This window comes from Hevea brasiliensis, chromosome 12 (genome assembly GCF_030052815.1).
Source record: "Hevea brasiliensis isolate MT/VB/25A 57/8 chromosome 12, ASM3005281v1, whole genome shotgun sequence".
Classification (NCBI taxonomy): Eukaryota; Viridiplantae; Streptophyta; class Magnoliopsida; order Malpighiales; family Euphorbiaceae; genus Hevea; species Hevea brasiliensis.
Window position 1 is genome coordinate 22057871 of NC_079504.1, and position 72089 is coordinate 22129959.

At 34.2% G+C, this 72089-nt stretch overlaps 3 non-coding genes and 1 pseudogene across 3 annotated transcripts; 1 reads left to right on the plus strand and 3 right to left on the minus strand.

The window, feature by feature from the left end:
- Positions 1 to 349: 349 nt before the first annotated feature.
- Positions 350 to 456, minus strand: LOC131171691 (small nucleolar RNA R71). The gene has a single exon (XR_009142349.1). It is a non-coding gene; the product is annotated as a small nucleolar RNA R71 (small nucleolar RNA).
- An 18112-nt stretch (positions 457 to 18568) lies between these two features.
- On the plus strand, positions 18569 to 26505 carry LOC131171134 (disease resistance-like protein DSC1; annotated as a pseudogene).
- An 8382-nt stretch (positions 26506 to 34887) lies between these two features.
- Positions 34888 to 34994, minus strand: LOC131171636 (small nucleolar RNA R71). Its single transcript, XR_009142295.1, has one exon. It is a non-coding gene; the product is annotated as a small nucleolar RNA R71 (small nucleolar RNA).
- An 8945-nt stretch (positions 34995 to 43939) lies between these two features.
- On the minus strand, positions 43940 to 44046 carry LOC131171692 (small nucleolar RNA R71). Its single transcript, XR_009142350.1, has one exon. It is a non-coding gene; the product is annotated as a small nucleolar RNA R71 (small nucleolar RNA).
- Between the last annotated feature and the right edge of the window lie 28043 nt (positions 44047 to 72089).

The following is a 72089-nucleotide window of genomic DNA, read 5'->3' on the forward strand; positions in this document are numbered from 1 at the left end:
TCATACTTTTCCTAGTTTTAGAGATTTTAGACCGAGTATTACAAGGCCTAGAGTGGAAGCAAATAACTTTGAGTTGAAGCCCTCAGTTTGTCAAATGGTTCAACAATCACAGTTTGGGGGAGGTCCTACTGAGAGTCCACATGTGCACCTTGCACATTTTCTTGAGATTAGTGACATGCTGAAGATAAATGGAGTGTCAGATGACCCCATCCGATTGAGATTATTTCCTTTTTCTTTGAAGGATCGTGCTAGGGAGTGGTTGCATTCATTACCTCCGGGTTCAATAACTACTTGGGATGAGTTGTCATAAGCTTTCTTGGCTCAATACTTTCCTCCTAGCAAGACTGCAAAATTGAGAAATGAATTAACTTCTTTCAGACCAAGGGATGATGAGAGTCTCTATGAAGCTTGGGAGAGATATAAGGATCTTCAAAGGAGATGTCCACATCATGGAATCCCTAAATGGATGCTAGTTCAACATTTCTACAATGGTGTTTCTACAACAATTAGAAGTATAATTGATGCATCTTCAGGAGGTGATCTTATGGAGAAGTCAGAAGATGAAGCTTATTCAGCATTGGATAAAATTGCTTACAACAATTATCAATGGAGCTGTGAAAGAAATGAAATGAAGAAGCCACCAGCAAGTGTATATGAATTAGATGCCATGAGTATGTTCAATGCCAAATTTGATGCTTTGACAAGAAAAATGGATAAGTTAAGCATGAAGGTTGACTCATCAATTGGAGGATCTAGTCATACAGAAAATGTTGGTGTGGGAAATATTCATTGTATCAATGATTTTCCTTCCTATGGGCAAGAGTTTGGAAATGAGCAAGTTGATTTTGTTGGGAATTACAATAAAAAACCAGTTGGTAATCCTTTTTCTGCTACATATAATCCAGCATGGAGGAACCACCCTAACTTTTCTTGGGGAGGTCAACAAGGGTAGCAACAGAATTATCAACAACCTCCTAATTTCCAGCAACAGAAATAGAATTTTCAGCAAAATAGAGTATCACCTGGATTTCCACCACAAAGGAATCAAAATGCACCTATTCCACAACCACCGCCTTCTTGCACCAAGATTCAATTTTGAAGTCTACAATGGAGAATTTCTTAACTGCTCAACAAAAACAAGGAGAAATGATTCAACAATTAAATTCAAGGATAGACCAGCTTGCCACTCATAACAGGATGTTGGAAAACCAAATAGCTCAACAAGCAAGCTCTTTTAGCAAAGCACAAGGGAAACTTCCAAGTCAACCAGAGAATCCTAGAGAACATTGCAAGGCAGTGATCCTAAGGAGTGGGAAAATTGTGGGAGAAGAAGAGAAAGATGAGGTAGAAGAGGAAAAGAAGAAAAAAGATGAAGATAAAAATGAATCTATTCTGAATCATGATGAAGTTAATGAGGAAGCAAACAAGAAGAAGGAAATTGAAAAAGAAGAAGAGGAAAAGTATGTGCCTCCACCACCATACAAGCCACCATTGCCATATCCTCAGAGGTTTCAGAAAGCAAAGCTAGATAAGCAGTTTGGGAAATTTTTTGAAGTTTTGAAGAAATTATACATCAACATTCCATTTACAGACGTAATTTCTCAAATGCCCTCATATGCTAAATTCCTGAAAGATATTTTGTCAAACAAGAGGAGATTAGAAGATTATGAAACTGTGGCATTAACAGAGGAGTGTAGTGCTCTCTTACAGAATAAACTTCCACCAAAATTGAAGGATCCAGGAAGTTTCTCTATTCCTTGTCACATTGGGGATACTAGTATTGGAAAGGCATTGTGTGATCTTGGAGCTAGTGTAAGTTTGATGCCACTCTCCATTTGTGAAAAGCTGAAGGCAAGAGATTTGAAGCCCACCACCATTTCTTTGCAACTAGCTAATAGATCCATCAAATATCCAGTGGGAATTTTAGAGAATGTGCCCTTAAAAGTTGGAAAATTTTTCATTCCTGTGGATTTTATGGTTCTTGAAATGGAAGAGGATATTCACATACCTATCATCTTGGGAAGGCCATTTTTAGCCACAGCAGGGGCTATAATTGATGTAAAGAATGGTAGATTGACATTAAAAGTTAGAGAAGAGGAGGTGGAATTTAATTTGAATCAGACTTTGAAGAAACATCATGGAGTTGATCCTTGTTTAAGGGTGGATGTTATTGATGAGATTGTGGAAGCAGAATTTAAGAAAAGATATCGTGAGGACCCTTTGGAGAATTATTTGGTACATAGTAGAACAACAAAGGATGAAAATCCTGAAGTTGCAGCTTTTGCTCAAATTTTGGAAGCTACTCAAGAAGTTGTAGGAGATCAAGTTTTGCAAGTTGAAGAATTGAAATATGAAGTTGCACACCCATCTTTGCTAGATAAGAAGGACGCACCACAGGTAGACCTCAAACCACTTCCATCTACATTAAGGTATGCTTTTCTTGGACCTAATTCAACTTATTCTGTCATTATTAATGCAAATTTGAGTGATGTACAAGTTGAAAAATTGCTGAGAGAGTTAAGAGCACATAGAAAAGTCATTAGGTACACCATTGATGACATAAAGAGTATAAACCCTACCTTGTGCATGCATAGGATTCTTTTAGAGGATAATTTTAAAGCTACCATAGAACATCAAAGAAGGTTAAATCCTAATATGAAAGAGGTGGTGAAGAAAGAAGTCTTGAAACTGCTTGAAGCTGGGATCATTTATCCTATTTCTGATAGTAGTTGGGTTAGCCCAATTCATGCAGTTCCTAAGAAAGGAGGTGTGACCATTGTGAAAAATGAAAATAATGAGTTGATACCTGCTAGAATTGTCACAGGGTGGAGGATGTGTATAGATTACAGGAAGCTTAATAGTGCCACTAGGAAAGACCATTTTTCCTTGCCTTTTATTGATCAAATGTTAGAGGGGTTAGCAAAACATTCATATTTTTGTTATTTGGATGGGTATTCTGGTTTTTTCCAAATCCCAATACATCCTAGTGATCAAGAGAAAACCACATTCACATGTCCATATGGCACATTTGCATATAGAAGGATGCCTTTTGGCTTATGTAATGCATCAGCTACTTTTCAGCGGTGTATGATGGTCATTTTCTCTGATTTTATTGAGGAAATTACGGAAGTTTTCATGGATGATTTTCTGTATATGGTTTTTCTTTTGATAATTGTCTATCTAACCTCTCTAAAGTGCTTAAAAGATGTGAAGAAATAGATTTGGTGCTAAATTGGGAGAAATGTCATTTTATGGTGCAAGAAGGCATTGTTCTTGGACATTTGGTATCACATAGAGGAATTGAAGTGGACAAGGCCAAAGTAGAAGTGATTGAGAAGATGCCTCCACCAACTTCAGTGAAAGGAATTAGAAGTTTTCTTGGGCATGCTGGGTTCTACCGGCGATTTATAAAGGATTTTTCAAAAATTGCTAAACCTCTTACAAATTTGTTAAATCATGATGTTCCTTTTAATTTTGACCATGCTTGTTTTGATTCTTTTAATAGGTTGAAGGAAGCTCTAACAACAGCCCCTATTATGCAACCTCCGGATTGGTCATTGCCATTTGAGATTATGTGTGATGCTAGTGACTTTGCTGTGGGAGCTGTACTTGGTCAGAAAAAAGAGAAGAGGTCTTATGCAATCTATTATGCCAGCAAAACTCTAGATGATGCTCAAGTAAATTATGCCACCACTGAGAAAGAATTTTTAGCTGTGGTATTTGCTGTGGAAAAGTTCAGATCATACCTGGTTGGATCGAAAGTGATTGTCTATACAGACCATGCCGCCATAAGATATTTGATGAATAAAAAAGAAGCAAAGCCAAGACTGATAAGATGGATTCTATTGCTACAGGAGTTTGACTTACAAATTAAAGATAAAAAGGGAGCTGAAAATGTTGTGGCGGACTATCTATCAAGGATTAAGTATGAGAGTAAGGATGGAAATGAAGAGGAATTGCCAATTGTTGAGTTTTTCTCGAATGAGCAATTGCTAGTTGTTGTTGCTGCATTGCCATGGTTTGCAGATTTTGTCAATTACCTGTCATGTGGAGTTCTCCCACCAGATTTGAGCTATCAACAGAAAAAGAAATTTTTGCATGATGTGAAATTTTATACATGGGAGGATCCATTGTTACTCAAGAGATATAATGATGGCCTAGTTAGAAGATGCGTGCCTAAAGAGGAAATAGGAAACATTTTAGAGCACTGTCATTCTTCTGATTATGTAGGTCATTTTAGTGTGGATAAAACAGTGGGTAAAATACTTCAACCTGGATTCTATTGGCCAAACATGTTTAAAATTGTGAGAGAATTTATTTTGAGATGTGATAGATGTCAAAGAGTGGGGAATATTTCAAGGAAAAATGAAATGCCACAACAAGGAATTTTGGAGATTGAGTTATTTGATGTTTGGGGCATAGATTTCATGGGACCATTCCCATTATCTTTTGGGAATAAGTACATTTTGGTAGGTGTGGATTATGTGTCTAAATGGGTTGAGGCCATTGCTTCCCCTACAAATGATGCAAGAATAGTAGTGAAATTTTTGAAAAAGTTTATTTTCACTAGATTTGGAGCTCCAATAGCTATAATCAGTGATGTTGGATCTCATTTCTGCAATAAACAGTTTGAAAATCTTTTGAAGAAATATGGGGTTACTCATAAGGTAGCTACACCTTATCATTCTCAGACTAGTGGGCAAGTTGAAGTATCTAATAGGGAATTGAAGAGAATTCTGGAAAAAATTGTTAATCATTCAAGGAAGGATTAGTCATTGAGGCTAGATGATGCATTATGGGCGTATAGGACAGCTTATAAGACACCCATTAGAACTGCACCTTTTAAGCTAGTCTATGGGAAATCATGTCATTTGCTAGTTGAGTTGGAGCACAAAGCATATTGAGCAATCTGAACTTTGAATTTTGACTTAAACAATGCTAGAGAGAAAAGGTTACTTCAATTAAATGAACTTGAAGAGATAAGGTTGGATGCATATGAGAATGCTAGGATTTTTAAGGAAAGGACTAGATTTTGGCATGATAAGTATATTAAAAGAAAGGAGTTTAAAGAGGCTGATCTGATTTTATTGTATAATTCTAGACTTAGACTCTTTCCTGGAAAGTTGAAATCAAGATGGTCTGGTCCTTTCAAGGTCATCAAAGTTTATCCACATGGAGCTGTGGATATTTGGAGTGAAAATTCTAGTCTTTTTAAAGTTAATGGTCAAAGGCTCAAGATTTATATCACAGGCCAGCCCATTGAGAAGGGAACAAGTTGTTTCCTTGATGATCCACCAATTCACTGAATTAAAGAGGGTCAAGCTAATGACCTAAAATTAACGCTCTTTAGGAGGCACCCCAAAATTTTTCCTTATACTTAATTTTTCTTTTATTTTGTTTCATCTTATATCCCATTGAACTCAAATTTGACATTAAAATTTCTTTCTGCAGGTTGGTGGAGATTTTCAAGCAAATGTGTATGCTGAATTGAAAGAATTAATGCCTAGGAAGTTGTTGAACCTTATATTTGTCTTCCATGATGCATATTGTTTTTAACAAAGTCAAATCTGAACTAATTTAAGCTTTATGTCTGATTGCAGCAACATGGTGGAGTGAAAGGCCATTTTAGTTGCAGCATTTTGAGGAAATTAGTGAGAAATATAGGAACTTTCATAGTAATCAATAGCAACATGCTTTTAATTTTACTTTTTGGGTAATTAATTTTGATATAGTGCACTGAGATCGACATATTTGCCATTGTATATTTTGTGAAATTTCATAATACAATTCTGCAGAAATTTAATCATGTGAACAGTGTCTGCAGCAGAATTTTATTCCTTGTTCATGAATTTTTAATGATGAGTTTAGGGTTAAATTTGGGTGTTATTCCTTGTGGTGTGATTGTTAATATGAATATTACTTGAATAATGTTTTAGTTTGTATTTGGTGGATTGATAGATTTTAATTGTTCTTGGCGATTAATTGGGTTTTAATTGAATTTTGAGTGAAATTTCTGTGCAAATTGTGTTTTGGGTTTGGTTTTAGTGTGTTTAGGATCACATTTCTGGGTTTTTTATCAGGTCATTTAACACTAGGTTCAACATGATGTATGCTGGGGGTAGTGTCACCACCAAAACCTGTTCTTGGCACTTTAAATTGCTAAAAATATAAAACCTGCTGAGAGTTTCAAGGGGTCTCACATGCCTCATGTAGCACTTCATGTACAATAACATGGTGCATGTCATTTTTCCCTTTTATTCCAACATGCCTCATGTTATTCATCTTACACCAAATCACACAAGGCTTATCACCCCTCACTATTCTTAACATGCCTTATGTTAGACACTAGGTATATCACTACTTAAACCTTTACCCTAGCCATTTTATCTTATTTCATCTCATCAGCTGCACAACCTAAGCTTTCACTGTTCCTTCCACGGTGCGCACCAAATAGCTTTCAACCCACACACCCAAGCTGCGAGCCATAAAAATGGCTGCTAATAGTAATTCTTCAACCCCAACACCAAACCCTACACCACCCAATGCTCAACCTGAAACACCCATTTCGTCCCTAAATCCCCAAATTCCTGATCCGAACCCTAGTTCTCCACCTCGCTATTCCTTTCATTCCACCCCTAATCCCAACAATGCTACCCAAGACACCACACCTCCCTCCCAAAAACACACCAAATTTGCCCCTTCAGCTGTATATGAGACACGAAAAAGAAAGAAACTAGTTCTCCACTCCTCTGCTTCAACGAAATATCCTAGAGTTTTTTCCCAATGACCATTTAGTGCCTGAACCTGCTCTGCTGCCCAAAATTCTATCTCACCGTAGGTTTCTTCTGCTCCAATTAGGGTCCAATCGCCCCTGCATCATTCACCAACAGTGTCTCAAATCGCCTCTGCTATCCTCAACTGTAAATCAGGTAAACTCATCTTACCCATGGACTTTTAGGGAATTTGAAATGATGAAAAAGTATGAGGCCCTTGCTAAAAAGAAAATTTTAGCTACCAAGTACATTGATGAACACAGTCTCAGGGAGATAGGGCTTTATGAATCTGTTAGTGAATATTTGGAAAATATAGGTTGAAGTGATTTTACTAGGATTCAAGAACCTGCTTCTAGGGAATTGATAATTGAGTTTTTAAGCTCATTGCAATTGGACTTCCAACCTATGAAAAGTAACCATAGGGACACCATTTCCGTTAGGTGTTTGGGTTAGGACAGAGAATTTGACACTGTTTAAGTGAATGCCTTATTTAGTTTTTGTAATGATGGAGCAAAAGTGATAGAGTGGCAAAGGACTATTTATGACCCCCTTACATTTTGGAAGTCCATTGCACTATATGGGAAATACTACAACCCTAGTTCTGCTAAGGCCTCAGCTATTCAAGACCCTGCTCTGAGATACTTGTAAAGATTCATGTCTTACACTATACTAGGTAGAGGGCACAGTGATGGGGTTGTAGGAAAGAATGATTTATTCTTTTTATGGTGCATGAAAGAGAAGAAAAAAAATAAATGGTGCTTATTTTGTTTGCTCACATATGGAACGTATAGTCTCTAAGCATTTAGCTAGCAGTATAGTTATTGGAGGGAAGGTGACTGTAATTGCCAAATCATTTGGTTTTAACCCTGACTAGTATGCTATGGTGTCTATGGTTGGCCAATCTTTTCTAGATAGAATTATTATGACTCAAATGAAAATTTATGTAAAGAGGGGTGATGTTTATGTTTTGGTAAATTGGGGACATGAGAGTACAGAGCAGCAGCAATCACAGGGTATAGGACAGCATACTGATACTGGTCCTTCTAGCTCACACCCACCTACTACTGGACAATCGGACTTACTTGTTTTTCTTAAAGATTTGGAAGCAAAAATTGACAGAATGAGTGCAGCGCAGCAGCCTATTTCTGATACTAATTCTGATATTGTGGTTGCTTTAAAAGCTTTAGAAGCTAAGGTTGATACTCTTAGTCAGAATCAAGCCAAGCTTGAGAAAAAGATTAAAAAGAAGTTTTCTTCATTCAGGAAAAAATAGAAAATTCATGACAAAGAAATGATTGACATTTACAACAAGCTGACAGCCTCTTTTAACCAGCTGTACAAAAGGGGCCAAGACATTTTTAAAGAGATGAAGGCTATGGTAGAAAACCTGGATACTGCTTCTGAGAAATCCAATGAGCAAGCACCTGCAACATCAAATGAGCCAGTGCCATCCACCAATGAAGAAGACCAACCAGCTGTTTAGTTTTAGAATTTTGTTTTTGTTAATTTCAGTTAGTTTTTGAATCTTTAGCTTTTAATTGTGCACATTGGTCAATTTTCTTTATTTTTCAACTGTTAATTTCCTAGTTATTGGAACTTTCATATGTTTTTATCTATTTGTAAATGATTTAATTTTTGTTTCTTTTAATTTTGTTTATTTCATGAATCTTACGTTGGCTTGTTCATTGTTGCTAGCTGCCTTAGTTTCTTTTGCTGTGATACTTGCACTATCTTTGTTATCCAGATTTCTATTGAATTGATCATTTTCTTTAATTTTAGTTTCTATCGGCTATTGTAATAGCATTACTGATATTGCTTTTTAATAGTCATATAACTGAATTATTGACAATACAGCAACTACTCTTCTCTTAGCCTTGACAATTCAGCCTCTATGGTAACTTCTCGACATTCATCTGCCACATGTTGACACTGCTTCCTTTTGCCATGCCTCATGTTAAGGGTTATGCTCTCCTATGAGCTATTTGCATTCCCTAAAATTTTCAAAAGTTTTGAAACCCACCGAAATTTTCATGGAGCATGACATGCCCCATGTTGATACCCCATATCAGTTCCTTAGCAGTTGGCACAGGGCATGCTAATTTACCTTTACTTCAACACGCCTCATGCTTTTTGATTAACATGCCTCATGCTCCCAATACTTATAATTCACATGCCTCATGTACATATTCTAATCGTTCACCACTAGGCATGTACGTTCTACATGGTAACTCTGCTCCACTCTTTATTAGTTTATATCTCTCTAAGTTATCATTTATTGATTTCATTGATATTTCTACCACGTCGATTAAGCCAATGAGGACATTGCCTCATTTGAGTTTGGGGGAGGGCAAAATCTTTGCAAAAATTTTTAATCCTTTTTATTTACATTACTTAAATTGCATTTCATTGCATTTCATTTATACTTAGTTACTTAGTTCACATACACCATACACCTACACCATGTAAATATATAAACTTGCATATAGATATCATATAGATTATGTATAGTTTTTATTTCATTTTTTTATTTTTATTTAATTTTTGCATTCATTTTAAGAATCATGCATACATAAAAAAATATAAATAAATAAATTTTTACCTAATTCTTAGAAGATTGAGAATCATTTTGAAAAGCAATTGAGCTTGCCTCTAGATGGGTTTGATGGATAGAAAGTTCCGGATTGGTATAAGGCTATGAGATTCTTATCTAGGTTTATATCTTCTTAGCCAAGGGCCACCCAATTAATTACATTGAGTTTTGAGTGCTTAAAGAAAACTCTAGAGTAAGAAATAACTAATTGTATTTCACCAATCCTAGAACAAGCCTTCTAGACCTTTCGAGGCGAAATTTTAGCATTCACTTGAAAAGAGAAATTATTAAGGCATTCTTCGAATTTTAAACCCACATTTTTTGCCTTAACCAACCTCATTTTAAATTTTCCCTTTGAAACCAATTTGAGCCTTCATTTATACCCCTTATTTCCTTGGCACCCATAATTTACCTAGCCATAAACCTAAACACTTACCTACCCTTCGTGAGAATAATTTGTTTAAGTGATAGATATGCAAAAAAAAAAAAAAAAAGGCATATAACAATCAAGTGGGAGAAGTACTAACGTAAAATTAGCTAGCAATCATATCATGTTGCGCAAAAAAAATTTAAAATTATTTACCACCCAAGTATACAAAGAAATGAGTTTGGCGGTGTATTAAAAAGGGACAATTGCAATGCAAAATTCAATGTTATTTATGTAATCCCTAAAAGAGTTGCAAAAAAAAAAAAAAAAAAAAAAATTGTATGCTAGCATTGGTGATTTATTATAAAGTTCTTCCTCCCATTTGATTCTTAAAATAAAAAAATAATAATAATAATAAAAGAAAAGTGTATCTTGATCTTTTTAACAATTTAATTATTTTCATGTTTTGCTTCCCTTTTACCTTTTCTTGTTAGCCACATTATTACCCCTTAGCCCCATTACATCCATTAAAAGTCCTTTTGATCTCTTGATTGTGTTTTGCTACATTAGTGGAGATTGGATTATTTGGTTTGCCTATGGAATTGGCACATTATTCATCCATTTAAACTATTTCCATCATCATTTGAGACGCTTTAGTTTATGGATTGTTTTAGAGCCTATTTTAGCATGATTTCTCTATGTAATTGATTGGTTTGGGTTTGATGGAATGAATAATTGACCCAAGGCTAAGCGGTGATAACTTTAGTGAGAATTGAATTCCTTACATCTTGAGGGTGGGTATATGGTTTGTTGGTGGCTAGAGGTAAGTTTGAAAGCTTGAATGAGTGATTCTCATGAATTTAAAAAAAGGTACCCTAATTGCATATAATTATTTTTAATTTGCTTGAGGAAAAGCAAAGATTTGAGTTTGGGGGAATTTGATAAACCCATTTTATATAGATATTTTAGGGTAGTTTTGCATCCATTTTGCCTTTTTAGTTTAATAATTTTATGCTTTTAATGCTTATTTTAGTTAATTTATTAATTTTAGTTTCATTATATTTGATTTTCAAAATTTTAATGTTTTTGATAGGTTTTAATAAGGTTTAAAGGCAAAAAGGTCCATATAGAAGAAATTCAAAGTGATTTGGAAGCCTAAAGTGGTGTGAAAAATGAAGAAAATTCGCTTAAAGAAGAAGACCAGCTGAGACTTTCAAGGGCCTAACATGCCCCATGTTGAGAGTCGTGTGAAGATAAGAGTTAGCCAGTAGGAATCCACATGAGGCATGTAAGTTCACACTGAGTCTTGTAAACAGAGATTTTGGAACAAAACACGCCGAAAGTTTCATGGGCTTTAACATGCCCCGTGTGGCGGGTGGTGTAAACAGAGATTTTGGAATAAAACACGCTGAAAGTTTCAGGGACTCCCACATGCCCTGTGTAGCTGGTCATGCAGAATCTAAAGGCTCCTCCTCTGAATCAACATGAGGCATGTTGAAAATAACTTGAGGCATGTGGGATGGCGCTGGCAGATTTGCTGACATGGAAAAATTTTCTCTTTTCACACCTTTTACACCTTTTGTCTTTATCCCTTTAGAGACTATTTTTAGGGAAAACCTTAAGGGGATATATAAGCATCATATTCTCATTTTTACCAAAAAAAGGAAAAAAGAGAAAGAAAGAGAAAAATCAAAAGAGAAAGGAAAGAGGGAATCATGCCATTTCTAGGAGGAAGAACACCTGCAGAGTGACATTTTCCAGCTTCCATTTTCAGAGATTTGGATCTTCTTCTTCTGGGTTCTTTTATTTTTAGTTTTATTTTCATGTTTTCTTGCTCTATTTCATATTTTCTACTTATAAATACAAGCATGAGTGAGTAGATACTTAAGATTTTAGAGTGGGGTGTAATGATTTAAGTTTTATTTGTGGATTTGGACTAGTTTTAACCATATTTTAGTGTATATAAGCTTTGATTCTTATCTTGTATGCTTATTTACATACCCATTATTGGTACCCTTTGGGTTTGATTCTTAATCTTAGATTGAAGGACCGAGAGGTGAAAATCTATGATAGATAATCAAGATAATGAACTTAATCATCTAGTGTTAGAAATAAACTAGTGGGTTAAGAGGAATTTCAAGTTAATTAAAATGCTTAAAGGGTTTTGGGTAATTAAACATCGCATGAGAATGGGGTTTAGTTTCCTTTAAAATACTTTTTAGTTTGCTTGAAAGAGAAATTAAAGGAAATCAGAATCAACTTCCTTCAAACTTGTATTTCCCTTAATTTTGGCTTTGCCTATCCAAATCCCAATAAAATTTACTTCATGAACCTCAACTATGGAATCAATTTTTACCATTAATTAATTAAATCTTTTGTTACTTGCTAAAATTTTAGTAAATTAGTATAGTGCTTAGAATTTTAATTGCTTAATTCATTATAATTTCCTTATTTTTCCAATTTAATTTGCTACATCTCTTACTCTATTTTTGGCACAAATTATCGATAGCCAAAATAATCATAACTTTTATAGTTTGGTACTCAAACAACAAATTTCTGTGGGATGATATCTTTTGTTTACTACTTGAATGACCCGTATACTTGCGGAGTATGCAATCAAAAATTCATAAACTCCAAAAGATTTTAGGCTTATTAGTTTGTGTAATGTGATTTTTAAAATTGTAATAAAAGATACTGCTAATAGGCTTAAAATTATCCTTCCCCATATTACTTTTCATACTCAATTTGCATCCATCCATGGTTGCCTAATCATGGATAATGCTTTGGTTGCTTTTTAAATATTTCATCATATAAAGAACAAAGTGGGAGGAAAATAGTCACTTTGCTTTGAAATTAGATATGAGTGAAGCATGTTAGGGGGTTGAATGACACTTTTTTTAGAAAAAAGTTATGTTAAAAATGGGTTTTGATAAATATTGGATGGAATCGGTTATGAAGTGTGTGACTATCGTGTCTTATTCTTTGCTAATTAATGGTGATCCTAAGTGGGCCTTCTTTCCCTAGAGAGGACATAGCCATGGTGACCCATTATCTCCATATCTTTTTCTTTCACGTGTTGAGATGTTTTCAGGTCTTATCAGAGGCGTAGAATGTAATAATATTCTCCATGGAGTTCTAATTTGTAGACAAGCCCCTTGTGTCTCCCATTTTTTCTTTACTAGTGATAGCATTGTATTTGGACAAGCTACTATGGTTAAAGCCAATGCTATAATCAACATTCTTCAGGAAAATGTAAGAGCTTCTAGGAAAAAAAATGAATTTAGAGAAATTTGAGATCCCTTTCAGCCGAAATGTTAGGGATGAGGATGGTACTACTATCCGAGATAATTTTGGTATAAGAGGTATCGACCAACATAAGAAATATCTTAGCTTACCTGCATGTATAGGGAGAAAAAAGAAGGAGTTGTTTATCAACTTACATGATTGGGTTGCCTAAAAACTCCAAAGCTGGAAGGATAAAACTCTCTCAAAAGCAGTCAAAGAGGTTATTTTGAAGGCAGTTGTTCAATCCATCCTAATCTACATGATGACTTGCTTTTTATTGCGTAATGATACCATTCATAAAATTGAATCTCTAATGTCCAACTTCTGGTGGGGCCAAAGGGACAGTGAGCATCACATACATCGGTGCTCTTGTCATTGATTATGCTTATCAAAGGCACGGGGGTGTTGGCTCTGGAGATTTTAAATATTTTAATTTAGCAATGTTGGTTAAGCATTGCTGGAGGCTTATGGAAAATTCAACTTCATTGCTATCCAAAATATTTAGGTCAAGATATCATCCAAGGAGTTCTTTCCTTGAAGCCAAACTAGGATATCAAACTAGTTGTGCTTGGAGGAGTATTTTACAAGCCTGTTGAGTGGTTGAAAAAGTTTCGAGATGTTTGGCGGATGATGGAACACAGATCAAGATTTGGAAATATAATTGGCTTGTTAAATAGAATGGTTTCTGTATTTGGTCTCCTCTGTATTTACTTAGTGAAGATGCTAAAGTCAGTGACCTTATTTTACATGAAGAGAATCGCTGGAATTTAGGGTTTTTCAACCAAATCTTTATGCCTTTTGAGGTTGAGCAAATGCTTGTTATTCCCCTTTGTTGCTCCCTATTAAAATGCAACTGGTTTAGCATCATAACAAGCATGGTATCTTCTCTATTCGTAGTGCTTATGTGGCGTTGATGCATAAATCTTCTAGCATTCTTTCTTCCTCTTTAGTTTTTGATTGGAAGTCTTTTGGAAAAATTTGTGGCTATTGTCAGTTCCTCCAAAGATGAGGCATTTTATACATTGGGCTTACTCAAATTTATTGCCTGTGCTCTTGGCGCTGATCACAAGAGGCATGAATATTGTAGTTGATAGTGTCTCAATAAGGTGGAGTTAATAGAGCATGTATTGAGATATTGTAGTGTAGCTCAACTTGTGTGGCATTTCTCCCTACTATGAATTGACTCTGTTTCTAATGATAAGAGTCTTATTGATTGGTTTGTTGAACTGAGGTCTTCTCTTTCCAATAAGCGATTTGAGTTAGGTTGTATGATAGCATGGGCATTATGGCATGCAAGAAATGTACTAGTTTTCCAAAAAATAACTTTCCCGGTTCCAGTCATAGTTGATTAGGCTATTTCCTTCTTAAGTGAGTATTAGGGTTTTTATTCTTCTCCAAAGATAACCAAACCAGCTCATGCAAATGTCAGATGGCAACCCATGCCTTAAGGTATTGTTAAAATTTATTCAGATGTTGCATTAGAGTGCGGGCAAAGTGGTTTAGGTATGATTATAAGAGACCATGTAAGAAGGGTGCAAATGGGGTTGGGTGTTAGGAAAAGAGACCTAGATATGGATGTATTATAAGTTGATATTGAAGCAGCAATGTTTGCGATCCAAAGAGCAGTGGAGATGGATTTTGATAAAGTGATATTGGAATTCGGTTCAGCTGAAATGGTCAATCTACATAATGGTGGCACTTTTCCTTTGAATTATGTTGGTACCATATAGGGAAGGTAAGTTAGTTGTCCATTTTCTTGCTAAAGCCTCTCTTAAATGTTGTGGAGAGGAACTTGTTTGGATAGAAGAGGTCCCTTCTCATGTCATGAACCTTGTTCTTAGTGATCATTCACTTTACGGGAGCCACACAACACATTCCCAACACCACCGTTTCGCAGTCCCCCCAACTGGGCAATAACATTCTAAAAAAAAAAACTCTAAAAATTAATCTTCTAACCAATGGCTAGAAAATAATGTAATGAATATTAATTATGATTTATGAACCTTTTTTCGTTGTTTTTTTTTATTATTTAAAATTAATAAAATATATGATTTATCTATAAAAGAATTTATGAACCTTCCTTGCTAATGAATATTGATTATTGTTTTATAAAGGTGTAATTTAAAATTTTTTACTTATAATAATTATATGAATATTTAAGTTTTGACCTGCCTCTATGTTTAATTCTATGTTTGCCCTTGCCAGAAACTAGTTGTGTATAATGAGCACAATGAATTTGAGCTGCTACTTCCACTAGAGGAATGAACCGCACTACTAGGCTTCAATAAAAGAAAATTAACATTTACAAAACAACTCCATGAACTGGCCACCTAAAAAAAAAAAAACAACACAAACCGCTCCATATAAATGGGAGACAAACCAAATCCCCAACTTTGAGGAACAAAAGCAAGAAACCTAAGAACAAAACACAAGAAAGTAAAGTGAAATAAAGAAAATAAGAATAGAAACAAATTTTGGAAATTATTTTTAAAAATACACAAAAAAAAATGAAAAAGCAAATAAAAATAAAAAAAAATAAAAAAGGAGAAAAAACAAATTTGAAAGGAAAAAGAAAGGGAAGGGGTGGTGTTAGCCAAAAATGGCCAGCAGTACCCTAATAGCAAATCCAAGAAAAAGTTAGCTAATTGTTAGATATTATATTTAATTAGTCTATATTTAATTAATTTTTGATGACCTATTAAATGAATCATTAATCCACTAGTTAAACTAGTAACTCATCAATCTCATTCCTCAATTATTGAATGTTTGGATTGGATTTAATAAAAATGCATTAAAAAATTGGGATGACAACAAATCATATATTTTTGAGCACATGATCTGACCAAACCCTATCGAGATGGATTTTTATAATACATAATTGAGGTTTGGAACACTACAAAAAAAATAATCAGATTAGCAACTGACCAAATCGGCTGCTAATTTATTAAAATCGAATACTAGTCAATTTAACAATTGATTCAGTCGGTTGCAATGAAATCGATTACTAAATTAATTAAATTTAAAAAAACTTTTTGTAAAAAACTATCAATTGCTACTAGCAACTGAAATATAATCTGTTGTAAAAAATTTGGTGTATTTAATTTTGTAAATTTTCAATTATTTTGTAAATTGATTGCTATCTACAACTAAGTTACTAACTAAAAAAATTATAAAAAAAAAAAAAATTTTCAGATAACAAATAAGAAATTTAAATAAATAAAATTTTCAAAACATTACAGCAATAACAAATTATTAATGAAAATTTAACACTAAAAAATAATATAAAAATTATAAAAAAATTACTACTAATTACTATTAACAAAAATGCTAACAAAAAAAAACTAAATATAAAAAGATATTTATAAAATAAATTACTGTAAAAAATTATCATATTTGTAACAATTGTACTAAAAAATTATAACAAAACAATTACTAAAAATCAATACTACAAATAATTTGCTACCAAAAAATATATTTGTACCAAAAATTTTAATTTACATCAAAGAAAAATAAATTAAATAAAAAAGATGAAAAAAAGACGATGAAGAAGAAAACATATGAGAAAAAAAAAAGATTAAGAAGAAAATATATGAGAAAAAAAAAGGTAACGAAAAAAGATAGATGAAAAAGATGATGAATTCAATAAAGTAGATGAGAGAGAAAAAGATAAAGAAAATATATTAGAAAGGAAAAATAATAAATAAAATTGATGAGAATAGAAAAGATAACGAAGAAAATGAGAGAAAAGAGAAAAAAATAGAAAAAAAATATGAAAAAAGAAAATGAACAGTAATTTATATAAGCAAATTAGTAACTAATCATCGATTGCTAATTTTCTTTAAAAAATTAAGGTGACTTCTTTAAAGAGTTATTAGCCTCGATTTAAAAATTTTATTATTTTTAATTCTTATTTTACTTTTCTCGGATACATTAAAATTAAATAATTTTTATTTGATTATTTTGATTTAGTTCATAATTTGTATCAATTTAATTATTTTTTTTAAATAATTTATAATTTTATATTGTAATCAATAAATATAAAGTTACTCTATATTCTCTATATAAAGTTATCTATGTGCACAATTTATACTTTTTTACATAATTGATACAATTTTTTCTTAAAAAGTTGAAAGTTACTTCTCAAATCTTCACGGTAAAGTAGGGGCTAGCAACCATTTTTCCTCATTGTCTTTTTATTTATTTATTTTTTACATTAGAATATTTTCCTATTTTAGCTAAATAACTATATTTTTATGCATAAAAATAGAATTATATTAAAAAATTAATTATAGGCAAGAATAATTAAAAATATTACTTAAAGCCAAATAAAAAATAAAATATATATAATAATTAGATCAATGAATCAAATATTAAAATAGTCTTAGATTTATAATCTTATCAAATTAAGTAGTAAATTAGTGTCATTCAATTTATTTGACCAATAATATTAATAAATTTTAAATTATTTTTGAATAAAATAATATCTCTGTATTTTAAATAAAATAATCACACAAACTATCAATAATTTATGTATAAAATAATTAAAAATTATATTTTTTTTATATAATTTTGCCATAAATTAATTTAACCAGCGCAGGCGGTGAATTTTTATACGAGATAAATATTATGAATTTGTGATTTATTTGCAAAGGTGACTTCTAATTGTGCTTCGTTTATGATTCCATGCTTCATCCTCATGATTCCTGTTTAGCTTCCAGGAATTTTCAATGAATTTTTTAAAATTCTACCCACGATTTGCCTTTAGATTTAATGATTCTTCCTTCTTGCAATGAATTTTCTTTCTCGCTTGGTTCCTTCTTGAAGTCTTGCTGGAGGAATGTTGGATTTATTCAATTTAAGGTTTTATTCTCTGCAGAAAGTTACTGTCACTGCATCTGCTGTGAGCAAACTCATCACAGATCAAGGAAGAAGAAGTACTGCCTAATGGAACCAAGGCAAAAGTCTTAATCACTTGTCGTCGTCGTCTCTCTGCATCTACGATTCAAATGAGATAATGCAGTCTTTTGATGGATCTCTCTTTGTTTCGCACTATTAGCTTATCAAAACAGAAATTTTAGTTATGGTTTCCATCGTTTCATTGTCAGTCAAAACTTTTATTCTATGCTCAGAAAGGTTATTTGATTTTTCTAAACAACTCATGCACGTGATAATACAAAAATCATAAAGAAAATAAAATTAGTTTGGTATGTAATTTTCCATTGATCTAATGCTCAACCGTTAGCTAAATCTAAGGCTAAAACATATACGTTAACAATAACTTAACTGGTAGACTTCGAGTCCCCTCCCCCAATTTGTCTACTCAAAGAAACAGAACGTGGAATTCCAAATGAACTTTTGCATACCAAACATGTTGTGTGAATTTGTCATAAATTTTTTTGAAATTCATTCATTTATACTAGACAAGTTCATAGTTTCAATCTTGTAACATTCGTCAATGATGATTCCTTTTTTCCTTCACCAGGAAAAGAGGGAGCCTTTATTGATTTCTACTCTGAAGTGATTTTGCTATGAACATCACTGTAACTGTTCATTATGGCAACTGCTTCCACTGCACATAAATGGAAGTATGATGTCTTTCTTAGCTTAAGAGGACAGGACACCCGTGATAATTTTACTCGCCATCTACATGAAGCTTTATGTCGTAAAAAAATCAAAACCTTCATAGACAATAACCTTGAAAGAGGGGAAGAAATAACACCAGCACTTTTGAGAACAATTGAAGAATCAATGATTTCTATAATCATTTTCTCAAAAAACTATGCATCTTCTCCATGGTGTTTGGATGAAATGGTGAAAATACTTGAATGCAAGGAAAATTTTGGATAGATTGTTTTACCAATTTTCTACCATGTAGATCCATCCAATGCAGAAGAACAAAGTGGGTGTTTTACAGATGCATTTACTGAGCTAGAGAAGAACTTTAAGGAGAAAATAGAAAAGGTGCCCAGGTGGAGGGCTAACTTGGTGAAAGCAGCTGGTATATCTGGATGGGATTCCCAAGTGATCAGGTATGTTTGTATTACTCTTGCTTTTTGTTTAAGGTTTCATAAGGGAACATTGAGAAAATGTGAAAAAAAAACTCTCTTTTTGTGCAGATGTAAATGCAATTGACAATTGATTACAGTAGCAAATAATATATTATTTATATAAGCATTTAAAAATGTTTTTGCTAGCAAAATTTAGAATTAGAACTAATAATTGATCAGAACGTTGTTTCCTTCAAAATAGGTATGGGCCGCCCTCCAAATTCAACCAAACTTTTTGATGAATAGCAATACCGTCAATTTTTTTTTTTAAAAACCTAAAAATAGCAACAACTCACAAACAAAATTAATAACAGAATATCCTAACACCAAAAACATGAATTCCAATAAATTTCAGTCCCCGACAACGGCGCCAAAATTCTTGGTGGCTATCGAATACACCATAAATTAAATTAACTGAAATTACCAATTATGAAATGTTTTCTGTAGTAACTGGTGAATTCAGGTCAAACCCTAGATGCTGAATTATTAAATTTCATGGGCTTGTGTAATGGAAAAAGAAACAAATGTTTGGGGGGGGGGGGGGTAATTCGCAATCCAAAGAAGAATTAAAAAATAAAAAATTAAGATCTAAAATTAAATAAGAAATTCTCAAATTAAACAAACTTCAGTCCAAGGTAATTCGCATTTCAATGCATTGATTCGATCATAGATAAAAGAAATACAATTATCTCTTATTGAATACTTAACGTAGATTTACCAAACAGCGAAGTAAAATCCCTAACTTCCCTATACTCATCAATTCGAGCCCAGCACTCTTGTTGACTCTAATTATTAACTGAATTGGTATTAAGCAATCCTCATCAAATTAAAAACTGCTTTAAGAATAGGAAGTAGTTAAGCTAAATAATAATTTATGAAGCATAAATCATTTAATTTACTCTATTGTTTCCTTAGGTTATTATCGAAAACTGGGATTATAATCAATAAAACCTAATTGCTACTCATGTTTAATCTTACACAACAATTACGGATTATGAAGATGAACTAGCACTTGACCGCATCAAACAATTAACTAATAGGCATTTTTAGCAAATCATTCAATAGATCAAAGACAATGAAATCAGAAAATAATAGATATTCAAAAAGACATAAATTAAATTAAGAACCTGGTCTCACAAATCAAGCAAAGGAACTTGAATCCCTTGAACTGAATTAAAAACTTAGCCACTCATGTTCATGGCTTACAGAAAAATTAAAGAAGAAAATTGAAGAAATCTAAAATGTGAATAGAGAACGAAAGTCTAATTCTCTCTTTTCGAGAGGCTGCTCAATGATCCCTTGTGTCGGCTGCTGTGTCTTCTATTTATAATAAATGGTCTGGGGTTAGGTTTTTAGAGTCTCTGTCAAAAACTGCAACTGGAGCAAAATCACGAAACTGATGTCAACGGATACACGGCCCGTGTATCACTACATGGCCCAAGACAATGTAACTTACTGGAGCTAAATAGTTATGTCTTGCATTGGCACAGAAGGTTACACAGGTCTCCAGGATTTACACGGGTCAAGTTACACGGCCCGTGTACTTTGTTTCTTCCTCGGTTCTCTGGATTTCTTCTGGCAGAATGTTACACGGGTCTGTGGTTGTGCTTACACGACCCGTGTACTTTGTATCAACAACGCTTCTCAATCCTTCGATCTTTTCAAGTTTCCTTCCACACTTCTATGTTCTGGGACTTCACGAAAACCCTGAAAAATACAGCAAGAGTCAAATTAATGCAAATGCTGAAAATTTCTCCATTTAACATAATTATTTTAATAACTCTCTAAACATATGCCTAATAGATAATTTTACTTTAATCAACTGAATTAGGCATAAAGATACCCTAGAAACATTAAATGTGATGGAAGTAAAATTAATAAATTATGCACTTATCAAATTTTCCTTCATTTATGATTCCATGCTTCATCCTCATGATTGTTTAGCTTCCAGGAATTTTCTTGCTTGGTTCCTTCTTGAAGTCTTGCTGGAGGATTGCTGGAATTTATTCAATTTAAGATTTTATTCTCTATAGAAAGTTACTACCACGGCATCTGCTGTGAGGAAACCCATCACAGATCGAGGAAGAAGTACTACCTAAACAGGAAACAGAGGCCCTAAAACAAAGATCAAGGAAGAAGTAAAACCTAAAGGAACCAAGGCAAAAGTGTTTATCACTTGTTGTCGTCGTCGTCTCTCTGCATCTACGATTCAACTGAGATTATGGAGTCTTTTGATGGACTCTCTCTATTGGGTTCTCACTATTAGCTGATCGAAACAGAAATTTTTGTCATGGTTTCCATCGTTTCATTGTAAGTCAAAACTTTTATTCTATGCTTAGAAAGGTAATTTGATTTTTCTAAACAACTCATGCATGTGATGATAAAAAAATCATAAAGAAAATAAAATTAGTTTGGTATGTAATTTTCCTTTGATCTAAAGCTCAACCATTGGGTAAATCTAAGGCTAAAACATTTACGTTAAAAATAACTCACCAGGTAGACTTAGCTTCAAGTCCCCTTCCCCAGTTTGCATACTCAAAGAAATAGAACGTGGAATTCCAAATGAACTTTTGCATACCAAACATGCTGTGTGAATTGGTCATAAATTTTTTTTGAAATTCATTCACTTACACTAAACAAGTTCATTGTTTCAATCTTGTAACATTCGTTGATGATGATTCCTTTTTTTCTTGACCAGGAAAAGAGGGAGCCTTTATTGATTTCTATTCTGAAGTGATTTTGCCACGAACACCATTGTAACTGTTCATTATGGCAACTTCTTCCACTGCACATAAATGAAGCTTTACGCGGTAAAAAAATCAAAACCTTCATAGACAATAACCTTGAAAGAGGGGAAGAAATAACACCGGCACTTTTGAGAACAATTGAAGAATCAATGATTTCTATAATCATTTTCTCAAAAAACTATGCATCTTCTCCATGGTGTTTGGATGAAATGGTGAAAATACTTGAATGCAAGGAAACTTATGGACAGATTGTTTTACCAATTTTCTACCTTGTAGATCCATCCAATGTAGAAGAACAAAGTGGGTGTTTTGCAGATGCACTTACTGAGCTTGAGAAGAACTTTAAGGAGAAAGTAGAAAAGGTGCCCAGGTGGAAGGCTAACTTGTTGAAAGCAGCTGGTATATCTGGATGGGATTCCCGAGTGATCAGGTATGTATATATTAATTTTATTTTTTGTTTAAGGTCTCATAAGGGAACATTGAGAACAGGTGAAAAAAAAAAAAATTTTTGCAATTGATAATTAATTACAATAGCAGATAATATATTATTTATACTCATTTAAAAAAAAGCTTTTGCTAGTAAAATTTAGAATTAGAACTAACAATCGATTGCAGAACTTAAACATGGAAATGGAAAGCTAGGGTTTGAACAAACAAAATTTCATTGCATATTAAGTTAAGCCATAGCACTAATTTTATGTTGCTCAGATATATATGGGTCCGTAGTTGGCTCTCTTGCCTAAATGTTTAAGCTGGAAACCCTTTTTTTTTTTAATTAAATTGTCTCTTTTTTTATTTTTTATTTTTTGGGCCTGTCTGTTGACATAATTAGCTATGCAGTAACCTAAACAATAACAAAGGGTTAGCAATCTTTTGTCTATAGAAGATTGAAAATGAACATAAATTGTTTTGCAAGATGTTGCAAGTATTAGGATTTTTTTTATTTATTTGGATCGTTTTGTTATAAAAATGCACGGCTTGAAGGAAAATGTTGGTGTAACATAACTCTTTGGTTGTCTCAATACTTTTTATTCATCCTTAGGCCTGATGCTAAACTTGTGAAAGAAATTGTGGAACATATTTTGAAGAAATTGAATCATGCACCCTCAAGAGACTTAAAGGGCCTGATTGGAATTGACTCACGCATTACAGAGATTATAGATTTACTACAGAATGGATCATCAAAAGTTCGAATTGTGGGAATTTAGGGAATGGGTGGCATAGGTAAAACGACTATTGCTGGAGCTATTTTCAATACATTCTCAAGTCAATTTGAAGCTTGCTGCTTTCTTGAAAATGTTAAGGAAGAATCAAAGCAATTTGGTGGGCTTGTTTGTTTAAGGGAAAAACTCCTTTCTGAAATACTGGATGAAGAACATCTACATATTACCACTCCCAACATAGGATCCATTTCCATTAAGGATAGGCTCCAGCGCAAAAAGGTTTTGCTTGTTCTTGATTATGTTAATGATGTAGATCAATTAGAATTCGTAATTGGAAGATGCAATTTTGGTTTGGGAAGTAGAGTTATTGTGACATCTAGAGACAGGCATGTTCTTATGAAAGGAGTTGATGAAGTATATAAAGTTGAGGGATTGAATGATGATGATGCTCTGCATTTGTTCAGTTTGAATGCTTTGAAGGAGAAGTATCCAAGGAAAGATAGAATGGAGCTATCAAATAAAGCTGTTAAATACGCTCATGGCAACCCCTTGGCAATTAAAGTTATTGGTTCTTTTCTGTTTGGCAGAACAGAACAATATTGGGAAAGTGCACTGGATAAACTTGGAAAAATTCCTCAGCCTAGAATTTTTCATGTGTTGAGAATAAGTTTTGAAGTGCTAGATGATGAAGAGAAAAGTATATTTCTTGATATTGCATGTTTTTTTAGGGGGCAGCAAATTGACTTCGTAGAGAGAATACTAGATGGTTGTGGTTTCTCAGCAGGAATTGGAATTACTGTTGTTGATAAATGCCTTGTCACTGTCCTACATAACAAGTTGAAAATGCATGACTTGTTGCAGCAAATGGCTCATGAAATTGTTCGCCAAGAATCTATTAATGGGCTGGGAAAACGCAGTAGATTGTGGAGATCTTGTGATGTCTGTCAAGCGTTAACCAAAAATCTGGTGAGAGCCATATGCATTCTATATGTTTTTATACTTACATGCGTTTCTATTTATGTGTTTATCAAAGTAAGCCTAATATGTTGGGGTAACCTGTGCTTTATTTATACTTATCTGTGACCTTTAGGGAACTGAAAGGGTTGAAGGGATATGGTTAGACACATCTCAAATAGGAGAAGTGGACTTGATTTCAACTGCCTTTTTGAGGATGTATAACCTTAGATTGCTCAAAATCTACAATTTTACAATTAGAAACTGTGAGCTCTTTGCCATCCAATTTCCAGGCAGAGAACCTTGTTGAACTTAACCTGGTTTACAGCAATGCTAGACAGTTATGGACAGGAGTACAGGTATGCTGCATTATTTTTTTGATTCCCTTTCTTCCGTCATTGCCTTTTGAAAATGCATTTTAGTTTGGGCATGTGCCTATTGTTGTATCCTATTATATTGTTTTTGCTGAATCTTGCGAGTTTGAAAGAGATTAACCTTAGAAATTCTGAGCACTTATCTACAGTGCCTGACCTCTCTCTGGCTAAGATTCTCGAGAGTGAATTTTGAATACTGTACTAACTTGGTAGAAGTTCCCTCATCTATTCAGTCTTTAGAGAAGCACGGTGATTTGAATATGAGATACTGCACAAGCCTTGAGACCTTTCCTAGTGTTATTAATCTGAGATCGCTTAAGACTCTTAACTTTTCTGACTGTTCAAATCTTATGAAGTGTCCAGAGATTGCAAAGGACATAGTGTATTTGAACTTAAAAGGGACTGCAATAGAAGAACTTCCCAAATCAACTGGCCATCTCAGTGATCTCATAACATTGGATTTGAAGGATTGCAAAAGAATCAGCAATCTTCTAGAAAGCATTTGTTTATTGAAATCCCTTGTGACTATTAATCTCTCTTGCTGCTCTGATATCACCAGGATTCCAAATATTTCAGGGAAAGTGAGATTCTTGTACTTGAGTGAAACTACAATAGAAGAAATTCCCTCTTCAATTGGTAGTCTCTCTAGACTCTCTTGCTTGGATCTTACAAACTGCAAAAGGCTCATGAATCTTCCTTGTGATGTTTCTAAGTTGGCATCTTTTGAAAAGCTTTTTCTTTCTGGCTGCACAAGAATCACTAGGTTTCCAGTGGTTTCGATTAATATAAAGAAGTTGCTTTTAGATGGGACAAAGATCGAAGAAATTCCCTTATCAATAGAGTATTGCTTTGAACTTGAGGAACTAGGCCTGCAAAACTGCACAAGATTTCATATTCTTCCGAGTAGTTTTTGTAAGTTGAAATATTTGCGAAGGCTTAATCTCTCAGGCTGCTCCAGATTTGAGAGTTTCCAGAAATTTCGTGTGACAGGGATTCATTGAGATTTCTTCACTTAGATGGAACAGCGATAAGAAAGGTGCCCTTACCAATTAAAAATTTGAGTAGTCTTTCTATCTTGCAACTGAGAAACTGCAAAAAACTTAAATTGAGTGGTGTCTCTATCTGGGAAAAACTTGGTCTCTCTACTTGGGAAAGACTTTTTCCATTGTCAATGGCCATCGCAGAATTCCAGTGGATAGATTTGAGGTTCTGCGTAAGCTATATCTAAATGATTGCAGCATATTGAATGTGCCTAATGCTATTGGCTTCTTATTCTCACTAGAAGCATTAGATCTAAGTGGAAACTTATTTTCAGAGATACCTCAAAACATCCTTCAGCTCGAAAACCTGGAGTACCTCGGCTTAAGAGATTGCCTGCAGCTAAGATTAATACCTGCACTTCCACCGCGGCTGACAAAATTAGATGCAGAAAATTGCATTTCTCTGCGTTCTGTAACTAGTAAATCAACTGGAGTGGAAGGAAATATTTTTGAATTCCTTTTCACTAATTGTTACCAGTTGAATAATTTGGCAAAGAAGCGCATCATGGCATATGCACTAACAAAAATTCATTGTTATTCCAAAAGGCTGTCCAATCAGGTCTATTTCTGTCTCCCTCATCTATTTTTTCTTTTTCTTTACTGATCATATTCCTTGTTAATTAGAAGTCATGGTGCAGATACCTTCTGTGGTGGGAAGGGAATCTTGTTTATGCTTCTCTGGATCTGAAATTTCAAAGTGGTTTAGCCATCAAAATGTAGGATTTTCCACAACAATCCAGCTGCCTTCACATTGGGCTAATAGCGAGTTACTGGGTTTCATTCTCTGTTGTGTTATAGCATTCAACAAACTCCATATAGACGACTCTGGTTTCCAAGTGAAATGTAGATACCATTTCAAAAATGAATCTGGAGACAGCAGTGATCTATATAGTTATTTCAGCTGTTGGTATGGTTCAAGAAATTTGAGGAAGCATCATATGTTCATTGGGTATGATCCGTGTTTGGATGTTAAAAGGTGATGGGTTTGGTAGATACAATTAAGGTTTTAATTGAATTCTACCTTGAAGATATGAATGGACTTCCTTTTCTCTGCTCTGATGTTTGGAATTGTTGGGTCTGTCTGCTATATGCCCAAGAAGAAAGCTTATGTAGAAGTCTAGCCATAACTATCATAGTCGAGTTTCTAAGGGCTTGTTTGGTTTAACTATTGAGCACAGCTAATAACTGTTACCTGTAGTTATTACTATTAGGCTATTAGCTGATAGCTGAATCTCGTTATGAATCGAGAACGGCTGCAAGATCAACACCACCAGTTGAAACTCCATCATTTCGAAGGCCTCGTGCAATGACAGGTGCATCCTCTTCGCAAGTTGATGATGATGAAGAGGAGGAAGAATTTGTGATGGACGTTGTTGAAAATGAAGATGATTTTGGAAATCTTGATGATGAGTAGTTTTAGTTATAAGTTTTTTATGTACTTATTGCATTCTGTTTATTATGACTTACAACTTATTTTTATGTATTAATGTCTGAACTTCTATAATTTATATTTTCTATTATGTGACTTATGACTTATTTCTAATTTTTTATTTATTATGTATAATTTTATAGCGTCACTTTTATCATATACATCTGCTGAAAATTCAGGTATGAACTATTTCTTTTTTTAACATCTCTTATTATTATGTGTGTTTTTACTTATGCTATATATTTTAATTTTACAGTCTCATACTTTCACTTGTATCTTATACTTAAGCTGGAAATACAGGTATGCACTATTTTCAATTTCTCTTATTTTAGATATAAACATAGTGTAAATCATATTTTTTTTCTTTTTAATATGTTTTTTTACTTATTAACTATTTAAAAGTATATATATATATATATATAATTTAAACAATTAAGGTTATGGCGCCTCGCTTCAAAAAGGCCCTCGCCTCGCCTCTCGCCTCTCGCCTAAGGCAATAGAATGCTCTATCGCCTTAGTGTCGCCTTTCGCCTTGATAACACTGCTATTAGCTGATAGCTGATAGCTGATGATAACTCATTTATGTTAAGTGCTTGATAAAATTATATTTAACTGTTACTATTGATATATAAAATAACTAATAAGGGTATATATTATATAATTTATTTTATTATTAAAATAACTATAAAATTATAAATTTATTATATTATATTATTTATTTTATTATTAAATTAAATATATAATTATTAAATTAATATATTATATCAGTTATTATATTATTAAAATAAATATAAAATTATTAATCTATTATATTATATCATTCATTTTATTATTAAAATAAGAAAATAATTATTTTTTTATAGGCATCTTTTATAATAATTTTATCTATCATAAATTTGTGACTTATTTTATGATATTTTTGTAATATGATTTTTTAATATGGGTTAATTATGAAAAACTTATTAATTTATCTAAATTCTCACATAAAAAATAAATATAATATTTTTAACAACATGAAAAATATAAATTATAAGTAACACTAAATAACATATAATAACTTAACAAAATAAAATAAATTAGTTCAAGCAAAAATAAAACACATATGAAAAACATTATTCAAACCTAATTAATTAATTAAATACTATGGATGTGAAGAGAGGGAACGTGGTCAATTTATTTTGAAACAAACTTTGATAATGGGGCACTAAAACTTTTTCCATTCCCACTATTCTCTCACTTCCCCTTACTCACACGAGTTTCCTAATTTGAATAAAAAAAATTAAGTTTAATTCGTCTTTTTCCGTTGCTTTTAATAATAACAATAATAATAAATATGAATCCCAATGATTGATCAACTATCAATTTCTCTTTCTGAAAAATTCAGAATTAAATGTTTAATGACTAAGTTTTCTCATGGAAAAGTATTAAATATGACATTTACAAGCGATGGTTAAAAGTCCTCTACGCGTTTCCAAGCCGTGGAAACTTTGCTTGTTTTTTACTCACAGCTCAGAAAATTCCTCATTAGAAATTGTTATATTCCCACAATCAATAGGCAAAACCTGTGACCTTCCCATGCATTTTCATGAATTTGACTGCAACCCCTTAAGTGCCTATATATATACGAATCGATAACCAAGGGGGCATATGCTTCTGAGGCAAATTTATAAGAGAAACAAAAGAGTGTAAGGAGATCACAACTTTAACATTTAGCGATGGGTTGGTTTGGCAAGCGAAGATCTGAAAAGAAACAAAACACTTATCAAACACCTGCCGGAGCAGCAAATCCTACCCATAAAACTTATGGTAGCGAAGATACAAAAAGCAAAATTGGCAGCAAAGGTAACCACGGCAGTGCAGCAGTTATAGCATCTGCAGCCGCTGCCAGTGCTGCTGCTTCTAGCAGTGCTAGCGCTTGCAGCGGAGGTGGAGGATGTTGTTGAGTGATGTCATGCAACAATTCAATTTCTTCGTTATATATATATAAATGTATGTTAATTCCATTTCAGCTCTTTGAGAGATTGAGGATACCATATGTCATCTGTTTACTCGAATTTCAGAAAATAAGTGATTAAAAATAAAGAGGATTGTTTGTAAGAAATATTTAATGTTGTATGTTCTGTTTCTTATTATCATTATTATAATGTAAATTATTATTATTATTTAAGAGCAAAGAAAAATAACACATGGATTTGTATTTTCTTTGCGTTGAATTTGTGTTTTGGATTGATTGGGTCTGAGATTTCAGATTGATGAATGATTGACCTCTTCAATCTCATTAAAGTATCCAATTATAACGAATTTTTGCAATTACAAATTTAAAAATTAAGATATTTTTCCTTTAATCGTAAATAATAATAATAATAACAACAACAACAATTCCTTTACTCGTATATATATATATATATATATATATATATATAACTATGGTGGCATATGCTTCTAACAAAAACTTGTAAGAGAAACAAATTAAAGAGTGTGCGGAGATCACAACTTTAATATCTAGTGATGGGTTGTTTTGGCAAGCGAAGCTCTGAAAAGAAACCAAATCCATATCAAACACCTGCTGTATGAGCTAATCCTAATCATAAAGTTCATGGCGGTGGAGATAAAAAAGGCAAAAGTCGTAGCAAAGGTAGCCGCGGCCGTGCAGACAGAGCAGATCTGTATGTTGATGCTGCATGCTCTGTCATTGAAGCCTGTACTAGTATTACTCAAGCCTGTTGCGCATGTTGCCAAGGCGGCGGAGATGGAGGTGACGGAGGCGGCTGTTGAGTGTTATCATGTGTATATATATATATATAAAATAAATTTAATAATAATTACATTCAATATTTATACTAATATTTGATATTAATTATATATCTTAATTAATTTTACACTCATTTTAATATAAATATTTAAACTAACAAATACAATTATTTAAACTAACAATTAATAAACTGGTTATATAAAACTGAGTTCATACTAAATGCACCTTATTTATTAATTTCATGTCAACTCTTTGAGAGGTTGAGGCACATTTATCATCTTGTTTACTCGAATTTTAGAAAAAAAAATAATAAATAAGTGATAGGAAATAAAAACGATTGATTGACTGAATATGTAACTGTTTTTAGGATATTTTTGATTGATTACTTTATATACACTTGTTTTATAATAATAATAATAATAATAATAATAATAATAATAATAATTTGTACTTTTAGTCTTAAAGATAATCGTTAGTTCTAATTGCTTGGTATTAAAGATTAGGGAAAATTACAAAAAAAAAAAAAAACTGTGTTTTTACTCATTTTTATTTCAGAATTTGTGATTCATTTTGTAACAAAATGATACCCTGAGATTCGCACCGTTCGTAAAAGATAACTTTCTGTATTCTCTCCATTAAGAGATATTGACGTGGAATAGAAAGGTGCTAATGTATAGCAGAAATATGCTAACGTGTTTGTTCTGAAGTTCGCCACATAGCTCCTCTGGTCCGTTGTTCCATTATACTTATCTAACATAGGCAATTTGAATTTTGGTGGAAATTATTCAGCCAAGATTGACTCGAAAAATGGAGACTCATCTCCCAACCCAAAGTTTTTCTCCTCCATCTATTTCTGATACCTTTATACTGCTTTTACCAATCCCCAATTCACCTTTGGTCCTAGTGATTCATCATATTGTTCTTCTTGTTTGCTCGCTCACCGTGATCTGCTTATTTTTTCTTCCTAAATTGTTTGTCCAGTGAGTGATCTTCTGTTTGGTTTCTTTAGTTCTAGTGTATCTACCCCCATGGAAGGTGTTCTTGTAGGGCGAGCAAAAGTACTTCTGTTTGATCTTGTTTCAGTTCTATTGTGCTTTATTCCACTCGCTTGGTCTTTTGACTAGCATTTGATCTTTTCTGGCTGCCACGTTAGATGTTCGTATAGAATTTTGACTATTTGACTTGAATTTGTTAGCACGTGGTATTATTTAGTAAAACATAAAACAGAATAAAACTTTAAAATTAAAATTAAAATATTAAAAACTACAAAATAAATATTAATGAAAATATAAAAAAATAGAGAGATATACAATGAATATAATTAATATAGTTATATTTTTGGTGTCATAATTAATAATTATATAAAATTATTAATTTTAAAATTTAAAAAATACATTAATTGTCCAATCAATATATATGACAATATAAAAAAAAACTCAAAATTTTCTAAAAAAATAAATAATAATAATAATAATAATAATAATAATAATAATAATAATAATAATAATAATAAATTTTAAATGAAAATTAAAATATGAAACAACATAAAATAAAATATTTATAAAATGTAGAAAAATGGAGAGATATACAATGAATATAATTAATATAGTTATATTTTCAATGTCATAACTCAACTCAACTCAACTCAACTAAGTCTTTATCCCAAAGATTTGGGGTCGGCTATATGGATTCGCTTTCTCTACTCTAAACGATTTTGGGTTAAATCCTCAGAAATGTGTAGTGCATATTTTCAATGTCATAATTAATAATTATATAAAATATTAATTTTTATATTTAAAAATATATTTATTAATTCAATCAAAATATATAAAATAAAGAAAAATTCAAAATTTTCTAAGAAAAAATAAATAGAAATACTAAACAAATAAAGAATCACTTTCTCTTTACTTTATTTTAATATGTCAATATAAAAAGATATAGATATAGATAAATTACAATATTTTTAATTTAAATATAATATATAATCGAATTTATTATAATAATGATACTAGTATAAAATATATTTATTAGTAAAAATTACTTAATAAATAAAAAATAAATTTTACCATAAAAATGTTTAAATAAAATCAAGTATTATAAATTATTACAATCAATTGTATCTTTTGTGTTATATGGAACGAAATCAAATTAAGATTTATTATAATTAAAGAAAAAAGTAATGTTTATATGTATTTTTTAATTTACTATGTTAATGAAAAGGTAACTTTATAATAAATATTTTCCTTAAAGTGTGATAAGTGCATAAATTATTAATTTTACTCTCATCACATTTAGTGTTTTTAGTGTGTTTTTATGTTTAATTCAGTTGGTTAAAATATATTTATCATTTAGGCATATTTTTAGATAGTTGTGGAATAATTATGTTAAATGGAGAAATTTTCAGCATTTGACCTTTGCTGTATGTTTCAGGTGTTTCAAAAGCTGTGGGTCTCCAAATTGATTGCTATTTAAACCATTGAAAAGCTAAGATAGAGCACTTCAAATGATAAAAAGCGACCAAAGCCCAAATCAGTCTCCAAGGTTGACAAAATGAGCTATGGATCTATTGCAAAAGCTCAGACTCGATGAGTCACGACAAGTTTTAGTATTTATTTTGTATCTGGAGTTTTATATGTCCAAATGAAGCAAGGCCAAGACCAATTGAACCTTGAGAGCCATCTCTACAACTTCTATGAAGGGCTGGACGAGAGATGAGGCCATTTTAATTGTCAAAATCGGCAATGAAGTCGTCACAATGGGCTGGACCATCTGACTGAATCAGTCCCAATTTTTGGGCTATAACTTGGGCTGTAGACGTCGGATTTGGTCCATGAGTACCCGTTGGAAAGCTAAGAAATAGGGCTACAACTTTCCTAAAGAGGGCAGAGGCAGATTCGAAAAGAAAGTTGCTGTAAATCTGCCTTGATTCCAGAAACATGAATGCAGGCTGAAAATTTGCATCTTGAATTTCAAAACCTTTCCTAGTTTGGTTTGGCTCCTATCTTTGGGGTTAGGTTTTTTACTATAAATACGTCTTTAGGCAGCAGCTAAGGGCATCCCAATTCAGACGTCTCCAACAATTTCATTCTCCATTCTCATCCATAGTTTTACATTTCTGTTTTTCCTTTATTTTTCTGTAAGCCATGAACATAACCATAAGTTTTTAATTTAGTTCAAGGGATTCAAGTTCTTTTGCTTGATTTGTGAGACCAGGTTCTTAATTTAATTTAAGTCTTTTTGAATATCTATTGTTTTCTGATTTAATTGTTTTTAATCTGTTGAATGATTTTCTAAAAAGGCCTATTAGTTAATTGTTTGATTTGATCAATTGCTAGTTCATCTTCATAATCCGTAATTATTGTGTAAGATTGAACATGAGTAGCAATTAGGTTTTATTGATTATGATCCAAGTTTTTGATAATAACCTAAGGAAACAATAAGGTGGATTAAATGATTTATGCTTCATAAATTGTTGTTCAGCTTAAATACTTCCCTTTCTTAAAGCAGTTATTAATTTGAGAAGGATTGCTTAATACCAACTCTGTTAATGATTAGAGTCAATAAGAGTGTTGGGCTCGAATTGATGAGTATAGGGAAGTTAGGGGTTTACCTCGCTGTTTGGTAAATTTACGTTAAGTATTCAATAAGATATAATTATATTTCTTTTGTCAATGATCAAATCAATGCATTGGAGTGTGAATTACCTTGGACTGAAGTTTGTTTAAATTGAGATTTTCATATTTAGTTCTTAAATTTCTGATTTCTTCTGATTTTGTGTTACAAACCCCACACCCCCCCCCCCAATCTTTGTTTCTTTCGTTTTCCATTGCACACAAGTGCACGAAATTTAATAATTCAGTCTCTAGGATTCGACCTGGATTTACCACTTATTGTAGAAAATATTTCATAACTAGTGATTTCAGTTAATTAAATTTCTGGTGGATTCCATAACCACCAAGAATTTTGGTGCCGTTGCCGGGGACTGAAATTTATTGGAATTCGTGTTTTTGGTGTTAGGATATTTTGTTATTAACTCTTTTTGTGAAGTGTTGCTATTTTCAGGTTTTCAAAAAAGAAAGAAAAAAAAAATTTTATAGCATTACTGTTCATTAAAAATTTTGGTTGAACTTGGAGGGCAGCCCATACCTATTTTGAAGGAAATGAAGCTCTGATCAAGACCAATCAATCCATAGGATTCCTTGGCCCCATCCTCTTTAGGCCAAATTCGATTGTTTTCTAGGGTTTTGAGGCATTTTTGTGTTTTTACTTTGATTTCTTTTTGTTTATGAAAAGAATTTCTTAATCTGGTGAGTTGATCTTTGATCCAAAAGTAGGAAAAAAAACTAAATGGTTGAGAAAATTGGCTAAGCAAGCCAGGCAGATTCCGAGTACATCTAAAGGAGTCCAATCTCCAAAGGAGTTAAGTTCGGATTCGATGTCAGAGTCAAATTCTGAAAACGAAACCATGGCTGCTAGAACCTTGAAAGAGTTGGCTGCTCCTGATCTAAATCAATAGCCTTCGTGTATCCAATACCCTGCTTTAAATGTTGCTTTTGAGTTAAAATCTGGACTAATCCATTTGTTGCCTAAATTTCATGGTCTTGCAGGTGAGGATCCACATAAGCATCTAAAGGAATTTCATGTTGTGTGTTCCAGCATGAAACCTCAAGGGGTTTCAGAGAATCAAATTAAGTTTCAAGCTTTTCCTTTCTCACTGGAAGGCAGAGCTAAGGATTGGTTGTATTACCTTCCTTCTTGTAACAGCCCAATCCTTCTCCAGTTAGTATTGTCAGCTTTGGCCCATGGGCCTCACGGATTTGTCCCTTGGGAGGTTTCATTCCCAAAAGCGCGCTGACCAGGTGAGGAAGGCTCCCACATATATGGCCCAAATCTTTTCTTCCCATTTCTGATGTGGGACACGAAGCTCACTCCAATGCGTAGCTGGTTGAACAAGCACGTCCCAACCCCATCCCTGGGTCGTGACAAGCCCACCAACTTCCGCTTGGTGCGTCCTCGCACCACACACCGTACTAGAGGGAGACCAGCTCTGATACCAAATTGTAACAGCCCAATCCTTCTCCAGTTAGTATTGTCCGCTTTGGCCCATGGGCCTCACGGATTTGTCCCTTGGGAGGTTTCATTCCCAAAAGCGCTACCGACTGTGTGAGGAAGGCTCCCACATATATGGCCTAAATCTTTTCTTCCCATTTCCGATGTGGGACACGAAGCTCACTCCAATGCGTAGCTGGTTGAACAAGCACGTCCCAACCCCATCCCTGGGTCGTGACACTTCTGGATCTGTTAACTCATGGAATGGGATGAAGCAGATATTTTTGGAGAAGTATTTTCCTACTTCCCGTGCTGCCAACATAAGAAAAGAAATTTATGGCATTCGGCAGTACAATAGAGAGAGCTTGTATGAGTACTGGGAGCAATTTAAGAAGCTGTGTGCAAGCTGTTCCCATCATCAAATAAGTGAGCAGTTGTTGATTTAGTATTTCTATGAGGGACTTCTACCAGTGGACTACAGTATGATAGATACTGCTAGTGGAGGAGCTTTGGTTGACAAAACACTAGATGAAGCAAGGAGGCTAATTGCTAACATGGCAGCAAACTCTCAGCAGTTTGGAATGCGAATGGATCACACACCCATGAAGGTTAATGAGGTAAGTACATCTAACCTTGAGAAACAAATTTCTGAAACTTCTTTGGTGAGGCAGTTGGCTGTAGGGAAAATGCAAAATGTTAAGGTATGTGGGATTTGTTCGGGTTCGGGTCATGCTACTGACATGTGTCCTGCATTACAAGAGGATAAATCAATGCAACATGTTAATGCAGTAGGAAATTATGGACAGCCACAACACAGGTATGATCCCTTTTCTAATACTTGTAATCCAGGATGGCGAGATCATCCCAATCTGAGTTATGGGAATCAACTGGTGCAAAACCGATACCAGCAGCAAAGACCACAAGTGAATCAACCACCTCCACCTCCGCCTCCCTCAAATCAAGGTATGTCGCTTGATGAAATTGTTAAGGCTTTGGCTAACAATACCCAACAGTTTCAACAGGAGACCAGAAATAGCATTCAAAACATAGAGAGGTAAATTGGTCTGTTAGCCTCATCTGTGAGTAAGATGGAAGCTCAAGGTTCTGGAAAGCTTCCATCACAAATAGTCATGAACCCTAGAGAAAATGCGAGTGCTATACTGTTGCGGAGTGGGAAAGAAGTTTATAACCAGACTCCACATAAGTCAATAAAAAAGAAGAAGCAAGGAGAAAAAGAGTCTGAAGTTCCTGAAGTTGAGGTAAATACTTAACCTAAATTGAATAAGGTTAATAATTCTGTTCTTCCTCCATTCCTATGCAGGTTGGCTAAAAATAAGAAAGAAGAACAAGAGAATGATATTTTGGAGACTTTCAGGAAGGTAGAGGTGAATATACCTTTACTTGATGCGATCAAACAAATTCTCAGGTATGCTAAATTCCTTAAGGAGTTATGCACTACAAAGCGCAAGTTAAGGAATAATGAGAAGATCAGTGTGGGGGAAAATGTGTCAGCATTAATTCAGCAAACAATACCCCCTAAGTGTAAGGATCCAGGTTCGTTTTCTATTCTCTGCAAAATAGGTGATTCTAGATTTGAAAGTGCAATGGCAGATTTAGGAACATCTATTAATGTTATGTCAAATTCAATTTTTCAAACTTTAAATCTGGGTCCTTTGAAAGAAACCAGTGTCATTATTCAATTAGTTGATCGTTCTAATGCTTACCCATTGGGAGTAGTTAAGGATGTGTTGGTGCAGGTTAGAGGATTGATTTTTCCTGCAGATTTTTACATTCTGGATATGGAGGATCATAGTGCTCTCTCATCAAATTCAGCTTTGATTTTGTTTGGAAGACCTTTCTTAAAAACTGCCATGACAAAAATTGATGTGGATGAGGGTATCTTAACCATGGAGTTTGATGAAGAGACTGTCAAATTTAATATCTTTGATGCCATGAAGTATCCTGCTGATAATCATTCTGTCTTTTCTATTGATGTTGTTGATACATTTGTGCAGGATAATTTTGAGTTAAGCATGGAGGATGAGTTAGAATGAAAATCACAATGCTATGAATTAGAGGAAATTCGCCTTAAGGCTTATGAAAATTCTAGGATCTATAAAAAAAAGATGAAGGCATTCCATGACAAACTAAGGAAGCAGTTTGTGATTGGGCAAAAAGTTTTATTGTATAATTCTGAATTGAAGCTAATGCCTGGTAAGTGGCATTCTTATTGGATTAGAACCTTTGTTGTTACTAATGTGTTTCCTTATAGTGCAGTTGAAATTCAAAGTTTAGGAACTAACAAAGTGTTCAAGGTCAACAGTCATGAACTTAAGCCATCTTATGAGGGGTTTGAGGAGCATTAAGTGGATTAAGGAGCTTTGCCATGTCGAGCTAACTACGATAAACAAAAACGCTTCTTGGGAGGCAACCCATGGGTGGCTTGTTAGCCACAATCAGATTTGTTTTCTTTTCTTTATTTTATTTTATTTTCTAGCCTTTTTTCTTTTCTTTTGCCTTTGGGCTTTACATTGGGGACAATGTAAGTTTTAAGTGTGGGGGAGGAGAAATTTGTTGCTGCAATTAAAAAAAAAATCGTTCTCATAAGCTTAATTCATGATTCTTTATTAACTCTTAGAGAAAAGTACTTTGTCCTTGAAATGACTTTTTCTATTTTAGATTGAATTTTTGAAATTTTAGGCAAGGTAATAGTAACTTTAATGATGGATTTTCCCTCTTCTCCATACCATAGAGTAATTTTTTTCTGTATAAATCATTTAGGCGTGATTTAATGGTAAAATGATTAGTTATGTGTGCTTTAAACTAGTGTCATTCATATTTCAGAACTTTATTTAATCTATCAGGGCACTTTATAATATGTAGATGCATAAATTGGGGGAAATAAAAGGTTGAACTTGAAAATTGCTCCATTATTTTAGTTAAGCAAACTAACTAGGGGTCTTCATGAATCCCATGTCGATTCTCAAGCCAAAAGCTAGCTAGGATATGAGCAAGATAATTTCTGAAGGTGACGGTTGAAATAAAAAAAAAAAAGTGATAACTGTGACAAGAGAGAAGTACCAATTTCAAATAGAAAATAAGGGCTTTTCTATCTCCCCTAAGATTTGCAAAGAGCTATAATTGTTGTGCTTTGATAAATTAGCCTTGTGTTTTGGTGTGTATTGACTTAAAATTTTATGAAACTTTAATTGTGTGAGCTTAATTGATTTCAAGCCTTTTGTGTGTTGAAAAATTATTGATATATTGGTATGGTGTTAATGGAATTTGTTATGATGGTTATTACCTTACTTGCCTTTTCTTTCAAACTTTTAACCTTTTGTTAGAAAAAGTTGTGATAGGGTGAAGTTAGGAACTTCTAAGTGGAGTTGATATAGAGTTTGAGTCATGCATGAGGACAAGCATGGAATAAGTGTAGGGGAATTTGATAAGTGCATAAGTTATTAATTTTACTCCCATCATATTTAGTGTTTTTAGTGTGTTTTTATATTTAATTCAGTTGGTTAAAATATATTTATCATTTAGGCATATTTTTAGATAGTTGTGGAATAATTGTGTTAAATAGAGAAATTTTCAGCATTTGACCTTTGCTGTATGTTTCAGGTGTTTCAAAAGTTGTGGGTCTCCAAATTGATTGATGTTTAAACCATTGAAAAGCTAAGATAGAGCACTTCAAATGATAAAGAGGGGCCAAAGCCCAAATCAGTCTCAAAGGTTGACAAAATAAGCTATGGATCTATTGCAAAAGCCCAGACTCGATGGGTCAAGACTAGTTTTAGTATTTATTTTGTATTTAGAGTTTCAGACGTCCAAATGAAGCAAGGCCAAGCCTACTTGAACCATAAAAGCCATCTCTACAACTTCTATGAAGGGCTAGATGAGAGATGAGGCCATTTTAATTGTCAAAAATGGCAATGAAGTCTTCATAATGGGCTGGACAGTCTGACTGAACCAGTCCCAATTTTTGAGCTATAACTTGGGCTATAGACCTCAGATTTGGGTCCATGAATACCCGTTGGAAAGCTAAGAAATAGGGCTACAACTTTCCTAAAGAGGGCAGAGGCAGATTCGGAAAGAAAGTTGCTAAAAATCTGCCTTGATTCCAGAAACGTGAATGCAGGCTGAAAATCTACATCTTGAATTTCAAAACCTTTCCTAGTTTGGTTTGGTTCCTATCAATGGGGTTAGGTTTTTTACTATAAATACGTCTTTGGGTAGCAGCTAAGGGCATCCCAATTCAGACGTCTCTAACACCTTCATTCTCCATTCTCATCCATAGTTTTAGATTTCTATTTTTTCTTTATTTTTCTGTAAGCCATGAACATGAGTGGCTAAGTTTTTAATTCAGTTCAAGGGATTCAAGTTCTTTTGCTTGATTTGTGAGACCAGGTTCTTAATTTAATTTATGTTTTTTTGAATATCTATTGTTTTCTGATTTAATTGTTTTTAATCTATTGAATGATTTTCTAAAAAGGCCTATTAGTTAATTGTTTGATTTGATCAATTGCTAGTTCATCTTCATAATCCGTAATTATTGTGTAAGATTGAACATGAGTAGCAATTAGGTTTTATTGATTATGATCCAAGTTTTCAATAATAACCTAAGGAAACAATAGGGTGGATTAAATGATTTATGCTTCATAAATTATTGTTCAGCTTAACTACTTCCTTTTCTTAAAACAGTTATTAATTTGAGGAGGATTGCTTAATACCAACTCAGTTAATAATTAGAGTCAATAAGAGTGCTGGGCTCAAATTGATGAGTATAGGGAAGTCAGGGGTTTGCCTCGCTGTTTGGTAAATTTACGTTAAGTATTCAATAAGATATAATTGTAGTTCTTTTGTTTATGATCAAATCAATGCATTGGAATGCGAATTATCTTTGACTGAAGTTTGTTTAAATTGAGATTTTCATATTTAGTACTTAAATTTCTAATTTCTTCTAATTTTGTGTTACAAACCCCCCCCCCTCCCCTCAATCTTTGTTTCTTTCGTTTTCCATTACACACAAGTGCACGAAATTTAATAATTCAGTCTCTACGATTCGACCTGGATTTACCACTTATTGCAGAAAAATATTTCACAACTGGTGATTTCAGTTAATTAAATTTCTGACGGATTCGACAACCACCAAAGTGATATTTATAATAAGGTGGAATTGTCGTATCCCGATATATTATATGATAAATTAGTTATTTTATATAAAATAAATTTGATAATGAATGAATATATAAATATGAATGAATTTTAACAAAGTAAATGTAAATGTATTGAGTGAATTTTCATAAACTTATAATTATTTTATATTTTTTAAATTAATTTTATTTATATATTTATTTAAATATTATTCATTTATTTATATTTCAAGACTATGATATGTTATCAGCGGAGACTACTTTGAGTCCTGCCGGTCGCCATGAGTGCCATATATTGGAATTGTAGAGGGCTTGGAAACCCACCTACAACTTGTTTTCTTAAAAAGATAATAAAGCGTGAAGATCCCTAAATGCTATTCTTAATGGAGATAAAATTGGAAACAACAAAAATGATGAAGGTTCGTGAAAAATTAGATTTCAAGAACAATAGTAAAGTTGGTTGTGATAGAATAGAGGTAGGAAAGGTGGCTTGTGTTTACTATGGAAGTTAGAGGTGTAAGTCCAATTATTGTCTTTTTCTCTCCATCATATTGATGTTATTGTAAACTCATCCTAGCATTTCATTGGTATATATGGAGGGGCAAAGGAAGCTTTAAAAGTCTAAACTTGGGAGCTAATGATTTGTTAAAAAATCGTTATTCATTGCCTTAGTTATGCTGAGGGGATTTCAATGAAATTTTATTTTTAGATGAGAAGAGTGGAGGAGTGTTGCATGATCAACAGAGGATGGATGATTGTCACAAAGCTTTGGATTTGTGTAAGTTTGATGATTTAGGTTTCAAGGATTGAAATATACATGGAGTAATGGCGACGAGGAATGAAAATATTCAAGAGAGAATTAACTGTTTTGTTGCTAATGTAGATTGGTTGAGCTTATTTCCAGATTTTGAGGTTGTTCATTTGTTAAGACAAGGTTTGGATCATTGTGTAATTCAAATCAAATGGTACTGTAAAAGAAGTGATAATAGGCTAAAGCCTTAGCCATTCTGATTTGGACATATGTGGATTCGGGATGGGTTATGTTATAAGGTCATTAAAGATTTTTGGAAAACTTAGGGTATTAGTTTGAGTGGGTGTGATGTGGAAGGTAGAATTAGAATGTGTAGTATTGCATTGAAGGGGAGAAAGCCTAGTGTTGAAGTGTATCTAGGCAAATGGTTGATTGCAAATAAGGGTTAAAATGGTTACAAGAGGGGTTCGAATCTGTTGAAAAGATAAAGGAGCAGAAGGAAATATATATATATATATATATATATATATATATATAAAGGGCTAAGGGAATTAATGTGTAGGGAAGAAGAGATGTGGGCACAACGTTCTAGAATTCAGTGATTGAAAAAAAGTGACAAAAATACTTTTTTTTTTTTTTTACCTTTTTTACTCTAAAGCCGACCAGAGAAGAAGGAGAAATAAAATTGAATTAATTAAAGATGATTCGGGTTGGCTGTAGAGAAAGAAAAGGATATTGAGTATGTTTTGACTCAATACTTTAGACAACCTTTTCTTAACCAGTTTCCCATCAGACTATTTAGATGTCTTGGACTCAATAGAGAATAAAGTATCTGTGGAGATGAACACTGAACTCACTAGACCCTTCACCAGAAAAGAAATCCATTGTGCAATTAAACAAATTCATCCTTCCAAGGCTCTAGGGCCTGATGGCATGGCTCCCATTTTCTTTCTTTCCTTTTGGTATATTGTACGTACCGATGGGGAAAACAAAGTTCTGTCTATTTTGAATAGTAAAACATCTCCTCAATCATTCAATCATACTTCCATTACCTTAATTCTGAACCTTGAAAATTGATAAACCCATTTTATATAGATATTTTAGGATAGTTTTGCATCCATTTTGCCTTTTTAGTTTAGTAATTTTATTCTTTTAATGCTTATTTTAGTCAATTTGTTAATTTTAGTTTCATTATATTTGATTTTTGGAATTTTAATGTTTTTGATAGGTTTTAATAAGGTTCAAAGGCAAAAAAGTCCATATAGAAGAAATTCAAAGTGATTTAGAAGCCTAAAGTGGTGTGAAAAATGAAGAAAATTTGCTTAAAGAAGAAGACCAGCCGAGACTTTCAAGGGCCTCAACATGCCCCGTGTTGAGGGCCATGTAAAGATAAGAGTTAGCCAGCAAGAATCCACATGAGGCATGTAAATTCACACTGGGTCGTGTAAATAGAGATTTTGAAACAAAACACGCCGAAAGTTTCATGGGCTTTAACATGCCCCGTGTGGCAAGTCGTGTAAACAGAGATTTTGGAACAAAATACGCCGAAAGTTTCAAGGACTCCCACATGCCCCGTGTAGCTTGTCATGCAAAATCGAAAGGCTCCTCCTCTGAATCAACATGAGACATGTTGAAAATAACTTGAATCAACATGAGGCATGTGGGATGGCGCTGGCAGATTTGCTGACATGGAAAAATTTTCTCTTTTCACACTTTTTACACCTTTTTGTCTTTATCCCTTTAGAGACTATTTTTAGGGCAAACCTAGAGGGGATATATAAGCATCATATTCTTATTTTTACCAAAAAAGGAAAAAGAAGAAAGAGAGTGAAAAATCAAAAGAGAAAGGAAAGAGGGAATCACGCCATTTCTAAGAGGAAGAACACCTGCAGAGTGACGTTTTCCAGCTTCCATTTTCAGAGATTTGGATCTTCTTCTTCTGGGTTCTCTTATTTTTAGTTTTATTTTCATGTTTTCTTGCTCTATTTATATTTTCTACTTCTAAATACAAACATGAGTGAGTAGATACTTAAGATTTCAGAGTTGGGTGTAATGATTTAAGTTTTATTTGTGGATTTGGATTGGTTTTAACCAGATTTTAGTGTATATAAGCTTTGATTCTTATCTTGTATGCTTATTTACATACCCATTATTGGTACCCTTTGGGTTTGATTCTTAATCTTAGATTGAAGGACCGAGAGGTGAAAATCTATGATAGATAATCAAGATAATGAACTTAATCACCTAGTGTTAGAAATAAACTAGTGGGTTAAAAGGAATTTCAAGTTGATTAAAATGTTTAAAGGGTTTTGGGTAATTAAACATCGCTTGAGAATAGGGTTTAGTTTCCTTTAAAACAGTATTTAGTTTGCTTGAAAGAGAAATTAAAGGAAATCAGAATCAACTTTCTTCAAACTTATATTTCCCTTAATCTTGGCTTTGCCTATCCAAATCCCAATGAAATTTACTTCATGAACCTCAACTCTGGAATCAATTTTTACCATTAATTAATTAAATCTTTTGTTACTTGCTGAAATTTTAGTAAATTAGTATAGTGCTTAGAATTTTAATTTCTTAATTCATTATAATTTCCTTATTTTTCTCAATTTAATTTGCTGCATCTCTTACTTTATTTTTGACACAAATTATTGATAGCGCAAATAATCATAACTTTTATAGTTTGGTACTGAAACAACAAATCTCTGTGGGATGATATCTTTTCTTTACTACTTGAATGACCCGTATACTTGTGGAGTACGCAATCAAGTTTTTGGCGCCATTGCCGGGGATTTGTTTTGTTTGATATTAGACTATTGATTGTTTGGTTAATTTGGGCATTTTATTTTTTATTTTAATTTCTTTTCTTTATCATTATACTTTGAGATTTTCCTTTTTTGATTTTTCAGGTACATATCTTTTATATGGGAAGAATCAAAAGTGCAGAAATTGATTTAATTTTTGATCCTGAGATTGAAAAGACAGCTAAAGCTTTAAGAGCAGAGTCTAAAAGAAGAAAAGCTAAAGTCAGAATTCAAAGATAGCAAGAGCAACAAGTGATAGCAAGAGCAACAAGTGATAGAAGCTATGGCAAACAACAACAACATATCAATTAAGGATCATGCTTTTCCTAGTTTTGGAGATTTTAGACCGAGTATTACAAGGCCTAGAGTGGAAGCAAATAACTTTGACTTGAAGCCCTCACTTTGTCAAAGGGTTCAACAATCACAGTTTGGGGGAGATCCTACTAAGAGTCCACATGTGCACCTTGCACATTTTCTTGAGATTAGTGACATGCTGAAGATAAATGGAGTGTCAGATAATTCCATCCGATTGAGATTATTTCCTTTTTCTTTGAAGGATCGTGCTAAGGAGTGGTTGCATTCATTACCTCTGGGTTCGATAACTACTTGGGATGAGTTGTCATAAGCTTTCTTGGCTCAATACTTTCCTCCTAGCAAGACTGCAAAATTGAGAAATGAATTAACTTCTTTCAGACCAAGGGATGATGAGAGTCTCTATGAAGCTTGGGAGAGATATAAGGATCTTCAAAGGAGATGTCCACATCATGGAATCCCTAAATGGATGCTAGTTCAACATTTCTACAATGGTGTTTCTCCAATAATTAGAAGTATAATTGATGCATCTTCAGGAGGTTTTCTTATGGAAAAGTTAGAAGATGAAGCTTATTCAGCATTGGATAAAATTGCTTACAACAATTATCATTGGAGCTGTGAAAGAAATGAAATGAAGAAGCCACCAGCAAGTGTATATGAATTAGATGCCATGAGTATGTTCAATGCCAAATTTGATGCTTTGACGAGAAAAATGGATAAGTTAAGCATAAAGGTTGACTCATCAATTGGAGGATCTAGTCATACAGAACATGTTGGTGTGGAAAATATTCATTATATCACTAATTTTCCTTCCTATGGGCAAGAGTTTGGAAATAAGCAAGTTGATTTTGTTGGGAATGACAATAAAAAACTAGTTGGTAATCCTTTTTCTCCTACATATAATCCAACATGGAGGAACCACCCTAACTTTTCTTGGGGAGGTCAACAAGGGTAGCAACAGAATTATCAACAACCACCTAATTTCCAGCAATAGCAGCAGAATTTTAAGCAAAACAGAATATCACCTAGATTTCCACCACAAAGGAATCAAAATGCACCTATTCCACAACCACCAGTTCAGTCTTCAGACCAAGATTCAATTTTGAAGTCTACGATGGAGAATTTCTTAACTGCTCAACAAAAATAAGGAGAAATGATTCAACAATTAAATTCAAGGATAGACCAACTTGCCACTCATAACAGGATGTTGGAAAACCAAATAACTCAACAAGCAAGCTCTTTTAGCAAAGCACAAGGGAAACTTCCAAGTCAACCAGAGAATCCTAGAGAACATTGCAAGGCAGTGATCCTAAGGAGTGGGAAAATTGTGGGAAAAGAAGAGAAAGATGAGGTAGAAGAGGAAAAGAAGAAAGAAGATGAAGATAAAAATGAATCTATTCCGAATCATGATGAAGTTAATGAGGAAGCAAACAAGAAGAAGGAAATTGAAAAAGAAGAAGAGGAAAAGTATGTGCCTCCACCACCATACAAGCCACCATTGCCATATCCTTAGAGGTTTCAGAAAGCAAAGCTAGATAAGCAGTTTGAGAAATTTTTGGAAGTTTTGAAGAAATTATACATCAACATTCCATTTACAGACGTAATTTCTCAAATGCCCTCATATGCTAAATTCCTGAAAGATATTTTGTCAAACAAGAGGAGATTAGAAGATTATGAAACTGTGGCATTAACAGAGGAGTGTAGTGCTCTCTTACAGAATAAACTTTCATCAAAATTGAAGGATCCTGGAAGTTTCTCTATTCCTTGTCACATTGGGGATACTAGTATTGGAAAGGCATTGTGTGATCTTGGAGCTAGTGTAAGTTTGATGCCACTCTCCATTTGTGAAAAGCTGAAGGCAGGAGATTTGAAGCCTACCGCCATTTCTTTGTAACTAGCTAATAGATCCATCAAATATCCAGTGGGAATTTTAGAGAATGTGCCCTTAAAAGTTAGAAAATTTTTCATTTCTGTGGATTTTGTGGTTCTTGAAATGGAAGAGGATATTCACATACCTATCATTTTGGGAAGGCCATTTTTAGCCACAGCAGGGGCTATAATTGATGTAAAGAATGGTAGATTGACATTAAAAGTTAGAGAAGAGAAGGTGGAATTTAATTTGAATCAGACTTTGAAGAAACATCATGGAGTTGATCCTTGTTTAAGGGTGGATGTTATTGATGAGATTGTGGAAGCAGAATTTAAGAAAAGATATCGTGAGGACCCTTTGGAGAATTATTTGGTACATAGTAGAACAACAAAGGATGAAAATCCTGAAGTTGCAACTTTTGCTCAAATTTTGGAAGCTACTCAAGAAGTTGTAATAGATCAAGTTTTGCAAGTTGAAGAATTGAAATATGAAGTTGCACACCTATCTTTGCTAGATAAGAAGGACGCACCACAGGTAGACCTCAAACCACTTCCATCTACATTAAGGTATGCTTTTCTTGGACCTAATTCAACTTATTCTGTCATTATTAATGCAAATTTGAGTGATGTACAAGTTGAAAAATTGCTGAGAGAGTTAAGAGCACATAGAAAAGTCATTGGGTACATCATTGATGACATAAAGGGTATAAACCCTACCTTGTGCATGCATAGGATTCTTTTAGAGGATAATTTTAAAGCTACCATATAACATCAAAGAAGGTTAAATCCTAATATGAAAGAGGTGGTGAAGAAAGAAGTCTTGAAACTGTTTGAAGTTGGGATCATTTATCCTATTTCTGATAGTAGTTGGGTTAGCCCAGTTCATGCAGTTCCTAAGAAAGGAGGTGTGACCACTGTGAAAAATGAAAATAATGAGTTGATACCTGCTAGAATTGTCACAGGGTGGATGATGTGTATAGATTACAGGAAGCTTAATAGAGCCACTAGGAAAGACCATTTTCCCTTGCCTTTTATTGATCAAATGTTAGAGGGGTTAGCAAAACATTCATATTTTTATTATTTGGATGGGTATTCTGGTTTTTTCCAAATCCCACTACATCCTAGTGATCAAGAGAAAACCACATTCACATGTCCACATGGCACATTTGCATATAGAAGGATGCCTTTTGGCTTATGTAATGCATCAGCTACTTTTCAGCGGTGTATGATGGTCATTTTCTCTGATTTTATTGAGGAAATTGTGGAAGTTTTCATGGATGATTTTTCTGTATATGGTTTTTCTTTTGATAATTGTCTATCTAACCTCTCTAAAGTGCTTAAAAGATGTGAAGAAACAGATTTGGTGCTAAATTGGGAGAAATGTCATTTTATGGTGCAAGAAGGTATTGTTCTTGGACATTTGGTATCACATAGAGGAATTGAAGTGGACAAGGCCAAAGTAGAAGTGATTGAGAAGATGCCTCCACCAACTTCAGTGAAAGGAATTAGAAATCGCTAAACCTCTTAGAAATTTGTTAAATCATGATGTTCCTTTTAATTTTGACCACGCTTGTTTTGATTCTTTTAATAGGTTGAAGGAAGCTCTAACAATAGCCCCTATTATGCAACCTCCGGATTGGTCATTGCCATTTGAGATTATGTGTGATGCTAGTGACTTTGCTATGGGAGCTGTACTTGGTAAAAAAAAAAAAGAAAAGAGGTCTTATGCAATCTATTATGCTAGCAAAACTCTAGATGATGCTCAAGTAAATTATGCCACCACTGAGAAAGAATTTTTAGCTGTGGTATTTGCTGTGGAAAAGTTCAGATCATACCTGGTTGGATCGAAAGTGATTGTCTATAGAGACCATGCCGCCATAAGATATTTGATGAATAAAAAAGAAGCAAAGCCAAGACTGATAAGATGGATTCTATTGCTACAGCAGTTTGACTTACAAATTAAAGATAAAAAGGGAGCTGAAAATGTTGTGGCGGACTATCTAACAAGGATTAAATATGAGAGTAAGGATGGAAGTGAAGATGAATTGCCAATTGATGAGTTTTTCTCGAATGAGCAATTGTCACACCCTACCCCTCTGTAAGGCATAACATGATCCCGTAGTATACCTAATGAATTACCAACTCCGTCTACTGATAACCCATTAAATACACTACAAGGGATTTTAAAAACTTTTCTTACTTCTTTTACAGTGGTGAGCACTATTTACAGGTGTTAAAGACTTTGGTGAACTGAAGTGAAACAACTAACTCATTTGATTTATTTGGAATTTCTGTAAAAATTTTGGCAAAGTGCCATCTGTATTTTGGACAAAACAGTTCTTCTGAAAAACCTGTAAAAAGCACTTCAATAATTTTCCAAATCTCAACCCTAATACATTTCTCAACACAACAATTTATCAACTCAATTCCATAGAAATTTTTCAAAGTCTGAGATAAGGAAATATAATACAATTTTTATAAGTCAAATAACTCATAATTAATTTACAACTTCAAGGTACAATTTGAATTTAGAACTGCTCAAAACCAAAACAAAATGTACATACAGTGTCATACATTACAGTACAAAATGCAAAATATTGGTATACTCATTATACCAGGTAATCCCTCGCTGGATATGCTAGCAGCCTAGTCTGTTGCCCTGTCCGTCTCTCTACCTGTGACAGCAATAAAAAGCTATTGCTGAGACAATGTCTCAGTGGTGCACAATATTAACCAAATACAATTTAAATCACAGTTCATAAGTCATGTAAATAGTGGATACTTAAAATCATAGTTAAATTCAAGACAGTAATTGTCAACAAGAATTTAAACTCCATTTGTCAATATCACAATAATTTTCAATAAGTCAGATCATGGTTGAATACAATAGACAGTATATGTCAATGAGAGTTTAAATCCATTTCACAATCTCACAATGCAAATCAATAAATCACACACAGCTTAATCATGATCCATAGTTCAATTCGTCCCAAAAGCCAATGGCTAATGAGGTATTCAATTCGTCCCAAAAGTCGATGACTAATGAGGAATAACATAGCTAGCTAGCAAAAATATGAGTACTCATCTAATTCGTCCTCAACAGGCACACACCTCAACACTTCAGCCAGAGAGGGAATTCAATTCGTCCCATTAGACAAGCTAATGAGGAATACAATCAATATACATGATAGCTGTGGTTTCAAACCATTTCCAATGCTTTTTAATCAATAAGTATCCATCAATGTCATTCAAACAATTTTTCACAGTTTCAAACCATTCACAATATTTTTCAATCAATAAGTGTCCATCAAACACATTTCCACAATTTAAAACAATGATATACAAATAGTCAATATTTATTTCCATTGAAAATAATTCAAAAGAAACAGTTGTTGTGCATAAACCTCGATGTTGTCCCCCGTGCCGACTCGTGTTTCCTTCCTTTCTTTGAGTCCTTGTTAATCGAGAAACACAATTTGAAGTGTTTGATGCTAAATTAAACTGTCTCTATTGATGGTGTTTGGTAAATAATGCATGAACTCAATTATTCACTTAATCACCTAATATACCGACCCTCGCTATGCTTTTAGGTAAATCAGGTTTTAGTGTCGTTAATATGTCACATTCGATAGGGTTTTAGGTTTGGTACGTTTTACCAAAGTCATTTCCTTGTTTAGTGCATTTTAATGCAAATTGCTGGATTCCGGGACACTGGTTTGACTTAGCCAGACGATCTAGTTCCCTCGATTTTCGGGTCTCGGTCGAAACTACAAACTTGTAGATCTAGGTCTTATGGACCGCGGTGCAAAATTTTAGATCATTCCGAGTTAAGTAGACCAAATTATGGTCATTACACTATTGCTGGTCAAATGGTATCAATTTAGGTCAATTTTAGGTCAATTTGGTCAACTCTGGTTCGGCCAGTTTTTGGACCCGAACTTGTGCAAGTTGTTTGACTTGCTTATGGTCATTTCTGGGCTTTGATGTCTTCATAAGACTTGTAGATATGGGTCTTAACTATTCTTGGTCAAAATTTCAGGTCAATTGGACCTGGTTTGAGTGAGTTATGGCCTAAACACTCACTGCTGCCCAATTGGTCATTTTTCAGGTCCTAATTGCACCTAATCCGAATTGGTCATTTTCTTAGGTCACCTTGCAAGCAGAATTTTGGTATGTTTTCTCAATGAAAGTTGGCACATTTTGTGCCTAGTTTCACCTCCAATTGGTCTCATACCCATTGAGGTTACACATTTAAAGTTATAGGTCTATTTGCACACTGTCCTCTTTATGTCTTTCAAACCCCAATTCAAACACACATTTAACTTGCTCTACTTTAAATCCCCATACCTAATTCTGATTTTATACCATTCCATATTCATTTATCACTTCTTACTATGGTCAATTTGGACAGAATACAAACATTCTCAATACATCAAATACAACCCTAAACCACAAAGTCCAAATTTAGCAATATATGTACATAAATACACCTAATCATTACATATAATTTCCACTACTAATTTACATACACATTCATCAATTCTTCTATGTCAACATTCTGCCAACACTTCCATCAATACATACAATTATTCAAGTGTCCCCAAGCTGCCGAAAACCTTCTTCAACACCACATTGCCCTACAATTCATCAATTCTCATCCAAGTGCCAAAATCACCATATAAACATGAAGTAATTCACTAGGTTATTAAATCATCATGATCAACACCATTTCTCATCAAATATATGCACAAATATCTCATCAAAAACATGACTCCATGGCTGTCCAAAATGAAAACAACAATAACTCTTCAAACTCAAAATTTTCCTTCACAAAACCAACACCCATAACATGCACACAAAACTTAACAAAGCTATCTTCAAAAACACTAACTTACCTTATGGTTGGAGCTTGTTAAACCTTGCTTAAACCTCTCAAATTTGGTATCAAACTCTTCCTTGTGATGAGTAGACAAAGTTTCATGAAGGAACCTAAGTGATTTGGGGTTGAAATGAGGGATGGATCAAGCTTGCATGCAAACGCCCATGGAGTTTTTTCTTGGTTCTTCAATTCGGCTGGTTTGGTTGTTTTGGAGAAGATGAATATTTCTGCTAGTTTAGTGGAGTTACAGCTGCCCTTTTGTGTTTATTTTATTCCTTAGTGGTCCACTCATTTAAATTATATCATAAATTAAGCTTAAATGTGTTATTTACACATTTTTCACCCCACTTTTGGCTATTTGTATTAGGTACCCCTCTTTTAATTTTTCATTTCATTTTCTAAGTGTAATATTATTTATTTTTAATGGACATTTAGGTCAAAAGACAATTCGGGGTGTCGAATGACCATAATGCCCCTGTTCGGGTTACGTTCCCGATTTTTCGGTAACACCGTATTTTGTCTGTTTTTCGATTTCTCACTTTTCTTTGTACTAATTATTTAATTTTTCTTTAATCTTTCTAGTGAGATTTATACTTCAATAAGGGTCTATTTATGTCCTAAAAATGTTTTCCAGGGTTCCCATGATCAGGGCAGATCAACGGTCCACAGTGAATTCCTGCATGTCACCCATCGCTAGGTTTCCCGGCTCACTTACTCGGTTACATTTCTTTGCTATGATTTTTCCTTTGTTTTTCTTGTATTTTCTTTTCTTGTATTTCATTATTTATGTCTCCTCTCTCATATCAAGGTGTGGTTCTAGGCATCCTAGCTGTCCGGACAACACTAGTCACCGGAACAGTAGAACGCACTACCGAACTTAGGGGTGTTACAATTCTCCCCCCCTTAAATAAATTTTGTCTCGAAATTTTAGCTGGCATTAGTCTCTGAACAGCTGTGGGTGTTGTCTCCTCATATCCTCTTCACGTTCCCAAGTAGCTTCCTGGCCTGAATGATGGTTCCACAGCACTTTAACCAGGTGTATCTGTTTGTTCCTCAGCTGCTTCACCTCATAAGCCAGAATTTTTATGGGTTCTTCCTCATATGAGAGGTCTGGATTTACTTCAATCTCTTCAATCGACGACATGAGATGGGTGCGATCTGTACCTCCTTAACATGGACACATGGAAGACACTGTGTATCCTTGCTAGCTCGGAGGTAATGCCAACCGATATGCCAAAGGACCCACTCTTTCCGTAACCTCATATGGTCCGATGAAACGAGGACTCGCTTTCCCTTCTCGCCAAATCTCATAATCCTCTTCCAAGGAGAAACTTTGAGGAATACCTTATCACCCATTGCATATTCAATATCTCTTCTCTTGAGATCAACATAGGACTTACGGCGGTGCGATGCAGCCTTGAGCCTATCTCGATCAACTGATCTTTTCCTCTGTCTGGATAATTTCGGCCCAATCATCTTCCTTTCACCTACTTCATCCCAACATAAAGGAGTTCGCACTTTACGCCATACAAAGCTTCATATGGAGGCATCCCTATGCTTGATTGGTAGTCGTTGTTATAAGCAAACTCAATCAAAGGCAAGTGTGTATCCCAACTACCTTCAAATTCAATCACACAAGCCCGTAGCATATCCTCCAATATCCGAATAACCCTCTCGCATCGCCATCCGTCTGTGGGTGGAATGTCAGGTCTTTGAAGTTCAATCTAGTTCCTAGGGCTCTCTCAAGACTACCCTGGAATCTAGAAGTGAACCTAGGATCTCTGTCGACACAATTGATATTGGCACTCCATGCAATTTTACAATCTCATATATGTACAATCCGCCAATCTTTCTGTGCTATAGTCCATCCGAACTGGCAAAAAGTGAGCAGACTTGGTCAATCTGTCAACTATAACCCATACTGCATCATGACTACTCTGTGTCCTTGGAAGTCCTGTAACAAAATCCATAGTTATCCGTTCCCATTTCCACTCTGGTACTGACAAAGGATGTAACAAACCAGCTGGAACTTGATGTTCTGCCTTTACTTGCTAACAAGTTAGGCATTTGGAAATGAATTCAGCTATATCTCTCTTCATACCCATCCACCAGTAATGTTCTTTCAGCCCTCTGTACATTTTAGTTCCACCAGGGTGCATAGCAAATGGAGACTCATGTGCTTCCTTCATAATGATCTGTCTTAATTCAGCGTCATTAGGAACGCACATTCTACCCTTATGTAGCAATAAATCATCATCTTTCACAGAAAATTCAGGTTTCTTGCCCTGCTGGACTTCTTTCAGTAGCTTCTGATATTTTTCATCACTCTGAGCAGCCATTCTGATCTGATTAATCAACACTGGCTGTACATGCCATGCAACTACTGTCTGTCCCTCATCATCAATCTCTAAACTGGCATGCTGTGCTTTCAATTCATATACCATGGACAAAGGAGAAACTCTGAGACTTGCCGTAGTCTTGCGACTTAAGGCGTCAGCCACCACATTTGCTTTCCCTGGCTGATAGTCTATTAAGCAATCATAGTCTTTAATGAGTTCCAACCATCTCCTCTGCCTCAAATTCAATTCCTTCTGGGTGCCTAAGTACTTCAGGCTCTTGTGATCTGTGTAAATGTAGCATTTCTCCCCATACAAATAGTGTCTCCAGATCTTCAGAGCAAAAACAATAGCTGCTAACTCCAGATCATGTGTTGGGTAGTTCCTCTCATGCGGTTTCAGCTGGCGTGATGCATATGCAATGACATTCCGATCTTGCATCAGTACACAGCCTAACCCATTGTGAGAAGCATCACTATAAACTGTGTATTCTTTACCCGGAGTAGGTAAAGTGAGAACTGGAGCTTCAGTTAAACACCTCTTCAACTCATCAAAACTCTGCTGACATTTATCAGTCCACTGAAATTTTACATCTTTCCGAAGCAGCTTGGTCAGTGGAGAAGATAACATGGAAAACCCCTTCACAAACCGACGGTAATATCCAGCTAGACCCAGAAAACTGCGAATTTCTGTGATGTTCCTGGGCGGCTTCCAATTAAGGATAGCTTCTACCTTGCTGGAATCTACCTTGATCCCTTCAGCTGACACAACATGTCCCAAAAAGGAGATTTCTTTCAGCCAAAATTCACATTTCGACAATTTGGCGTATAGTTCTTTCTCCCTTAGAATCTGCAGTACAATCCGCAGATGTCTGTCATGCTCCTCTGCATTCCTTGAATATATCAAAATGTCATCAATAAATACCACCACAAATTGATCAAGATATGGTCTGAAGATAGTGTTCATCAGATCCATAAAAGCAGCTGGAGCATTTGTCAACCCGAATGGCATTACTAGAAACTCATAGTGGCCATATCGAGTTCTGAAAGCAGTTTTTGGAATACTCTGCTCTTGCACCTTCAACTGATAATAACCAGATCACAAATCAATTTTGGAGAATACAGCTGCACCCTTCAATTGATCAAACAGATCATCAATGCGAGGCAATGGATATCTGTTCTTTATTGTCACCTTATTCAACTGCCGGTAGTCTATACATAAGCGGAGAGTACCATCTTTCTTCTTAACAAACAACACTGGTGCTCCCCAAGGTGACACACTAGGGCGGATGAAGCCCTTTTCAAGTAATTCTTGCAATTGTATCTTCAACTCCTTCAACTCTGCTGGTGCCATTCTGTATGGTGTTATGGAGATTGGATCCACACCAGGCAGAACATTAATTTCAAACTGCACTTCTCTTTCCGGAGGTAATCCTGGTAATTCATCAGGAAATACATCTGGAAAATCATGTACTGTAGGGATGTCTTTCAATGCTGGACTCCCCACTTGGGTGTCTACCACATGTGCCAAGTATGCTTCACACCCCTTTCTGATCATTTTTCTGGCTAGTGCAGCCGAAATGATGTTTGATGGCAATAGCTGCCTCTCCTTGTATCACCACATCAGCATCTTGAGGAGATGTCTTGACCTCATACCAATCATGGCATGATGCCTAGCTAACCAATCCATGCCCAAGATGATATCATAATCTCTGAAGGGCATTTCAATGAAATCAGACAAGAAAGTGTGTCCTTGGATCACCAAAGGACAATCTCTATACATTCTATTAACCCTGACCTCCTGTCCTAACGGACTTGTTACTAGCACCTCAAAGTCCATTTTTGTACATGGAACAGCAATGCAATCAATGATGCTAGCACTCACATAAGAATGGGTAGAGCCTGGATCAAATAACACAAACACATTTTGGTTAAAAGTTGAGAAGGTACCAGCCACAACATCAGATGTCTTTGCCTCTTCTCTCTGTCTCATGGCATAGACTCTGACTGGAGCACTATCTTGCTCTGAGTGTTTTACTGTGCCTTGGCTGCCTGCTGGGTTACCTCTACCCCTGCCTCTACCTCTGCTAGGTGGTTGTGAGCTTCTAGTGCAGGCTCGAATCGACCTTCTGCAGTAGTAGGAGGTGGTCCGACTCTGCGATCATCGGTGCGATCCTTGGCAAAGTGTCCTGTGCCTCCACGATTATAACAGAGCTCCAATAGCCTTGTAGCATATCCCACCATGATTTCTTCCACAAGTTTCACATTGGCGGGAGGATAGGAACCTCGGTACTCACGACCGGATAGGGAGGTCTCGTCACGAATATCTTCCCCTACGGACTTCTTGCCACCTCTGCCATGTCCCCATAGTTCTTCCTCTTTCCAAGATGACCACTTTGGAACTACATTCTCTTGATTTTCCCTCTTTCTCTATCTTCTCTGATCTCTTTTTCTCTGGAGCAGTCTCAAACTCAACTCTTTCCAACTCTAGGGCTTGAGAAACAAGTTCAGAGAAGTTAGTGTGTTTGAAGCGGAGCACTTGTACTGACGATCGGGCTTCAAGCCAGTTTCAAACCTCTTGCATCTTTCCCTGCTGGTAGAGAGTAGACTCACTGCATAATGGCTAAGGCGGGAAAATTCTCTTTCATACTCAGCCACTGATCTGTTCCCCTGTTTCAGACTTAAGAATTCTTGTAGCTTCTGGTCTACATAAGCATCAGGGACATATTTCTGCCTGAATTCCCTGAGGAAGTCATTCCATGTTAGCACTGCAGGTTCTACCAGACTGTGGGGAATGGTTTTCCACCAGTCATAAGCATCCCCCTGTAGCAGAGATACGGAGTATTCAAGTCTGAGCTCCTCTGTACAATGAAGTTTCTTGAACACCCTATCCATCCTCTCTAACCACTGTTCAGCTTCTAGAGGATCTACTGTCCCCTTGAACTCTGTAGCCCCATACTTCATCAATTTATCATACTGCCTTGTAGGAGACTGTGGTTGTACCACTGGTGTCTGTATTGGGACTTGAGTAGGCGCATTACCAGCCATTTGTTGGAACATTGCAGCCATCTGGCCGAGCGAGCGAAAGCAGAAGCTGCAGATCGGGTGGTCTTCTTGAACCACTAACATTTTGTAGGCCTGGGGCATCCCCTTGCACCTCAGCCTCAATAGACTGATCGACTGAATGATCACCCTCTTCCATATTCAATGCGAGAATCTTAGCTTTCCTGAACAAATAACACAAGGATATTCACTCTCGTTAGTGCATATTTATACTGTAATGTACTGTATGTATCAAACAATGATATTGAGCAGTTGTACTATGAAGAAAGAACATTCATATAACAGGTGAAAACAGAATTTAAAAACTTTGCTCTGATACCACTAAAACATGTCACACCCTACCCCTCTGTAAGGCATAACATGATCCCGTAGTATACCTAATGAATTACCAACTCCGTCTACTGATAACCCATTAAATACACTACAAGGGATTTTAAAAACTTTTCTTACTTCTTTTACAGTGGTGAGCACTATTTACAGGTGTTAAAGACTTTGGTGAACTGAAGTGAAACAACTAACTCATTTGATTTATTTGGAATTTCTGTAAAAATTTTGGCAAAGTGCCATCTGTATTTTGGACAAAACAGTTCTTCTGAAAAACCTGTAAAAAGCACTTCAATAATTTTCCAAATCTCAACCCCAATACATTTCTCAACACAACAATTTATCAACTCAATTCCATAGAAATTTTTCAAAGTCTGAGATAAGGAAATATAATACAATTTTTATAAGTCAAATAACTCATAATTAATTTACAACTTCAAGGTACAATTTGAATTTAGAACTGCTCAAAACCAAAACAAAATGTACATACAGTGTCATACATTACAGTACAAAATGCAAAATATTGGTATACTCATTATACTGTAATCCTCATTTGGATATGCTAGACCTAGTCTGCCACATCTGTCTCTCTACTGCGATAAAGAATAAAAAGCTATCGCTGAGACAATGTCTCAGTGGTGCACAATATTAACCAAATACAATTTAAATCACAGTTCATAAGTCATGTAAATAGTGGATACTTAAAATCATAGTTAAATTCAAGACAGTAATTGTCAACAAGAATTTAAACTCCATTTGTCAATATCACAATAATTTTCAATAAGTCAGATCATGGTTGAATTCAATAGACAGTATATGTCAATGAGAGTTTAAATCCATTTCACAATCTCACAATGCAAATCAATAAATCACACACAGCTTAATCATGATCCATAGTTCAATTCGTCCCAAAAGCCAATGGCTAATGAAGTATTCAATTTGTCCCAAAAGTCGATGACTAATGAGGAATAATATAGCTAGCTAGCAAAAATATGAGTACTCATCCAATTCATCCTCAACAGGCACACACCTCAACACTTCAGCCAGAGAGGGAATTCAATTCGTCCCATTAGACAAGCTAATGAGGAATACAATCAATATACATGATAGCTGTGGTTTCAAACCATTTCCAATGCTTTTTAATCAATAAGTATCCATCAATGTCATTCAAACAATTTTTCACAGTTTCAAACCATTCACAATATTTTTCAATCAATAAGTGTCCATCAAACACATTTCCACAATTTAAAACAATGATATACAAATAGTCAATATTTATTTCCATTGAAAATAATTCAAAAGAAACAGTTGTTGTGCACAAACCTCTGATGATTTGTCCCGGTCCGACTCGGTGTTTCCTTCCTTTTCTTTGAGTCCTTGTTAACTGAGAAACACAATTTGAAGTGTTTCAGTGCTAAATTAAACTGTCTCTATTGATGGTGTTTGGTAAATAATGCACTGAACTCAATTATTCACTTAATCACCTAATATACTGACCCTCGTTGCGTTTTAGGTAAATTAGGTTTTAGTGTCGTTAATATGTCACATTCGATAGGGTTTTAGGTTTGGTACGTTTTACCAAAGTCATTTCCTTGTTTAGTGCATTTTAATGCAAATTCTTTGGATCAGGGACCTTTGGTTTGACTTAGCCAGACGATCTAGTTCCCTCGGTTTTAGGGTCTCGGTCGAAACTACAAACTTGTAGATCTAGGTCTTATGGACCGCGGTGCAAAATTTCAGGTCATTCCGAGTTAAGTAGACCAAGTTATGGTCATTACACTATTGCTGGTCAAATGGTATCAATTTAGGTCAATTTTAGGTCAATTTGGTCAACTCTGGTTCGGCCAGTTTTTGGACCCGAACTTGTGCAAGTTGTTTGACTTGCTTATGGTCATTTCTGGGCTTTGGTGTCTTCATAAGACTTGTAGATATGGGTCTTAACTATTCTTGGTCAAAATTTCAGGTCAATTGGACCTGGTTTGAGTGAGTTATGGCCTAAACACTCACTGCTGCCCAATTGGTCATTTTTCAGGTCCTAATTGCACCTAATCCGAATTGGTCATTTTCTTAGGTCACCTTGCAAGCAGAATTTTGGTATGTTTTCTCAATGAAAGTTGGCACATTTTGTGCCTAGTTTCACCTCCAATTGGTCTCATACCCATTGAGGTTACACATTTAAAGTTATAGGTCTATTTGCACACTGTCCTCTTTATGTCTTTCAAACCCCAATTCAAACACACATTTAACTTGCTCTACTTTAAATCCCCATACCTAATTCTGATTTTATACCATTCCATATTCATTTATCACTTCTTACTATGGTCAATTTGGACAGAATACAAACATTCTCAATACATCAAATACAACCCTAAACCACAAAGTCCAAATTTAGCAATATATGTACATAAATACACCTAATCATTACATATAATTTCCACTACTAATTTACATACACATTCATCAATTCTTCTATGTCAACATTCTGCCAACACTTCCATCAATACATACAATTATTCAAGTGTCCCCAAGCTGCCGAAAACCTTCTTCAACACCACATTGCCCTACAATTCATCAATTCTCATCCAAGTGCCAAAATCACCATATAAACATGAAGTAATTCACTAGGTTATTAAATCATCATGATCAACACCATTTCTCATCAAATATATGCACAAATATCTCATCAAAAACATGACTCCATGGTTGTCCAAAATGAAAACAACAATAACTCTTCAAACTCAAAATTTTCCTTCACAAAACCAACACCCATAACATGCACACAAAACTTAACAAAGCTATCTTCAAAAACACTAACTTACCTTATGGTTGGAGCTTGTTAAACCTTGCTTAAACCTCTCAAATTTGGTATCAAACTCTTCCTTGTGATGAGTAGACAAAGTTTCATGAAGGAACCTAAGTGATTTAGGGTTGAAATGAGGGATGGATCAAGCTTGCATGCAAACGCCCATGGAGTTTTTTCTTGGTTCTTCAATTCGGCTAGTTTGGTTGTTTTGGAGAAGATGAATATTTCTGCTGGTTTAGTGGAGTTACAGCTGCCCTTTTGTGTTTATTTTATTCCTTAGTGGTCCACTCATTTAAATTATATCATAAATTAAGCTTAAATGTGTTATTTACACATTTTTCACCCCACTTTTGGCTATTTGTATTAGGTACCCCTCTTTTAATTTTTCATTTCATTTTCTAAGTGTAATATTATTTATTTTTAATGGACATTTAGGTCAAAAGACAATTCGGGGTGTCGAATGACCATAATGCCCTGTTAGATTCACGTTCGATTTTTCGGTAACACCGTATTTTGTCTGTTTTTCGATTTCTCACTTTTCTTTGTACTAATTATTTCATTTTTCTTTAATCTTTCTAGTGAGATTTATACTTCAATGAGGGTCTATTTATGTCCTAAAAATGTTTTCCAGGGTTTCCCATGATCCGAGGGCAGATCAACGGTCCACGCCGTGACTTCGGTCTGGTCACCATCGCTAGGTTTCCCGGCTCACTTACTCGGTTACATTTCTTTGCTATGATTTTTCCTTTGTTTTTCTTGTATTTTCTTTTCTTTTATTTCATTATTTATGTCTCCTCTCTCATATCATGGTGTGGTTCTAGGCATCCTAGCTGTCCGGACAACACTAGTCACCGAGCAATGACGCACTCACCGAACTTAGGGTGTTCTGACAATTGCTAGTTGTTGTTCTTTGCATTGCCATGGTTTGCAGATTTTGTCAATTACCTGTCATGTGGAGTTCTCCCACCAGATTTGAGCTATCAACAAAAAAAGAAATTTTTGCATGATGTGAAATTTTATACATGGGAGGATCCATTGTTATTCAAGAGATGTAATGATGGCCTAGTTAGAAGATGCGTGCCTAAAGACGAAATAGGAAACATTTTAGAGCACTGTCATTCTTCTGAATATGTAGGTCATTTTAGTGTGGATAAAATAGTGGGTAAAATACTTCAACCTGGATTCTATTGGCCAAACATGTTTAAAATTGTGAGAGAATTTATTTTGAGATGTGATAGATGTAAAAGAGTGGGGAATATTTCAAGGAAAAATGAAATGCCACAATAAGGAATTTTGGAGATTAAGTTATTTGATGTTTGGGGCATAGATTTCATGGGACCATTCCCATTATCTTTTGGGAATAAGTACATTTTGGTAGGTGTGGATTATGTGTCTAAATGGGTTGAGGCCATTGCTTCCCCTACAAATAATGCAAGAATAGTAATGAAATTTTTGAAAAAGTTTATTTTCACTAGATTTGGAGCTCCAATAGCTATAATCAGTGATGGTGGATCTCATTTCTGCAATAAACAGTTTGAAAATCTTTTGAAGAAATATGGGATTACTCATAAAGTAGCTACACCTTATCATTCTCAGACTAGTGGGCAAGTTGAAGTATCGAATAGGGAATTAAAGAGAATTCTGGAAAAAATTGTTAATCACTCAAGGAAGGATTGGTCATTGAGGCTAGATGATGCATTATGGGCATATAGGACAGCTTACAAGACACCCATTAGAACTGCACCTTTTAAGCTAGTCTATGGGAAATCATGTCATTTGCTAGTTGAGTTGGAGCACAAAGCATATTGAGCAATCCGAACTTTGAATTTTGACTTAAACAATGCTAGAGAGAAAAGGTTACTTCAATTAAATGAACTTGAAGAGATAAGGTTGGATGCATATGAGAATGCTAGGATTTTTAAGGAAAGGACTAGATTTTGGCAAGATAAGTATATTAAAAGAAAGGAGTTTAAAGAGGCTGATCTGGTTTTATTGTATAATTCTAGACTTAGACTCTTTCCTGGAAAGTTGAAATCAAGATGGTCTGATCCTTTCAAGATCGTCAAAGTTTATCCACATGGAGCTGTGGATATTTGGAGTGAAAATTCTAGTCTTTTTTAAGTTGATGGTCAAAGGCTCAAGATTTATATCACAGGCTAGCCCATTGAGAAGGGAATAAGTTGTTTCCTTGATGATCCACCAATTCACTGAATTAAAGAGGGTCAAGCTAATGACCAAAAATTAACGCTCTTTAGGAGGCACCTCAAAATTTTTCCTTATACTTAATTTTTCTTTTATTTTGTTTCATCTTATATCCCATTGAACTCAAATTTGACATTAAAATTTCTTTCTGCAGGTTGGTGAAGATTTTCAAGCAAATGTGTATGCTGAATTGAAAGAATTAATGCCTTGGAAGTTGTTGAACCTTATATTTGTCTTTCATGATGCATATTGTTTTTAACAAAGTCAAATCTGAACTAATTTAAGCTTTATGTCTGATTGCAGCAACATGGTGGAGTGAAAGGCCATTTTAGTTGCAGCATTTTGAGGAAATTAGTGAGAAATATAGGAACTTTCATGGTAATCAATAGCAACATGCTTTTAATTTTACTTTTTGGGTAATTAATTTTGATATAGTGCACTGAGATCGACATATTTGCTATTGTATATTTTGTGAAATTTCATAATACAATTATGCAGAAATTTAATCATGTGAACAGTGTCTGCAGCAGAATTTTATTCCTTGTTCATGAATTTTTAATGATGAGTTTAGGGTTAATTTGGGTGTTATTCCTTGTGGTGTGATTGTTAATATGAATATTACTTGAATAATGTTTTAGTTTGTATTTGGTGGATTGATAGATTTTAATTGTTCTTGGCGATTAATTGGGTTTCAATTGAATTTTGAGTGAAATTTCTGTGCAAATTGTGTTTTGGGTTTGGTTTTAGTGTGTTTAGGATCACATTTCTGGGTTTTTTATCAGGTCATTTAACACTAGGTTCAACATGATGTATGCTGGGGGCAGTATCACCACCAAAACATGTTCTTGGCACTTTAAATTGCTAAAAATGTAAACACTGCCGAGAGTTTCAAGGGGTCTCACATGCCTCATGTAGCACTTCATGTACAATAACATGGTGCATGTCATTTTTCCCTTTTATTCCAACATGCCTCATGTTATTCATCTTACACCAAATCACACAAGGCATGTCACCCCTCACTATTCTTAACATGCCTCATGTTAGACACTAGGTATATCACCACTTAAACCTTTACCCTAGCCATTTTATCTTATTTCATCTCATCAGCTGCACGACCTAAGCTTTCACTGTTCCTTCCATGGTGCGCACCAAATAGTTTTCAACCCACATACCCAAGCTGAGAGCCATAAAAATGGCTGCTAATAGTAATTCTTCAACCCCAACACCAAACCCTACACCACCCAATGCTTAACCTGAAACACCCATTTCGTCCCCAAATCCCCAAATTCCCGATCCGAACCCTAGTTCTCCATCTCGCCATTCCTCGCATTCCACCCCTAATCCCAACAATGCTACCCAAGACACCACACCTCCCTCCCAAAAACACACCAAATTCGCCCCTTCAGCTGTATATGAGACACGAAAAAGAAAGAAACCAGTTCTCCACTCCTCTGCTTCACCGAAACAGCCTAGAGTTGTTTCCCCAAGACCCGTTAGTGCCAGAACCCGCTCTACTGCCCAAAATTTTATTTCACCTCAGGTTTCTTCTGCTCCAATTAGGGTCCAATCGCCCCTACATCATTCACCAACAGTGTCTCAAACTGCTTCGGTTATCCCTCAATCTGGAAATTAGGTAAACTCATCTTACCCATGGACTTTTAGGGAATTTGAAATGGTGAAAAAGTATGAGGCCCTTGCTAAAAAGAAAATTTTAGCTATCAAGTACATTGATGAACACAGTCTTAGGGAAATAGGGCTTTATGAATCTGTTAGTGAATATTTGGAAAATATAGGTTGGAGTGATTTTGCTAGGATTCAAGAACCTACTTCTAGGGAATTGATAATTGAGTTTTTAAGCTCATTGCAATTGGACTTCCAACCTATGAAAAGTAACCATAGGGACACCATTTCAGTTAGGTGTTTGGGTTAGGACAGAGAATTTGACACTGTTCAAGTGAATGCCTTATTTAGTTTTTGTAATGATGGAGCAAAAGTGATAGAGTGGCAAAGGACTATTTATGACCCCCCTACATTTTAGAAGTCCATTGCACTATATGGGAAATACTACAACCCTAGTTCTGCTAAGGCCTCAGCTATTCAAGACCCTGCTCTGAGATACTTGTAAAGATTCATGTCTTACACTATACTAGGTAGACGGCACAGTGATGGGGTTGTAGGACAGAATGATTTATTCTTTTTATGGTGCATGAAAGAGAAGAAAAAAAATAAATGGTAAAATAAATGGTACTTATTTTCTTTGCTCACAAATGGAACGTATAGTCTCTAAGCATTTAGCTGGTAGTATAGTTATTGGAGGGAAGGTGACTGTAACTGCCAAATTATTTGGTTTTAACCCTGACTAGTATGCTATGGTGTCTATGGTTGGCCAGTCTTTTCTAGATAGAATTATTATGACTCAAATGAAAATTTGTGTAAAGAGGGGAGATGTTTATGTGTTGGTAAATTGGGGACATGAGAGTACAGAGCAGCAGCAATCACAGGGTATAGGACAGCATACTGATACTGGTCCTTCTAGCTCATACCCACCTACTACTGGACAATCGGACTTACTTGTTTTTCTTAAAGATTTGGAAGCAAAAATTAACAGAATGAGTGCAGCACAACAGCCTATTTCTAATGCTAATTCTGATATTGTGGTTACTTTAAAAGCTTTAGAAGCTAAGGTTGATACTCTTAGTCAGAATCAAGCCAAGTTTGAGAAAAAGATTAAAAAGAAGTTTTCTTCATTCAGGAAAAAACAGAAAATTCATGATAAAGAAATGATTGACATTTACAACAAGCTGACAGCCTCTTTTAACCAGCTGTACAAAAGGGGCTAAGACATTTTTAAAGAGATGAAGGCTATGGTAGAAAACCTAGATACTGCTTCTAAGAAATCCAATGAGCAAGCACCTGCAGCATCAAATGAGCCAGTGCCATCCACCAATGAAGAAGACCAACCAGTTGTTTAGTTTTAGAATTTTGTTTTTGTTAATTTCAGTTAGTTTCTAAAACTTTAGCTTTTAATTGTGCACATTAGTCAATTTGCTTTATTTTTCAACTGTTAATTTCCTAGTTATTGGAACTTTCATATGTTTTATCTATTTGTAAATGATTTAATTTTTGTTTCTTTTAATTTTGTTTGTTTCATGAATCTTAAGTTGGCTTGTTCATTGTTGCTAGCTGCCTTAGTTTCTTTTGCTGTGATACTTGCACTATCTTTGTTGTCCAGATTTCTATTGAATTGATCATTTTCTTTAATTTCAGTTTCTATAGGCTATTGTAATAGCATTACTGAATTATTGTAGGGGGGTGGGCGTGAGGCGAAATATCATCCATTAGAATTATATAAAATGCACCAGGTAATGCCCAGGAAAGATGGTGGAGTCACAATGGTCTCACTTAAGTACCACCTCCTTAGACAGCATTTCCTAGACATGCACTTCATACAATCCTAATAGAATCAAACCACTGGTAAGTACCGTCTTCCCATAACACTACCACGGTACTAAGGATTTATGCCACGAAGGCATAGATAGACAGGAGTCGCCACCCGGGTAATAACCGGGACATATTCAGTGTTTCTTCCGAGGGTCATGGATGGCAACTTACTCCTTGCAGAGTTTCCACAACCGTCATTACCATAGCCCAATGTCTAGGTTCGGAATAGTGGGTACATAAGGGGAAGGTGTTAGGCACCCCTTACGCCTGGTCTAACCTCGTTAATTCGAGTGCCAGTCCTCTACTAATGTTTCTAGAATTCTTATTTATTATTCCTTTATTAAACTTTATCCTAAAAATGCAATTCTAATCCTACACACGCAAGTAATTCACAAAAGGATTGTTGTTTACACACAATTTTCATGCACAAGTAATTCTTATCTATGGGGTTGCTAATTATTTAAATGATATTTACCAGATGACTAAAATTAATTTATTATTGAGAATTTAATTTACAAACAAATTCAATTTCAAATAACCCTACGTTTCTATTTAACCTAATTAATTAATTTTCACCAAGTTACCCTAAGGATAATTAAACTAAGTTAATTATGTACATGTATAATTTATTCTAATATCACATAAGGCCCAAACAATCACAACCTAATAAAGATTTCTAACATGCAAATTTATTTTACAATTACCAAGTATTAAATTAAATTTATTTACATGCCAATGTTAGTTTAATTTACAAACAAGATTAATTTTAATTTACAAAGTATTTATTTAAATTAATTACATGCAAAAATCACTTAAATTAAAAACAAAGTTAATTTTAAGTTACCAAATAAAAGTTCTATTATTACTACAATTTCATGCCAATGGTTATTCGAGAAGTTTTAGAGCTACTTACCTGTTGGTAAATGCAGTTGCCATTGGGGCAAGCTACCCTTAAAAAAGGGTCTTCTCTTCTAGTATGGCAATGATATCCCTGGCTTACTCCCATTTAGCTCCATATAAGCTCCGCGCAAATGCCCTCTTTGGTACTTACCTTAGGGCTACTTACCAATTTTGTATGTAATAAAAAATAAAGAAACTAAAGAAAATAAAAGAAATAAAGAAAATATTAATAACAATTTACATTGAATTCTAACTCTAGTCTCCTAAAGGGTTAAGATTCCTAATTAGTTACAACTACCTAATGGTCTAAGTCTTCTAACATGATCCAAACACTTTATAACCCTTCTTGAATTAAAAGAATACAGAAAATAGATCAAATATCAATTAAAACCTAAGAAAATACAAGAACATGCATAAATATACAATTTTCAAATTCTGGCAGATTAACAGTAGCAAGAAATTCGATTTTTTAAAAATAGTTAAACATACCTGAAAATCATAAAAAAATTACAGAAGATAACCTACATATCATACAATAACATAAAATTTATAAATCAAACAAAACCCTAGCTTAATGATCTACATAAATCGTAACTCTTCTAAGTGACAGAATCATACTACTTTTTTGTAAAATTCACAACTCATTAACCACAAAAGATATGAATGCAAAACCAATTGGAAAAGATTCATAAGATTCTGAAGTTAATTTTAGACACTAGATTTGCACAAAAATATTAAGGAACAAGGGAGATATGGGCTCCACAAGTCGGATATCTTGCAAATCAGATTTTACAGGAACCCTAACTTCAAACAGCCATAACTTACAAAATATTAAAGCTTTTTTAGTGATTCTTGAGCTTAAAATTAATGGAATTTCGTGTAGAATATGAATATAATTTTTACAAATTTTTTACAGATTCAAAAAATAAAGAAAAATAATAAAAATACAAGAGACAGAAACTAAACATGTGCAGAGTTGTGTATCCCCTCAAATTAAACATGATTACATGATCTATATGAACATATAAAATAAATTGAAGACAAAGAGCATAGAATTAAAATATTGTGTGGCATAGATCTTGAAAAGAAAACAATAAAAACTGACCTTCCAGAAATCTTGTATGAAAATCTTCTTGAAGAAAAGAAAAAAAAAAAAGGAAGAACTCAAAAAGTCTTGAATATCTCTAAATTTCTTATAGCTCTGAATTTTCTCTTCCTATTTCCTCCCATCATCCCCTTCTTCTCTTCTCTAGTAGGGTATTTATAGGGTTTTGGGAGAGAGGTGTGATAGGGTTTGGAGTCTTAGGATGATAAAGTTTAGATGACTTAAACAACTACAATTGCGAGTCGAATAAGACTGGGATATGGGTGAGGTGTTTCAACCAATAGGAAGACAGAAAAAAATGGAAGGCACCAATAGGGAATGAGGAAGAGGTGTGGTAGGATTTGGAGTCTTAGGGTGATAAAGTTTAGATGACTTAAACAACTACGATTGCAGAATTCGAATAAGACTGGGATATGGGTGAGATGTTTCAACCAATAAAAAGACAGGAAAAAATGGAAGGCACCAATAGGGAGTGAGGAAGAGAGTGGGCTTAAGGAGGAGAGAGATATTTTGTTATTTTAATTTTTAGAAAATAATTAAATGGGTCCCATTTAAAATTCCTAACTAGGCTTTCTTAGGCTTATAGAGCCCAATTAAACTTAATTAGATCCATTTAAGAACTACCCATATTAAATTTAAACAAAATAAAATTTTATTTAAATTTAATTAAATTAATTTCCCCAAAATTTTATTATTATTTTTATTTTTTTCAAGATCATGCCACGGAATTAATAATTCAGCTCCATGCCTCCAATTACATCTTACAGTCATATAATTTTTCATCATCGGGTTTCCCACGGCCTCAATGCACATACTCATCACAAAATAAGGGTCTACAATTATTGACAATACAGTAACTGCTCTTCTCTTAGCCTTGACAATTTAGCCTCTATGGTAACTTCTCGACATTCATCTGCCACATGTTGACACTGCTTCCTTTTATCATGCCTCATGTTAAGGGTTATGCTCTCCTATGAGCTATTTGCATTCCCTAAAATTTTCAAAAGTTTTGAAACCCACTGAAATTTTCATGGAGGATGACATGCCCCATGTTGATACCCCATATCAGTTCCTTAGCAGTTGGCACAAGGCATGCTAATTTACCTTTACTTCAACACGCCTCATGCTTTTTGATTAACATGCGTCATGCTCCCAACACTTATAATTCACATGCCTCATGTACATATTCTGATCATTCACCACTAGGCATGTACGTTCTACATAGTAACTCTGCTCCACTCTTTCTTAGTTTATATCTCTCCAAGTTATCATTTATTGATTTCATTGATATTTCTACCACGTCGATTAAGCCAATGAGGACATTGCCTCATTTGAGTTTGGGGGAGGGCAAAATCTTTGCAAAAATTTTTAATCCTTTTTATTTACATTACTTAAATTGCATTTCATTTATACTTAGTTACTTAGTTCACATACACCATACACCTACAACATGTAAATATATAAACTTGCATATAGATATCATATAGATTATGTATAGTTTTTATTTCATTTTTTTATTTTTATTTAATTTTTGCATTCATTTTAGAAATCATGCATACATAAAAAAATATAAATAAATAAATTTTTACCTAATTCTTAGAAGTTTGAGAATCATTTTGAAAAGCAATTGAGCTTGCCTCTAGATGGGTTTGATGGATAGAAAGTTCCGAATTGGTATAAGGCTATGAGATTCTTATCTAGGTTTATATCTTCTTAGCCAAGGGCCACCCAATTAATTACATTGAGTTTTGAGTGCTTAAAGAAAACTCTAGAGTAAGAAATAACTAATTGTGTCTCACCAATCCTTGAATAAGCCTTCTAGACCTTTCGAGGCGAAATTTTAGCATTCACTTGAAAAGATAAATTATTAAGGCATTTTTCGAATTTTAAACCCACATTTTTTGCCTTAACCAACCTCATTTTAAATTTTCCCTTTGAAACCAATTTGAGCCTTCATTTATACCCCTTATTTCCTTGGCACCCATAATTTACCTAGCCATAGACCTAAACACTTACCTACCTTTCGTGAGAATAATTTGTTTAAGTGATGGATATGCAAAAAAAAAAAAAAAAAAAAAAAAAAAAAAAAAAAAAAAAAAAGGTATATAACAATCAAGTGGGAGAAGTACTAACATAAAATTGGCTAGCAATCATATCATGTTGCGTAAAAAAAAAATTTTAAATTATTTACCACCCAAGTATACAAAGAAATGAGTTTGGGGGTGTATTAAAAAGGGACAATTGCAATGCAAAATTCAATGTTATTTATGTAATCCCTAAAAGAGTTGCAAAAAAAAAAAAAAAAAATTTGTATGCTAGCATTGGTGATTTATTGTAAAGTTCTTCCTCCCATTTGATTCTTAAAATAAATAATAATAATAATAATAATAATAATAATAATAATAATAATAATAATAATAATAATAATAATAATAATAATAATAATAATAATAATAATAAAGTGTATCTTGATCTTTTTAACAATTTAATTATTTTCATGTTTTGCTTCCCTTTTACCTTTTCTTGTTAGCCACATTATTACCCCTTAGCCCCATTACATCCATTAAAAGTCCTTTTGATCTCTTGATTGTGTTTTGCTACATTAGTGGAGATTGGATTATTTGGTTTGCCTATGGAATTGGCACATTATTCATCCATTTAAACTATTTCCATCATCATTTGAGACGCTTTAGTTTATGGATTGTTTTAGAGCCTATTTTAGCATGATTTCTCTATGTAATTGATTGGTTTGGGTTTGATGGAATGAATAATTGACCCAAGGCTAAGCGGTGATAACTTTGGTGAAAATTGAATTCCTTATATCTTGAGGGTGGGCATATAGTTTGTTGGTGGCTAGAGGTAAGTTTGAAAGCTTGAATGAGTGATTCTCATGAATTTAAAAAAAGGTACCCTAATTGCATATAATTATTTTTAATTTGCTTGAGGAAAAGCAAAGATTTGAGTTTGGGGGAATTTGATAAACCCATTTTATGTAGATATTTTAGGGTAGTTTTGCATCCATTTTGCCTTTTTAGTTTAGTAATTTTATGCTTTTAATGCTTATTTTAGTTAATTTGTTAATTTTAGTTTCATTATATTTGATTTTCGGAGTTTTAATGTTTTTGATAGGTTTTAATAAGGTTTAAAGGCAAAAAGCTCCATATAGAAGAAATTCAAAGTGATTTGGAAGCCTAAAGTGGTGTGAAAAATGAAGAAAATTCGCTTAAAGAAGAAGACCAGCCGAGACTTTCAAGGGCCTAACATGCCCCATGTTGAGAGTCGTGTGAAGATAAGAGTTAGCCAGTAGAAATCCACATGAGGCATGTAAATTCACACTGAGTCGTGTAAACCGAGATTTTGGAACAAAACACTCCGAAAGTGTCATGGGCTTTAACATGCCCCGTGTGGTGAGTGGTGTAAACAGAGATTTTGGAATAAAACAAGATGAAAGTTTCAGGGACTCCCACATGCCCTGTGTAGCTGGTCATGCAAAATCTAAAGGCTCCTCCTCTGAATCAACATGAGACATGTTGAAAATAACTTGAGGCATGTGGGATGGCGCAGGCAGATTTGCTGACATGGAAAAATTTTCTCTTTTCACACTTTTTACACCTTTTGTCTTTATCCCTTTAGAGACTATTTTTAGGGCAAACCTTGAGGGGATATATAAGCATCATATTCTCATTTTTACCAAAAAAAGGAAAAAGGAGAAAGAGAGAGAAAAATCAAAAGAGAAAGGAAAGAGGGAATCACGCCATTTCTAGGAGGAAGAACACCTACAGAGTGACATTTTCCAGCTTCTATTTTCAGAGATTTGGATCTTCTTCTTCTGGGTTCTTTTATTTTTAGCTTTATTTTCATGTTTTCTTGCTCTATTTCATATTTTCTACTTGTAAATACAAGCATGAGTATATACTTAAAATTTCAAAGTTGGGTGTAATGATTTAAGTTTTATTTGTGAATTTGGACTGGTTTTAACCAGATTTTAGTGTATCTAAGCTTTGATTCTTATCTTGTATGCTTATTTACATACCCATTATTGGTACCCTTTAGGTTTGATTCTTAATCTTAGATTGAAGGACCGAGAGGTGAAAATCTATGATAGATAATCAAGATAATGAACTTAATCATCTAGTGTTAGAAATAAACTAGTGGGTTAAGAGGAATTTCAAGTTGATTAAAACGCTTAAAGGGTTTTGGGTAATTAAACATAGTATGAGAATGGGGTTTAGTTTCCTTTAAAAAATTTTCAGTTTGCTTGAAAGAGAAATTAAAGGAAATCAGAATCAACTTCCTTCAAACTTGTATTTCCCTTAATTTTGGCTTTGCCTATCCAAATCCCAATGAAATTTACTTCATGAACCTCAACTCTGGAATCAATTTTTACCATTAATTAATTAAATCTTTTGTTACTTGCTGAAATTTTAGTAAATTAGTATAGTGCTTAGAATTTTAATTACTTAATTCATTATAATTTCCTTATTTTTTCCAATTTAATTTGCTACATCTCTTACTCTATTTTTGGCACAAATTATCGATAGCCCAAATAATCATAACTTTTATAGTTTGGTACTCAAACAACAAATTTCTGTGGGACGATATCTTTTCTTTACTACTTGAACGACCCGTATACTTGCGGAGTACGCAATCAAAAATTCATAAACTCCAAAAGATTTTAGGCTTATTAGTTTGTGTAATGTGATTTTTAAAATTGTAATAAAAGATACTGCTAATAGGTTTAAAACTATCCTTCCCCATATTACTTTTCATACTCAATTTGCATCCATCCATGGTCGCCTAATCATGGATAATGCTTTGGTTGCTTTTGAAATATTTCATCATATGAAGAACAAAGTGGGAGGAAAATAGTCACTTTGCTTTGAAATTATATATAAGTGAAGCATGTTAGGGGGTTGAATGACACTTTTTTTAGAAAAAAGTTATGTTAAAAATGGGTTTTGATAAAGATTGGATGGAATCAGTTATGAAGTGTGTGACTATCGTGTCTTATTCTTTGCTAATTAATGGTGATCCTAAATGGGTCTTCTTTCCCTAGAGAGGACTTAGCCATGGTGACCCATTATCTCCATATCTTTTTCTTTCGCGTGTTGAGATGTTTTCAGGTTTTATCAGAGGCGTAGAATGTAATAATATTCTCCATGGAGTTCTGATTTGTAGACAAGCCCCTTGTGTCTCCCATTTTTTCTTTACTAGTGATAGCATTGTATTTGGACAAGCTACTATGGTTAAAGCCAATGCTATAATCAACATTCTTCAGGAAAATGTAAGAGCTTCTAGGAAAAAAAATGAATTTAGAGAAATTTGAGATCCCTTTCAGTCGAAATGTTAGGGATGAGGATGGTACTACTATCCGAGATAATTTTGGTATAAGAGGTATCGACCAACATAAGAAATATCTTAGCTTACCTGCATGTATAGGGAGAAAAAAGAAGGAGTTATTTATCAACTTACATGATTGGGTTGCCTAAAAACTCCAAAGCTGGAAGGATAAAACTCTCTCAAAAGTAGTCAAAGAGGTTATTTTGAAGGCAGTTGTTCAATCCATCCTAATCTACATGAT